Raw genomic sequence first — 72,089 nt, 5'->3', positions numbered from 1 at the left:
CTGTATTTCACTGCCTGACCTGTGATTTCGATTGGGCCATTGATTTGTGTCTCTGCGGACCGGTTTCTCCTGACGTCGACTTTAATCAGCTGATGACTCCTATCATTACTCACGAGTTGGTTTGTCCTGGCGAAAGGATTATGGCTGTGGCATTGATGCATGGACTAATTGGTCCCTGGAATTTACTGGCGGCAACACAGTCTTTCTTGGAACAGAGCTTTCTTGAAAACCCACCGAGCTGTCCTCTGATGTTGATAGAGGATCCGGTGCTGGGAGAGCACCTATGTTCTTTTCCGCTTTTAAATTGGATGGCTGAACTCTTTTCGGATGAAGACGGTGACTTCCTATTGGAGGCTGTTGCAGCTTATTTTGCATACACAGTTATGTCATAGACCTTTTTCATGTTTGATATGCTGAGTACTAGCATTTCATTGACAATTCATTGACTTATTTGTCAAGTTTTTATTATTTAGCTTGCCTATTGGCTTAAGACTCGATAAAGTACTTGGCTGTTTTATTTTTCTTTAGCATTAAATTTTCCTAGTTTTTAATGTTTTACCTTGCGGACCGTCCACATATAAAGTTGCAATCTGCTCTCATGAGATGGCACTTCTATTATCTTATTCAGTTTGTTTCCGGATCATGGGGAGGTGTCATCTAGGTCCTGGATATCTTTACACCGTGTTAAGTTAGCATGGACTCATTACCGGTTTAAACGCCATTTTTTCCTTTTTTGCAACTTCTGCACACGACACTTAGTTGTTGCTTTAGCTTTCAACCTAATAGTTCATCGTGATTTACATGAGAATAATATGTTATTGCTCTACTATCTGCTTTACTTCTTAAACTATATCTGTACAGCGAGTGCTGAAGTTTCAAGAACAACACGATACAGAATTGTTATGAGGTCTGATCTCCACGACTTCATACTCATAACATAAGTGCAGCTTCTCCCAATTCTGGGCATGAGGCGGGTTTTATATTGCTTTGCCGAACACACATACACAACACTTGATGCGGTTCACATGAAGAGAGAGCTGGTGTATGCTAATGTGATTCCTTCAAATCTAAGACACTAAAGTATCGGCACGCCCTAAACCAACACAAAGAGACCTTCTTAGCAAATAATATATTATGTGTATTAGGGAGGGTGAGATATAAGCAGCCGCGGGCCGTGGAGGGAGTTACGGTGGGGCAGGGAGGCGGGGAGGGGGAGGGGCAGGGTGGAGCCCTCTCCACCCTGCCCCTCCCCCTCCCCGCCTCCCTGCCCCACCGTAACTCCCTCCACGGCCCGCGGCTGCTTATAAGTGTTGCTAACTCTTATTCATTTACAGCATGTTAACATACTGTCACCATTCGCTTTTTATGTACTACTGACTATGCTGGTAATTTTGCTACTGATAATATGTGTACTTGTATAATCTAAGATACTACGCCTGAGAAGACGGCATTAGTAAATAAACATTTCAAATACACATGTGTTCTTCTTAACTCCATGTTCTGGTTTCTAAGAAATATATAACGACCGACTGTTCATGAGTTCCACGTATCCTGAGGTACTATAAGTTCATATTCTGGATTGTCTAAACATTGAGAGTTTGTTATATCCAATGTGACACTGTACCTAGCTTGCTAAGGGGTTTTGATTACTAAGGTGAGTTTTGGGACACCCTAATTCGCCGAGGTTCCAATCCTCTGTCCACAGTTCTGTGTGAGAACAGAAACCCTGCGACAGGGGCACCCCTGAGCCTTGCTGGAGCTTCATCACACTTGCGATACAACTCCAGCAATGCGCCAACTTTACGGCACAAATACGTCACGCATCTGTGCTGTTTTTGCCCCATGATGCGCCGCATTGTAAATGCAGCACACCATAGGTGACGGAACAGCGGCACAGAATGACTAACACATCCCTGGTGATGCGCCAGTCATCATAAATCTATCCCTATGCTTCTTATCTTGTTAGAGATGAACCGCCATATGTATCATCAAAGTTTTTTCCATTTCCTAAATAGCGAACTTTAAGGAATAAATAGCGATTCTTTACCATTCCTAGTTTGCGATGACCTATTTGCTAATTACAAATTACCCATTCATTTCCATGCAGCAGGAGGCCCATAGGAATGAAGGTGCAATTTGCGATTAGCAATTACCTCATCGCAAATTACAAATTTTTCCGACGGTGCAGGGGTGTCTCAAGAACACCCTGCTGCACCCCTGAAAAAGAAATTTGGGGTCATATGGCGCACATAAATTTTGAAAACATTCCTTTACCTCAAAAACGATTTTCAACTCATAATTTGAAAACACTGCACATGGGGAAATGACTTAAAATGTCCTTAAGACACATAAAAGCATTTTTTGATTGCCTTTGCAGCATGTTTCAGTCACCTTTAACATGCCTATGTAACGGAAACATTCAAAATCTAAATTTGCCATGCACAGGTGGGAGCATATTTACAAGCAATTTGCTCCACAGACAAACTTCTTACATTGAAATGGGAAAAATAACATCAGAGACTCTCAATTACCTTATAAAGAAGCAGACACCATTATGTCCTTCTCATCAATATTAAAACCATTGCTTTTTCTCAAAAACGATTTACAAGTCATAATTTGAAAACACTCCACAGCTCCTATGCACATAAAAGCCCTGTCAGTACTAATACTTCACATTTTCTCCAATTACAATTTCTCAAAGAAACAAAATCTATTTGTGAAACACTTGAGACAAAGCAACATTTGAAAAACACAACTTTCTTCATAATTTTCTCCTTAAAGCACACTATTTTCTATCTAAATTAAAATGGGGAAAATAACATCAAAGGGACTCAAAGGCCTTGTAAATATGCCCCAAGCAGCCTATGAAACTCTAGCAGTACATATCAAGAAACTTAAATGACTTCAATAAACGTTTTTAAACACATCAAGTAAAGCAGTTATTCAACTACATTCATGGGGAAGTGACTTAAAATGCCCTAACACACATGAACGCGTATTTTGAAGGCCCTTGCACCATTTTTGCATCACTTTTAACATGGCTATGTAACTCAAAGAAACAAAATCTAAATTTGCCAAGCACACATGGGGGCGTATTTACAAGGACCTTGCACCACGGGGAAATGTCCTAAATTAAAATGGGAAAAATAACATCAAAGGGACTCAAAGACCTTATAAATATGCCCCAAGCAACCTATGAAACAAAGCAACATTTTAAATACACAACTTTCTTCATAATTTTCTCCCTAAAGCATACTATTCTCTATCTAAATTAAATTAATCTTTTCTCACCTTAGCAAATACTTTGAGTTTCAAAACAGTCTCAGAAACACACCAATTTGTCTTCAGCAGAGCAAAAGGTATGCACTCCAGAGTCTGCAGCTATCAAAAGCACAGAAATGCTGTAATTCCTCACACATATCTCTCATGTCACCCAATCAAAACTCTTCCCTCACTTTTTTTCAAAGCAAAACCCTTCCCCCATCTGCCCCCTCTCTGCTTTTTCTGCATAGCAACCACCTCTTGCAAGACCTCTCACACAACAATGTTGCAATTGAACTCTGAACTCTCAGTGCACCTGCATATCCAGAGCATTCTTTCATTTAATGATTTTTTCTTCGCCACTCAAAATACATCTTTCAACGAACTCATCCATGCACACTAACTTTCTGTTTTCAGCAATCAAAATCCACCAATCACTCTTACTGCTTCATTAACACAGAAACTCCTCAGTTTTTTTCATTTTACACTCTCATTTTTTCAACTGCCATTTCATTGCCACACTTCATCTGACTGCAGCAGAACCTTCTCTCACCATGTTTTCTGTCTGGATTGTTGGACATAGTTACATCTATTGGGCTCAAAGGTACGCTGAAAACAGGAATTTACCTAACCTCAATTTACAAGATGTGGAAATTAAGTGGTTTGGCCACAGAGGATTAAAATGTCACCAATTGATACCATTGGTGAAAACCTTTATGCATTTGCCAAAACCTGACCTGTTAATTGTGCACTGTGGAGGTAATGATTTGGGCACTTTGACTGGGGTAGGTCTGGAAATGCTTTTAAAGGACACCTTTGAGCAATTGATGGCACTTTTTCCTCAGACTGCCTTGGTATATTCAAATATATGCCAAAGACAGAAATGGAGGTGGTCGAACCAATTTTGTCCACAAATTGAGAAATCGAGGAAGCATGTAAACAAATCTGTTTCAGCTTACATGAGAGACCATGGAATGGGCTCCCTGTACAACAATAACTTGCGTTACTACATGCAAGATATCTACAGAGGAGATGGAGTTCACTTCTCAGATGAGGGCAACAGAGTTTTCACTCTGAATTTAAGACTGTGCATTGGTACCTACTTATAAGTACCTAAATGTACCATAAACCCAAAAGCTCTTCTCAGAGCTACCCTACATCTGATCACTCACAATTATTATTTTACTCTAACTTTTTTCACTAATTTTCAAGAAAGTACCCTCCCCAGAACGCTTCCCGGTTCGCGAACCGGGCGCACTCCACGCAAAAAAACTAAAAAAACGGTATATTTTTTTTTTGCCCTGCGAGACCCTTTCAAAGCCTCCACATCAAACCTAGGGGGTCAGAGACGATCTACTATGCCCCCTTATGGTCATTTGCCCCTTCGCTTTGGCCTCCTCTTGTCTCTCGATCCTACCGAGAGACAAGATGGCGGCCGCTACGGACTGTTTGGAATGTTTACAGACGCCGAAAAACCAATCAGCTTCGCAAACCTCCGTAACGCGAAAAGTACGCGAAGCGGAGCGCTGTTACAGATATATATCTTTTTTTGAACGTTAATTTCTCAAAATCCACTGGAGCACATATCTTGAGACCTAGCAAAGGCACATCGGGCTACCAGTCCCTACAATTTTGCCAAGTTTCGTGCAAATCCATTCAGCCGTTCGATTATTATTATTTTATTTTTTTTTGCCCCGCGGGGCCCTTTTAAAACCTCCACATCAAACCTAGGGGGTCAGCGACAATCTACTATGCCCCCTTATGGTCATTTGCCCCTTCGCTTTGGCCTCCTCTTGTCTCTCGATCCTACCGAGAGACAAGATGGCGGCCGCTACGGACTGTTTGGAATGTTGACAGACGCCGGAGAACCAATCAGCTTCGCTTCACAAAGCTCCGTTGCGCGAAAAGTACGCGTCCTGGAGCGCTGCCCGGTCCGCTGTTACAGATATATATCTTTTTTTAAACGTTAATTTCTCAAAATCCACTGGAGCACATATATTGAGACCTACAAAAGGCACATCGGGCTACCAGTCCCTACAATTTTGCCAAGTTTCGTGCAAATCCATTCAGCCGTTCGGGCTAAAAGTGAGGCCAACCGCCCTATGGAAATTAACATGGGAAAAACGCGTTTTGGGACCCCCCTTTTTTCTCGGCCCCCCCTTGACGAACCCCCCCAAAATTTTCAGGGGCTGCTCAGAAACAAAATGTGCCATTTTCCTGAAAATTTCAGCCAATTCCGTCCACAAACGCCAAAGTTATTAGACATAGAATTTTCAAAAATCTCATAGAGAAAAAATCCTAACTATATATACCTACTGGCGACCGCCAGTAGGTAATATATATATATATATATATATTCACTGAAAAAACCATAGGTTATAGACCATATATAGTTAGGAATTAGCATTTACAAAACCTTGAAAATTCACTGAAAAAACCATAGGTTATAGACCATATATAGTTAGGAATTAGCATTTAAAAAACCTTATTTTACTCACACAAAACCATTGAAATTCCATATATAGTTAGTTGCACTAACTATATATCGCGCACCTGCAATCCACTGCTGATCATGTCACATATTACATCATTCATGACATGGTCAGTGACATCACTGATGACATCACTGATGACATCTCAAATGACATCACTGATGACATCACTGATGACATCTCATTTGACATCATTCTTGTGCTAATACGATAAACCTCTTCAGACTCTAATATAACCTTAGATACACTCAGTGTATACAGACACTCACACACTTCCACTCATCCATGGAGTTACTCACACACCCAGTCAGTCATGCAAAGAAACAATCTCATCTCCATTTCTTCAACTATACAGTTAAACACACCTTACTTATTGAAACATATACTAACACATATTTACTCTCTTATACAATCCCTGATACAAGTTCACAATGATCGATACAACCACTCACTCATTCGGTGGCTCTCATGCACAGTTATTTATATATGCCAACTCTCACATGTACTGTGTTTTACATATGTACTTACTATGACATGTAGCATTGAGATATCCATTCACTCATCAATACACTCATGCACACAGTCAACTGCCCATGTAGCTGTTTCCACATGCACTCTTGAACTCATACACCTAGTGAATAAACTGTTCACACATCTATGCATAGAGTCACACACCTTCCAGCCACCCCCACACAAACTCAATCTCCCATAGAAATACTTGGGCAAGCAATTAATAACACATATAGCCTCTCGTATAGCTAATGATCAACACATGCAGCAGTTTACAGAACAACAGACATAATGATGCACAAATTAAGACAGTTTAGTCACTAACCCATGCATTCAGTGAGACACATTTAATCACTCACTCATACAGTCAGTCACGCACCTACTAAATCCTTCATCCAGACACTTATACATCCACTCATTCTTCAATATGTAAGATATATTTTAACTTTACAGAAACATACAGTCACTGGATGTTGTCATCAGTGATGTCATCAGTGATGTCATTTGAGATGTCATCAGTGATGTCATCAGTGATGTCACTGACCATGTCATGAATGATGTAATATGTGACATGATCAGCAGTGGATTGCAGGTGCGCGATATATAGTTAGTGCAACTAACTATATATGGAATTTCAATGGTTTTGTGTGAGTAAAATAAGGTTTTTTAAATGCTAATTCCTAACTATATATGGTCTATAACCTATGGTTTTTTCAGTGAATTTTCAAGGTTTTGTAAATGCTAATTCCTAACTATATATGGTCTATAACCTATGGTTTTTTCAGTGAATTTCAATGGTTTTTTAATAGCAAATATCATAAGCTGTCGAATGTCAAGTACGTGGTAAGTGAAAACATTTTCGTGTTTATGCACACTGATCTGCTTTGAATGGTGCCCCCCCCCCCTCATTTCTATTAGGAGTACTCTCTCTTTGCAGATAGTGAAAGGTAGTTAACGCAGGCCTTTGCCCCCGTTGTAATCCGTCGTGCCTGCTTCTCTCTCCATTTGATTGATTGTTATCCAAGTATTTACTGTTTTAGAATTAGTTCTCTTTGGTTCATTCTCTATTTACAAACAAACACAGAGTCGCAATACTCTGTTTAGTCTTTGCAGATAACGAAAAATCGTGTAAAAAAAAAAGAAAAGGAATCGAGCAAAATCAGTAGGCCACTAATGGGATCTCTTTTTGACCTCGCTAAAATAGAAACATTAGGAACAACCCCTCATGACAAATACAAAACTAGTGAGATGAACTGAACTCCACACAATGATGGCTGCAAAACAGCTCGGCTCCGCCACCCACCCCGCCCAAAATAACGATAAAGAGCGGCTGCCATGATTGGTTGCGGAATGGCCACGACGGAGCTACGAAATGATGCTGCTCTCATGCTAACCCCAGCTTCAGTCTGAAACATCCAGAAACACTGTAGACTACCAATTCGATCAGTTCCGGTAGCGCCCCAATGTAACCCGGTAGAGAAGAACTAGCCCTCCCCTCTTTCACTGATGGTTCTTGTTGCCTGTCCCTTCTGTTCTCATTTAACAGAACTATTTAGCCTGCTGAAAGGGGTTGTGTTCCGACCGCTGGTTGGTGGAGACATTTTGACTATATTCTGGACCTGCGTTGTCGCGTAATGCGTCATATGACGCGCCGCGTTAGCGCATCCGGAAGTCATCCGGGGCACGCAGCGCGTAACGTAAGCATAACAAGTCATGTGACTTGTTAATAAAACTTTTCATTGGTTCATTTTACTTTTCTTATTGTAATGATGAAAGGCTTGCTCATATGACCTAAAAATTACGCTTTTCATTACTTCCGAACATTATTTTTTCTTAAATATATGTTATAATGTTCCAGGCTAATGTACTTTCCCGGAAATTTTACAACTGTCCTGCAAGTAAAATATATTCTTTTTTCGAGAAAAAGAGCGTTTCTTCGTCCCATGATGGAGCCGTTGAGCAAAAGAGGGTCGACCTGCTGTCTTAGTCGCCGATACGCCTGAATATGAGATTCTTATCGATCACTTTATGTTGCAGGAATAGAAAACACAACAGCCCTTGACCATTTATCTTTACTGCGTTCCTTCGTATTATACCTTTTACCCTTCATGTAATTGGTCTGCTTTATTTCACTTGCCTTTTAATGATTCTAAAACAGTGACTATTATTACAAACTTTACCAATGTATATACTACTACCATGTTTTCTTTTAAAAACCTTTATTGTGAAAATTTCATTATACAAATACGAGCCTATAACCACGTGGGCCGGCCACGGAGCAAACTGTAATCGTATGTGATGAGTAGACATTTACACTGTAGAGGAACGTAACGGGCGGGCCATTAGGTTGCAAGAACTAAGGTGTCTAACAGTTACGGAATCGGTGGACGTACATTTTATAATTAAAATACGACAGGGCCAGTTACAATAAAATTATCTAGATATACATTTGCGGGCAAGTACCATGGGTGACGTTAATTCGAACTTTCAACAGTACAGTAATCAATAACACATCAGAACTTAATATCAATAGGGATGTCGAAATATTCAATCAATTCTCGTCCCCGCCCGCCATGTGCTTCAAAACTGCATACGTATCTCGTGATTTCAAGGTTCTGCAACCAGTACACAACAAGGAGTTACGAGTCCCATTTATTCCGGCGCCATTTTGGGCGAGGACGGGCAGGTCCAGGATATAGTCAAAATGTCTCTACCAACCATCGACTATGATGATGTTCATATGCTGTATTTATTAGAGTAACACTCATCTGCCCACATGAAATTAATTTACCACAATCTAAACATGTCATTTTAATCTTTCCAAAGTTCTTCTAAATATTTGGGACCGTTTCCCTTGCCTCTGAAGCTCTCAGTGCCACTTCTTTGATGAATGTACTAGCAGGTCAGGGGTTCTCCTCCAAATCTCTCTTTTATGCAGCACTATAATTAATTGGTGCCACCTCTCCATATGACGATGCATGGTATAGTTACCACAACTATATATTTTTTCGGTTCCTCTGGAGAGTTCATCGTGGCAGATGAAGCGTGTAACATACCGGGCATTTACCTTTTTTTGCATGTACAGGAAAGGAAAAAAAAATCGAGCGTTCGAGTTCTTAGGTGTCCCAGGGCCATTTTAGTGGACCAGGCCCAAATCCAAAGAACAGCTATCTCACAGGCTAATGGGGCGACCCACGCCGAGTTTCAGCATTGTAGGATGACCACACAAGTACAGCAACTTGCTAGACATCACCTCGGTGCTATCCGGATCTCGGCGCCCCACTGCAGATGAAGTGCCTCTCAACTATGAAACCACCAGAAAACGCTTGAGTCAGCTTTGTGTGAAGCCGCCATTTTGATTCCATCAATAGCGTCCCCCTGCACACATTCAGGGACCTGGTCGTGTCTTCAGGTCAAACGAATTTGGGACAAGATGCAGAAAGGAAAAGGAAAAAAGTTCCGCCGGACCCCGGGAGGTGGCCGCCTATGTCATGGGCGATCTTAGGCCACACCAGGGCAATAGTGAAGCTGCAGCAGGTGCAAATAAGCTTCAGACAGTGTTACAAGCGCTGCTCAGAACTCTCAACTATGACACCACCTCGGTGCCATCCGGATCTTGGCGCCTTGTGCTGGTTCCGGCCTATTCACACATCGGTCCGCTACTGACGCCACCTCACAGGCCAACGGGGCACCCCACGCCGACTTTCGGCGCAGCATTGTAGGATGGCCACACCAGTGCGGCAAATTGCTGGACACCACCTCGGTGCCATCCAGATCTCGGCGCGTTGTGCTGCCTTCGGCCTATTCGCCACAAGTGCGCACGCAACTCAGCTGCATAGCGAGTGAAACACCAAGGGGCGCCCCACTGCAGCCGAGGAACCTCCATCTTGGGGGCGACGCACAGCATCACATTGCTTTCCAATGCAGTCAGATCCTCAAACAGCCCCCACTGACTGACGCGAACTCACAGGCCAACGGGGCGCCCCACGCCGACTTTCGGCGCAGCATTGTAGGATGGCCACACCAGTGCGGCAAGTTGCTGGACACCACCTCGGTGCCATCCGGATCTTGGCGCGTTGTGCTGCCTTTGGCCCCATTCGCACATCAGTCCGCTACTGACGCCATCTCACAGGCTAATGGGGCGCCCCACGCCGACTTTCAGCATTGTAGGATGACCACACCAGTACAGCAACTTGCTAGACATCACCTCGGTGCCATCCGGATCTCGGCGCCCCACTGCAGATGAAGTGCCTCTCAACTATGAAACCACCACTGTGACATCCGGATCTTGGCGCGTTGTGCTGCCTTCGGCCTATTCGCACATCGGTCCGCTACTGACGCCATCTCACAGGCTAATGGGGCGACCCACGCCGAGTTTCAGCATTGTAGGATGACCACACCAACTTGCTAGACATCACCTCGGTGCCATCCGAATCTTGGCATCTCAACGCCTAGTGGTATCTTCCATACAGAAAATATTGTTACGCTACCTTTGGCCCCATTCGCACATCAGTCCGCAACTTAGACATCACCTCGGTGCCATCCGGATCTTGGCATCTCAGCGCCTTGTGGTGTCTTCTCGTCAGAAAATATTGTTGCGCTGCCTTTGGCCCCATTCGCACATCAGTCCGCTACTGACACCATCTCACAGGCCAACAGGGCGCCCCACGCCGACTTTCAGCATTGTAGGATGGCCACACCAGTGCGGCAACTTACTAGACACCACCTCGGTGCCATCCGGATCTTGGCGCGTTGTGCTGCCTTCGGCCTATTCGCACATCGGTCCGCTACTGACGCAAACTCACAGGCCAACGGGGCGCCCCACGCCGACTTTCAACATTGTAGGATGGCCACACCAGTGCTGCAACTTGCTGGACACCACCTCGGTGCCATCCGGATCTTGGCGCGTTGTGCTGCCTTCGGCCTATTCGCACATCGGTCCGCTACTGACGCCGCCTCACGTGCCAACGTATTTTCTCCGCATTTTATACCCTATGCCGCATAACAGGTCATGTGACTTGTTTATAAAACTTTTCATTGGTTCATTTTACTTTTGGTTTCCTAATGATGGAAGGCTTGATCATATGACCTAAAAACAACACTTTTCATTGGATGAAAACTTTCTTTTTTTCCAAACGATGAAAGCCCCACCTTGTTTCTGGATGTTTCAGACTGAAGCTGGCGTCAGCATGAGAGCACCACCATCTCGTAGCTCCGTCGTAGTCATTCCGCGAGCAATCATGGCAGCCGCTCCCCACCAGAAGCCTGCAGGAGTCGGGGCCCCCAAAACTTTTGATGAATTCTCAAGGCGGAGGGGACGCTTTCGAGAATGGGGTCCAAGACCTAGCAGACAAGCGTCCGATTTCCAAGGTGTCCCAGGGCCATTTCAGTGGACCAGGCCCAAAAAGGAAAGAGCCTGCCGCCATTTTGAGAGTCCTGTGACAGCCGCCTATCGCTGCACCGCAAGAGTGGGCGCAACTCAGCTGAATTGCGGCTTTTGACACAGTGGACCAAAAACGGACGGAATGGCAACTGAAACGGTAAAGGGGCGCCCCACTACAACAGATGACACTCCACCTGGAGAGGCCCGTTCACGCCGCCTCCCCCGGGGCGCCCCACGCCGTTATTCGGAGCAGCATTGTAGGATACCAAAACCAGTGCGGCAACTTACTGGACATCACCTTGGTGCCATCGTTCTGCTGCCTTGGAACTATTCGCACAACAGTTTGCTACTGAAGACCCACCCCCCGCGACGCCCCACGCCGTTATTTGCTGGGTGGCAACTTACTAGACATCACTTTCGTGTCATCTAGATTTCAGCGCGTTCTGCTGCCTTGGAACTATTCGCACAACAGTTTGCTACTGATGACCCGCCCCACGCCGGAAATCTGGACGTTGTGCTGCGTTGGGACTATTCGCACAGCCGACCGCTACTTCGTTCTTTTTCCCTAAAAATGTTTATATGTTATTACAATTTTTGTTTTCTTGTATATATTTATAAATTATTAAAGTTTTATAATCTTACTACTTTGTCGGAGTGCTATATATTTTTAATGTGACACATAATTGTAAAAACTTTGATGTACAAAGAGTCATCCCTGGAATCTTCCGCTTCACGCTCGGTCCCCTCCCCAATCACAATACAGGATGGTTTTCAGATAATAGCAACGCTTCTGCTGTGACGGATCTCATCGAGTGTGGGCCTTGATCTACTATAACTCCTTTGAAGAGGGGTGAATCTTTACAGCTGTGGCCATAAACTACATCTGCAGGGCTAGCTGATACCCTAGGACCAGCCTGGACAATCGGACACAGAGGAAAAGGAGTGTCAGAGGGTGCAGTAGTGAATAGGGCGAAAGGGAGGTGTCGGGCGGGCACAGGGTGTGATTCTCAGGAAAGAGCAGCGCAGATGGGGGGAGGTTTATTACCCATGCATAAGACAGAGAGCGGGGGTGACCACTGCCTGGGGGAGATGCTTGCGAGGGTGGGGAGCCATGCTAAGGATCGACAGCGTGCACAGAGTGGGTCTGGTCAAGGCATCTAAAATGGCTGCCGTGCACGACAAAAGTGTGGCATTTGAAAAAAGACAAGATGGCGCAGACAATGTTTTTCAACACTTCCTGATTTCCTTCGAATCGAACGTTAACAGACGTTGGGGCATATTACCAAAGTTAAGCGATATTTATCCCTAACGATGCATTGCAAAGATTTTTTTACCGTCAGAAATTATCGCAGATAAACCTTGCTATTATCAAAGTTTATCGCAAATACGATAAAAACCGACCGCAATGCATTAATATCGCTGAAAACTCAGCGATATTCATGCATTACCGAGCTAATCCTCTTAGCCATGTTATCCACCTCCCATAGGATAACATGGCTAAGAACTGCTCAGGGCAGCTGTTACTTTTTGGAGATATTCGCGCTTATCTCGAATATTTCCAAAAGTTGATAATAGGAGATAGCGATGTTAGCGACTGTTTCCAGTCGCTAACATCTTGGCATGCCCACTTTGCATGTCATTAGTGATAAATATCACTCACATGCAAAGTGGGGCCCAAGATGGTCGCTATCTCCTACTAGCCGTCGCTAACTGGTGTTAGCAACAGCTAGGTAATACAGATATAATTTTATCTCCGCGGAGCGCTGTTACAGATATATATCTTGTTTTTGAACGTTAATTTCTCAAAATGCACTGAAGCACATATATTGAGACCTAGCAAAGGCACATCGGGCTACCAGTCCCTAATATTTTACCAAGTTTCGTGCAAATCCATTCAGCCGTTCGATTATTATTATTATTTATTTTTTTTGCCCCGCGGGGCCCTTTTAAAACCTCCACATCAAACCTAGGGGATCAGCGAGGATCTACTATGCCCCCTTATGGTCATTTGCCCCTTCGCTTTGGCCTCCTCTTGTCTCTCGATCCTACCGAGAGACAAGATGGCGGCCGCTACGGACTGTTTGGAATGTTTACAGACACCGGAGAGCCAATCAGCTTCGCTTCGCAAAGCTCCGTAACGCGAAAAGTACGCGAAGCGGTGCGCTTTTACAGATATATATCTTTTTTTGAACGTTAATTTCTCAAAATCCACTGAAGCACATATATTGAGACCTAGCAAAGGCACATCGGGCTACCAGTCCCTACAATTTTGCCAAGTTTCGTGCAAATCCATTCAGCCGTAAGATTATTATTATAATTTTTTTTTTTTGCCCCGCGGGGCCCTTTTAAAACCTCCACATCAAACCTAGGGGGTCAGCGAGGATCTACTATTCCCCCTTATGGTCATTTACCCCTTCGCTTTGGCCTCCTCTTGTCTCTCGATCCTACCGAGAGACAAGATGGCGGCCACTACGGACTGTTTGCGGCCACTACGGACTGTTTGGAATGTTGACAGACGCCGGAGAACCAATCAGCTTCGCTTCACAAAGCTCCGTTGCGCGAAAAGTACGCGTCCTAGGCCGCTGCCCGGTCCGCGCTTACAGATATATATCTTTTTTTAAACGTTAATTTCTCAAAATCCACTGGAGCACATATATTGAGACCTACAAAAGGCACATCGGGCTACCAGTCCCTACAATTTTGCCAAGTTTCGTGCAAATCCATTCAGCCGTTCGGGCTAAAAGTGAGGCCAACCGCCCTATGGAAATTAACATGGGAAAAACGCGTTTTGGGACCCCCCTTTTTTCTCGGCCCCCCCTTGACGAACCCCCCCCAAATTTTCAAAGGCTGCTCAGAAACAAAATGTGCCATTTTCCTGAAAATTTCAGCCAATTCCGTCCACAAACGGCAAAGTTATTAGACATAGAATTTTCAAAAATCCCATAGAGAAAAAATCCTAACTATATATACCTACTGGCGACCGCCAGTAGGTAATATATATATATATATATATATATATTCTGCACAAACATGTAGCTTGCTCACGGTTAATTAACCGTGAGCAAGCTACATGTTTGTAGCGAAACGCGTCAGATTTTTTTGCTGACATGCTGGAAACTATGACAAAATAAAACCTTTGGGGAAAAGCAAAAGAACTTTGTGAGTGCGTACTCAATTCTTCTATGGAAGAGGTGTGCAGAATATTTGAAGGCTTGGCTCGGCTGAGGAGTACGGCACCGGAGACAGGAGCGCCAGGGGTCTTCAAACTGGGAGCCAAACCGGTACATATATATATATTACCTACTGGCGGTCGCCAGTAGGTATATATAGTTAGGATTTTTTCTCTATGGGATTTTTGAAAATTCTATGTCGAATAACTTTGGCGTTTGAGGACGGAATTGGCTGAGATTTTCAGGAAAATTGAACATTTTGTTTCTGAGCAGCCCCTGAAAATTAGGGGGGGTTTCGTCAAGGGGGGCCGAGAAAAAAGGGGGTCCCAAAACGCGTTTTTCCCATGCAATTTTCCATAGGGCGGTTGGCCTCACTTTTAGCTCGAACGGCTGAATGAATTTCCACGAAACTTGGCAAAATTGTAGGGACTGGTAGCCCGATGTGCCTTTGCTAGGTCTCAATATATGTGCTCCAGTGGATTTTGAGAAATTAACGTTCAAAAAAATATATATATCTGTAAGCGCGCTCCGGGCAGCGCCCCGGTTCGCATACCTGACGCGTAACGGAACTTCGCGAAGCGAAGCTGATTGGCTCTCCGGTGTCTGTCAACATTCTAAACAGTCCGGAGCGGCCGCCATCTTGTCTCTCTGTAGGATCGAGAGACAAGAGGAGGCCAAAACAAAGGGGTAAATGACCATAAGGGGGCATAGCAGATCCTCCGTGACCCCCTAGGTTTGATGTGGAGGCTTTAAAGAGCTCCGCGGGGGGAAAAAAAAATGTTTTTTTTGCGTGGGGAGCGCCCGGTACGCGCACCGGGAAGCGGTCTGGGGAGCGTACTATAAGGAAAAAAGAATGATAGACTTTTTAAATATTGTATGTTTATTGATTGTTCATTTTGTTGTTTTTTTTTTTTGCTTTTTTTTTATTAAATATAAATTTATTTTTGTGATTCTTTTTCCAAATTTAACAGAACATTTAACAACACATTGTCGGAAATGTACTCATTTTCAATCAGCGAATCTACTGCATCTACACATTGAACTAATTCATGGTCCCGTGATTCATCCATGAAATCTGACTCATCATTGTCCTCAATATCTTTTTCTGTGTAGTTCTCCAGAACAATTTTGAAGGAAATATTCTGATCTCCTTCCATTTTCTTGCTGTAATTTGCATAAAAAATAAATATATCAGTAGAGATAGGGCACTGTTGGGTTTAAGTTCAGACAGGTACTTGTGAGTTTATAACAGAGAAGTAATCTATGGGCACTGTATGGTTTCAGGCGTGAAGTAGTACTATTAAAAAGTGCCTGTGAAGAAGCCTAAGTAAATTCATAATTATACCACAGAAACCTAAATCAATCCATAATTATAATAAACAAGCCTTTTTTCAATGTCTAACTCTTACAGAGGGACAGTATATAACTATCTAAAAATGTTTTCCCAAATTAATTTAAAGTGCATGACATAGTTCTCATTTCAAATTTACAAAATAACATCTTACCTTTTAAAAACAAGTTTAAGTTGTCAGTGAAAATGCTCTTGCAATGTACTTCAGGAAGTAGTAGTCAAAATGGCTGTGTTTCTCTCTCTTTCTTTATATATATTCAGGTACATAACCAAACAAATGTCAGGTAAAAAAAGTAGAAAATGAAAGTAACATTTAATTGGTTGTCAATTCCAACAATTCAGATGTGTTTTGTGAAGTAATTTACCTCAGGGTATTTAGAGAGGTCTACAGGCTAAATGGCTAAATGGAATTCCAACCAAATTTGTGAAAATGGTAGGGATTGGTATGTAGTATGAGCTAATCTATATTTGGTGAAAGTGTCTCCAGTGGTTTTTCTGTATATTACTTTCCCACCTTTTTTGAGCGAGCGCTTCCCGGTGCGCGCCCCGGTACGCGAACCGGCAGCGTTACGGGAGTCCTCCATTTTGTGTTTCGGTAGAATTGAGATACAAGATGGAGGGCAAATAATGTTGAGAATGGGTAGAAGGGGGCACGGTAGACGTATCCTGATCCCCTAGGTTTTCTGAGGGTGGCTGAGGAGGCCCATATGTGCGAAAAAAACAAATTTTTTTTCAAATTTTCGCACGGTTAGCGTCCGGTGCGCGCACTTTGGTGAAAATTAGTGAAAAAAGTTAGAGTAAAATAATAATTGTGAGTGATCAGATGTAGGGTAGCTCTGAAAAGAGCTTTTGGGTCCTGTGGCTGATTTAGGTACCTACAAGTAGGTACCAATGCACAGTCTTAAATTCAGGATGAAAATTCTGTTCCCTTCATCTGAGAAGTGAACTCCATCTGCTCTGTAGATATCTTGCAAGTAGTAACGCAAGTTATTGTTGTAGATGGAGCCCATTCCATGGTCTCTCATGTAAGCTGAAACAGACTTATTTACATGCTTCCTCGATTTCTCAATTTGTGGACAAAATTGGTTGGACCACCTCCATTTCTGTCTTTGGCATATATTTGAATATACCAAGGCAGTTTGAGGGAAAAGTGCCATCAATTAGTCAAAGGTGTCTTTTAAAAGCATTTCCAGACCTACCCCAATCAAAGTGCCCAAGTCATTTCCTCCACAGTGCACAATTAACAGGTCTGGTTTTGGCAAATGCAAAAAGGTTTTCACCAATGGTATCAATTGGTGACATCTTAATCCTCTGTGGCCAATCCAGTTGATTTCCACATTTTGTAAATTGAGGTTGTGTAAATTTCTGTTATCAGCATACCTTTGAGCCCAGTGGATGTAACTATGTCCAATAATCCAGACAGAAAACATGGTGAGAGGAGGTTCTGCTGCAGTCAGATGAAGTGTGGGAATGAAATGGCAGTTGGAACAATAGGAGTACGTAATGAATTAAACTGTGGAGTTTCTGTGGTAATTAATCAGTAGCAGTGATTGATGGATTTTAATTGCTGAAAACAGAAAGTTAGGGTGCATGGATGAGTTCTTTGAAAGATGTAATTTGAATGGTCAAGAAAAAATCATTTTATGAAAGATTGCACTGGATACGCAGGTGTACTGAGAGTTCAGAGTTCAATTGAAACATTGTTGTGTGAACTTGCAAACATGAGAGGTCTTTCAGGAGGTGGTTGCTATGGAAAAAAGGCAGAAAGGGCAGAAGGGGGAAGGGTGTTGATTTGAAAAAAGTGAGGGAAGAGTTTTGATTGGGTGACATGAGAGATATGTGAGATGAATTACAGCATTTCTGTGCCATTGTTGGTTGCAGCCTCTGGAGTGCATACCTTTTGCTCTGCTGAAGACAAATTGGTGTGTGTCTGAGACTGTTTTGAAACTCAAAAAGTATTTGCTAAGGTGAGAAAAGATTAATTTAATTTAGATAGAGAATAGTATGCTTTAGGGAGAAAATTATGAAGAAAGTTGTGTATTTAAAATGTTGCTTTGTTTCATAGGTTGCTTGGGGCATATTTATAAGGCCTTTGAGTCCCTTTGATGTTATTTTTCCCATTTTAATTTAGGACATTTCCCCGTGGTGCAAGGTCCTTGTAAATACGCCCCCATGTGTGCTTGGCAAATTTAGATTTTGTTTCTTTGAGTTACATAGCCATGTTAAAAGTGATGCAAAAATGGTGCAAGGGCCTTCAAAATACGCGTTCATGTGTGTTAGGGCATTTTAAGTCACTTCCCCATGAATGTAGTTGAATAACTGCTTTACTTGATGTGTTTAAAAACGTTTATTGAAGTCATTTAAGTTTCTTGATATGTACTGCTAGAGTTTCATAGGCTGCTTGGGGCATATTTACAAGGCCTTTGAGTCCCTTTGATGTTATTTTCCCCATTTTAATTTAAATCATTTCCCCGTGGTGCAAGGTCCTTGTAAATACGCCCCCATGTGTGCTTGGCAAATTTAGATTTTGTTTCTTTGAGTTACATAGCCATGTTAAAAGTGATGGAAAAATGGTGCAAGGGCCTTCAAAATACGCTTTCATGTGTGTTAGGCATTTTAAGTCACTTCCCCTTGAATGTAGTTGAATAACTGCTTTACTTGATGTTTTTAAAAACGTTTATTGAAGTCATTTAAGTTTCTTGATATGTACTGCTAAAGTTTCATAGGCTGCTTGGGGCATATTTACAAGGCCTTTGAGTCCCTTTGATGTTATTTTCCCCATTTTAATTTAAGTCATTTCCCCGTGGTGCAAGGTCCTTGTAAATACGCCCCCATGTGTGCTTGGCAAATTTAGATGTTGTTTCTTTGAGTTACATAGCCATGTTAAAAGTGATGGAAAAATGGTGCAAGGGCCTTCAAAATACGCTTTCACGTGTGTTAGGGCATTTTAAGTCACTTCCCCTTGAATGTAGTTGAATAACTGCTTTACTTGATGTGTTTAAAAACGTTTATTGAAGTCATTTAAGTTTCTTGATATGTACTGCTAGAGTTTCATAGGCTGCTTGGGGCATATTTACAAGGCCTTTGAGTCCCTTTGATGTTATTTTCCCCATTTTAATTTAAGTCATTTCCCCGTGGTGCAAGGTCCTTGTAAATACGCTCCCATGTGTGCTTGGCAAATTTAGATTTTGTTTCTTTGAGTTACGAGTTACATAGCCATGTTAAAAGTGATGGAAAAATGGTGCAAGGGCCTTCAAAATACGCTTTCATGTGTGTTAGGGCATTTTAAGTCACTTCCCCTTGAATGTAGTTGAATAACTGCTTTACTTGATGTGTTTAAAAACGCTTATTGAAGTCATTTAAGTTTCTTGATATGTACTGCTAAAGTTTCATAGGCTGCTTGGGGCATATTTACAAGGCCTTTGAGTCCCTTTGATGTTATTTTCCCCATTTTAATTTAAGTCATTTCCCCGTGGTGCAAGGTCCTTGTAAATACGCCCCCATGTGTGCTTGGCAAATTTAGATGTTGTTTCTTTGAGTTACATAGCCATGGTAAAAGTGATGGAAAAATGGTGCAAGGGCCTTCAAAATACGCTTTCACGTGTGTTAGGGCATTTTAAGTCACTTCCCCTTGAATGTAGTTGAATAACTGCTTTACTTGATGTGTTTAAAAACGTTTATTGAATTCATTTAAGTTTCTTGATATGTACTGCTAGAGTTTCATAGGCTGCTTGGGGCATATTTACAAGGCCTTTGAGTCCCTTTGATGTTATTTTACCCATTTTAATTTGAGTCATTTCCCCGTGGTGCAAGGTCCTTGTAAATACGCCCCCATGTGTGCTTGGCAAATTTAGATTTTGTTTCTTTGAGTTACATAGCCATGTTAAAAGTGATGCAAAAATGGTGCAAGGGCCTTCAAAATACGCTTTCATGTGTGTTAGGGCATTTTAAGTCACTTCCCCATGAATGTAGTTGAATAACTGCTTTACTTGATGTGTTTAAAAACATTTATTGAAGTCATTTAAGTTTCTTGATATGTACTGCTAGAGTTTCATAGGCTGCTTGGGGCATATTTACAAGGCCTTTGAGTCCCTTTGATGTTATTTTCCCCATTTTAATTTAAATCATTTCCCCGTGGTGCAAGGTCCTTGTAAATACGCCCCCATGTGTGCTTGGCAAATTTAGATTTTGTTTCTTTGAGTTACATAGCCATGTTAAAAGTGATGGAAAAATGGTGCAAGGGCCTTCAAAATACGCTTTCATGTGTGTTAGGCATTTTAAGTCACTTCCCCTTGAATGTAGTTGAATAACTGCTTTACTTGATGTGTTTAAAAACGTTTATTGAAGTCATTTAAGTTTCTTGATATGTACTGCTAAAGTTTCATAGGCTGCTTGGGGCATATTTACAAGGCCTTTGAGTCCCTTTGATGTTATTTTCCCCATTTTAATTTAAGTCATTTCCCCGTGGTGCAAGGTTCTTGTAAATACGCCCCCATGTGTGCTTGGCAAATTTAGATGTTGTTTCTTTGAGTTACATAGCCATGTTAAAAGTGATGGAAAAATGGTGCAAGGGCCTTCAAAATACGCTTTCACGTGTGTTAGGGCATTTTAAGTCACTTCCCCTTGAATGTAGTTGAATAACTGCTTTACTTGATGTGTTTAAAAACGTTTATTGAAGTCATTTAAGTTTCTTGATATGTACTGCTAGAGTTTCATAGGCTGCTTGGGGCATATTTACAAGGCCTTTGAGTCCCTTTGATGTTATTTTCCCCATTTTAATTTAAGTCATTTCCCCGTGGTGCAAGGTCCTTGTAAATACGCTCCCATGTGTGCTTGGCAAATTTAGATTTTGTTTCTTTGAGTTACGAGTTACATAGCCATGTTAAAAGTGATGGAAAAATGGTGCAAGGGCCTTCAAAATACGCTTTCATGTGTGTTAGGGCATTTTAAGTCACTTCCCCTTGAATGTAGTTGAATAACTGCTTTACTTGATGTGTTTAAAACACTTATTGAAGTCATTTAAGTTTCTTGATATGTACTGCTAAAGTTTCATAGGCTGCTTGGGGCATATTTACAAGGCCTTTGAGTCCCTTTGATGTTATTTTCCCCATTTTAATTTAAGTCATTTCCCCGTGGTGCAAGGTCCTTGTAAATACGCCCCCATGTGTGCTTGGCAAATTTAGATGTTGTTTCTTTGAGTTACATAGCCATGTTAAAAGTGATGGAAAAATGGTGCAAGGGCCTTCAAAATACGCTTTCACTTGTGTTAGGGCATTTTAAGTCACTTCCCCTTGAATGTAGTTGAATAACTGCTTTACTTGATGTGTTTAAAAACGTTTATTGAAGTCATTTAAGTTTCTTGATATGTACTGCTAGAGTTTCATAGGCTGCTTGGGGCATATTTACAAGGCCTTTAAGTCCCTTTGATGTTATTTTCCCCATTTTAATTTAAGTCATTTCCCCGTGGTGCAAGGTCCTTGTAAATACGCTCCCATGTGTGCTTGGCAAATTTAGATTTTGTTTCTTTGAGTTACGAGTTACATAGCCATGTTAAAAGTGATGGAAAAATGGTGCAAGGGCCTTCAAAATACGCTTTCACGTGTGTTAGGGCATTTTAAGTCACTTCCCCTTGAATGTAGTTGAATAACTGCTTTACTTGATGTGTTTAAAAACGTTTATTGAAGTCATTTAAGTTTCTTGATATGTACTGCTAGAGTTTCATAGGCTGCTTGGGGCATATTTAAAACGCCTTTGAGTCCCTTTGATGTTATTTTCCCCATTTTAATTTAAGTTATTTCCCCGTGGTGCAAGGTCCTTGTAAATACGCCCCCATGTGTGCTTGGCTAATTTAAGTACTGATAGGGTGTGCTTCTACATAGGACCTGTGTTGTGTTTTCAAATTATGACCAGAAAATCGTTTTGTTTTTTTTAAAAAAACGCTTTTCACAATCATGAGAAGGTCATATTGGTGTCTGGTTCTTTAAATAAATATTGAACTGAGAAATATTAAACTGAGGCTTCTGTAAGTGTCAAATGAGGCGAGTAATGTACATTGCTCTGTTGCATACAGTACTCATCCTCTGCGTACTCTTGGATATGCTAGACTAAATCTGCTCAATGAGATAACTAAGCTGAGGAAACACAGGTGATGTGATTGTGAATTGAGCATAAATATTTGCACGTTTTTCAATTACATCACCTGTGTTTCCTAACATTACGAATCACATTGTGCAGATGAGGTTTAGGCCTGTCCAGGGACACAGAAGAGGTCTGGCCTTTGTTCAAGAGTGCAGTGGACATGACTCACTTCATTGGTAGGCCTGCACATGTATTATCTCCTCTGTACTCTTCAACAAGCCTAAATTTCATCTGCAACACTGAGTAGGCCTCACCTCAAACAAACCTCTGGATAGGCCACACCTTATCGTCATCCTGAATCAATCATTTAAAATGTTAGGGGCAGATTTATGATGGCCGTGCGCCTCTTTTGTGCCGCTGTTGCATCCCTTTTGTGATGCAGCAGTGATGCAAAAGATGCACCATGTTGCAAGACAGGCCTCACTTCATCTCCAACAAGACACCGTCAGTTTAAACTGCAAACATTTAGGACTGTGTAGGGGGCATGGAGAAGCTGAATCTTCTGTAAATGTCAAAATTGTTGCATACAGTGCTCAACTTCTGCGTAGTCTTTGATATGTTAGTTTCCATCTGCACAATGAGATACCTAAGCAAAGGAAACACAGGTTATGTGATTGTGAAATGAGGAAAAGAAATTCCAAATTTTTCAATTACATCACCTGTGTTTCCTAACATTATGAATCACATTGTGCAGTTGAGGTTTAGGCCTGTCCAGGGACACAGAAGAGGTCTGGCCTTTGTTCAAGAGTGAAGTGGACATGACTCACTTCATTGGTAGGCCTGCACATGTATTATCTCCTCTGTACTCTTCAACAAGCCTAAACTTCATCTACAACCCTGAGTAGGCCTCACCTCAAGCAAACCTCTGGATAGTCCACACCTTATCGTCATCCTGAATCAATCATTTAAAATGTTAGGGGCAGATTTATGATGGCCGTGCGCCTCTTTTGCGCCGCTGTTGCGTCACTTTTGTGATGCAGCAGTGATGCAAAAGATGCACCATGTTGCAAAATAGGCCTCACTTCATCTCCAACAAGATACCGTCAGTTTAAACTGTAAACATTTAGGACTGTGTAGGGGGCATGGAGAAGCTGAATCTTCTGTAAATGTCAAAATTGTTGCATACAGTGCTCAACTTCTGCGTACTCTTTGATATGCTAGACTCCATCTGCACAATGAGATACCTAAGCGAAGGAAACACAGGTTATGTGATTGTGAAATGAGGAAAAGAAATTCCACATTTTTCAATTACATCACCTGTGTGTCCTAACTTTACGAATCACATTGTGCAGATGAGGTTTAGGCCTGTCCACGGACACAGAAGAGGTCTGACCTTTGTTCAAGAGTGAAGTGCACATGATTCACTTCATTGGTAGGCCTGCACATGTATTATCTCCTCTGTACTCTTCAACAAGCCTAAATTTCATCTGCAACCCTGAGTAGGCCTCACCTCAAACAAACCTCTGGATACGCCACACCTTATCGTCATCCTGAATCAATCATTTAAAATGTTAGGGACAGATTTATGAAAGCCGTGTGCCTCTTTTGCCCCGCTGTGCGTCACTTTTGTGACGCAGCGGCGGTGCAAAAGATTTGCTATGTTGCGACATATTTACAACTTGATGCATCTAGGCAGATGTGTCATGCTGTAAAGTCCTGTGCCACATGAAACCTGCGTCAGATTTCATGTGAGCGTTTTGTTGTAGGGTGGGCAGTCATTTGCATGAAAGCCCTGTAAAACTAACACAGTAAAATTAAGAAGATTTCACTGAGTCACATTTATGGCATTGCTGAATCAAATCCTTATGCCTGTTTGAAACAGGCATAAGGAGTGATGCACCATGCAATGTGTGGCTTGCCCCTGTGCATTGCAGTAGATATGTCGCGCTTACGACGTGATTCCTGCAATGCGCCGTTTTTTTGGAACAGATGCGTGCTGTTTTTGCTCAATGGTGCTCTGCATTGTAAATGCGGCACATCATGGGTGGCAGAGCAGTGGCGCACGTTAACAGGTGCATCCCTGGGGATGCGCCAGTTAACATAAATCTGCTCCTTTAAATTTAAGTATTAGCAGGGGACACAGTGTTGGTGAGGCTTATCCAAGGTTAAGAAGAGATGAGTCCTGTTCACTGAAAAATTGGACATAGGCCTCACCTCCTCAGCATCGCTGGACATGGTTAAATAATATCTGCAAAATGTTACTCTTGTTAAACAATTTTACAATTATAGTCTCTGAGATTTGTCTCTTACTCTGCAACATCTCATTGTTGTTCTCTTTCTTTAAAGATAACGACAACATCAAGCATGAGTGATAATGAGCAATCTGTTGATCTCGATATTATCATTGAAATTGTGATTGAAACATCAGTGGAAGTAGATCCCTTGGATGATTTAAATCCTGAGGATGATGAAGAACATGATGAGGATGCCGATTTGTCAGAATTGTATGACATAGGGTGGGAAGCTGACCTGCTCGAGCCTATGGAACTGTAAACAGTTATTTTTAAAAGTTACTGGAAATGAAAAGTAACCATGTTAACCGTTTCATTTAAAATTAAACACATCTTCAAAAACAGCTTGTGTGAAGTGTCTTTAATAAAATAGGGAAATATGCTGATAAAAATTAGTTCAGATTCACATATAAAAGAGCAAAGGTCAAATGTAGAAGCATTCTATTTCTTTGCTACTATTTGTGAGTACTAAATTTGCCAATGCACTAAATATTATTGTATGTAAAATTGACAAGTAGTGTGTTAATTTTTTGACGACTGTTATTGATTTACTGTTTGGTAATAGTGGTTAATAACATTTTTTATTATATTTTAGCACAGATTCAACTGCAGATCATTTCAAAACTACAATATGCCATCTAAAGAAAGAAGCCGAAAGGCTACAAAACGTCAAAGACAGCAGATTACTAAATGCTTGCAGCCGTCCTCTATAATAAAAACTCGTCAAGTCACCAAGAAAGCTCCGGGTAAGACAACGAAATCATTCCTAAGAAATATTTTCAGAAAAAAAAATATTACTACAGAACATGTTTTAGTCCAGAAAAAGAGAGCCAATTTAAACGGAACGGCCAATCAAAAATGTTACTGCTAGAGCAGGAGATAACTCTGTGCATGGTAGTAGAAGGAAAAATCAGTTTAGGGACATTCGTAGACCAATGTTCCGCAACAGGATAATTGGCAATTCGTTAAAAAATATTAAGAAAGGTCAACAGAAAGTGGCTTTTTATAAAAAAGAAAAAAATATTGAGAACATTATTGATGAGGCATTCGAAATTAAGCGAAAGTTATTTATTTTGATAATCAATAGAATTAGGAAACTAAACAAGGCAATTTATGATTTCAAATCAAACAGTAGATGGAAGAGAACAGTTAATCGTAGTAATTTTTGTGAAGTTTTTTCAGGAGAATGGATGCATAGTTCAAGTTGTGAGGCATTTTTTAATGAGGAGAGTTATTTCCAGGATAATGATTTGGTGCATGCAGTTGACACCAGTGGTCGAGCTTATGAGGTGAAAGATGGTAGTCCGGTTGAAAAAGAAAAACTTATGACAACAGAGGCAGAAGAGATGTTAGGTAATGAGGTTTTAGGAAAATGTCCTAAGGGACCAGTGTATACCTGGAAGTGTAGTAGTATTTGCAGTGTGCGACAGGATTCCATCAATTTGCTTTGTGATTTTGTACGGACATTTAATAGGAAAAGTTTGAAACAGAAGATGAAGTTGTTGCAAGAATTAGATCCTTGCAGAGTGAGAGAAGTGACAGGTTTGCATGGTCATTCATTGGCTTGTCTTTCCAGGAGAATATGCCAGAGTGTTTTTCATCATTTCAGGATGCTAGCAGTGCATCATAATAAAGTGAGGAAATTAGTTAGAATGTTGTATTATGCTAAGAGTCCAGCAATTATGCTTAAACAATTATGCACTGCTCTTTTGCATGGTTCTGAAGTAGATGTGAAGAATATTTGTGAAGAAATTGAGTTTTGTTACTTTGCAAATAAAGAGAAGAACGTTGAAATTGACCCAGAAGAAGAATGTAATGTGGAAGAGAGTGTACAGGTTTCCAGTACAGATAATTTTCAGAAGGTGAAATCAAGTGAGAGGCCTAATTTCACTTGTGTGTGTTGTCGACGCACTTATTATAAGAATCAGACTAATTTAGTGGATTTATATGCAAACAGTGAAAGGGAAAATAATAGTGAATGGAAGGATTTCGCAACATACTTGATGGTAGAAAATTGTTTTGATTTGGGATCAGATCAACGTGTGTGTACTTATTGTTGTAACAAATTAAATCAAAACCAGATGCCTGCTAGAGCAGTTCATAATAATCTGGAATTGGTTGCGATTCCTTCTGAATTGAAGGATTTAAATACTTATGAATCTATTTTGATTCAAAGTGTCCATCCCTTTCAGGCTATTGTATGAATGGAGCCAAAGACAGGGAAATTGCCTCCATCAGATTTACAGAGAGGATTAAAGGGAAGAGTTGTTTATTTGCCTCTAGATTTGAAGAAAAACATTAATACAATTGGAGTAGAGAAAGTGGAAGAGGAACTTCTGCTTATCTTAGTTAATGGGGTTCCAACAAAGAGTAAGAAAATCTGGCAAGATTTAGTGGATGTTAGGAAAGTCAAAAAGGCAACATTTTATTTGAAGAAAAACAATAAGTACTACAAGAATGTATATGTTGCAGAAGAGGAAGTAAGTGAAGAAGAGGATAGCGATTTGTTTGCTGGTCAAATTGAGAAAGTAGAAGCCTCTAAAAATGAAGAAATATATGAACATTATAGTGTTCATCCTTTGCATTCCAAGGAAGTCATGGGGAATGCTATTGAGTTGTTTCAAATGAAACAAGCCAAAGGAAGTCCCATTAGTGTTTGGGAGGAAAGTTTGGAAGCTGGGTGTTTCCCACAGCTATTTCCAACAGGTCAAGGAGGAAGATATGATGAGCGACCTGATCAAATTCCTGCTTCTGTATACCGGACTTTACGATTGTATGCAGAAGATCCTAGGTTTCGTCAATGCATTCCCTATTTGTTTCATCTACTGTTTGAAAGCGATCTGTCTGGACTGTCATATGCAGTGAACCACATCTTGAAAAGTGGTGTACAGATGCAAAATATCTCGGCAAGGGACTTTATGAATAAAGTCAATGTGCAAGACAATATTTTGGATTCTCACCTGATTAATCTCATGGCGTGTCAGCGTGGTTCTAATGAGTACTGGTACCGTCGTCATGGTGATTTAAAATGTATGCTGAGGAACTTAGGAACTCCCACATGGTTCCTCACTCTCAGCTGTGCCGAGTATGGCTGGGAAGACTTACTTGAATTTCTACGAGAGGCAAATGGAAACATTGAAAATATCGAATTCAAGACACCCGGAGAACTGTGCTCTTTGGATCCAGTGAATGTATGCAGGTACTTCAGTCATAGATTTGAAGCTATGATGTCTTTCATCATGAACAAGAAAAATCCACCTCTTGGAGAGGTGTTGGATTTCTTCTGGAAAAAGGAGTACCAAGCAAGAGGTGCTCCTCATATACATATGCTGCTGTGGATCAAAGATGCACCCAAATTTGGAACAGATCCGGATGACTTAGTGATGAGTTTCATAGAACAGTATTCTACATGTGCTGTTCCAAAGGCAAAGGAAGACAAAAGCCTAAGAGAACAAGTTTTACGCTTCCAAAGCCATCGTTGTGGAAAGTACTGTCGTCGTAAATTCAGAAACAAGGACAAGTTCTACACAAAATGTGGTTTCGCCTTTCCACGACCGGTGATTTCTAAAGGAAGAGTGAACAGTTTGATGTCTTCGCTGCAACATAATGTGATGAAGAAATCACCCAAAAATACCTACAATTTGAAAAGGAACGAAGAGTCCAAGTACATCAACGACTACAACCCAGTGATTTTGTCCATGTGGAATGCTAACATGGATATACAGTTTGTGGCTGATAACTGTATGGCTGTGGCTCGGTATGTGACATCTTACATCACCAAAAAAGAAAAGACAGAATTGAAGGATATGTGGGAGGACATTTCCCATGAAAAGAGCCTCAGTAAGAAGTTGTACAGTTTCAGTCTGAAGATGTTGTCGCATCGAGAAATCGGAGCTTACGAATGTTCTGACCGGTTGTCTTCAGCAAGTCTCTATGCCAAATCCAGGAGTATCATTTGGGCGAGTCTTGGTCTTGCTGCAACGCGTAATCGAGTTCTGAAACCTGTACGGGAAATTGAGTATTTGGCGGAAAAGGAGCCAAACAGTTCAGATATTTTGAAGACCAACATGTTGGATACATATTATCCAAATAGAAGCAGTCACCTCGAGAATGTTTGTCTGTATGAGGTTCTACAAAATTACATATTCAAGAGGAACATCAAAGAAGATATTGATAAAGGAGTGTATGCTGTAATTGGAAGTGAGGGATGTCTGGTCAAGCAAAGAAAATGCCACTTGGTAAACCATCGAAAATTGAGTGGCAAATCTCCTGAAAGAAAAGAGTTTTTCTATTTAGCACTTTTGCAACTTTTCAAGCCTTGGCGTGCAGAAGAGGAACTGCTTGGAGATTTCCTCTGTTACGAAGACTCTTTCAATGCCGCCAAGGAGACCATAGAATGTCCTGTTTTTCCCAAATATCTAGAAATGTTGAATGCGGAAATCGAGCAGGAAGCAACGATTGCAGCCGAGATTGCTAGAGACAGTTCTCAGGACAGTCAGAGTTCTGTTTCATTGAGTCAGGATCCACTAGGAGGACCAGTTATCGAAAATGAAGCTGGCACTGCCATGATTGAAGTGGAAAGAGCCATGGCACATGCTCAGGAGGATGCTGTTAACTTAGAAGACTTGGAAAGACAACTCAACGTTGAGCAGAGGAAAATATATGACGAAGTTACCAACCAAATAGATCATGGATTAAGTCATGAGAAGAAAGAGTGCTCATGTACGTCGTTGAAGCCTGTCCGACTGTACGTGAGTGGAGAAGCGGGAACTGGAAAAAGTTTCCTCATTAAAGCAATTTCATGTTATTTGCAGAAAAGGACTGAGTCATCGCTGTCTTGTGTTGTCACCGCTCCAACTGGACTGGCAGCACATAACATTAAAGGTATTACTTTGCATCGTCTACTGATGCTGCCAGTGGAGCATGATAACAAATTACAATACCACAAGTTATCTGGAGATGCTTGTTGTGAAGTTTCAAGAGTCTTGAGGAAAATGAAACTTCTTATCATTGACGAAGTAAGCATGGTTTCCAATGTCATGATTGCCTTTGTGCATTTGAGAATGCAAGAAGTTCTCAAAACAGAGTATGATGTGTTATTTGGTGGCAAACACATCATTGTTTTCGGTGATCTTCTGCAGCTGACACCAGTGAAAGGACAACCTGTGTTCAAAATGCTCACGCATGAAGATACCAGGAAGTGCCTAGGGAGCATTGGCAACGGTACGCAGACATAATATCGAACTTTTAATATCGAAATGACATAATATCGAAGTTTAAATATCGATGATGAAAAATATCGGAATCACCAATATCGATTACAAAAATATCGTAATAAGTATGTGTGCTGAAATATCGATAACAAAAATATCTAAGTAAAAATATCGTTGTAAAGAAATATCGATAAATAGTAAAAATATCGAAATAAAATATATTGTAATAATTATGTAGTAATATGTGTTATTTTTGTGTAATAATTAATAATAATTAGAATTTATTAATAGTAATGTGTACCTATATATTTATAATAAAAAAATAAAAAAACATATATAAATTTAGGAGCGGGATGTTGGGTTAATAGGGGATAAGGGTGGGGAGTGTATTAAAAATGTATATATTATAAATATAAAATTCCATAATTTTTTTTTAATTAGAAAATATTACAAAAAAATATATTTACATTTTTTTTATATAAAAATTAATTAATTGATATATAAATTTAGGAGCGGGATGTTGGGTTTATAGGGGATAAGGGTGGGGAGTGTATTAAAAATGTATGTATTATAAATATACAATTGTAGATTTTTTATTTTATTTTGAAATTTTAAAAAATAAAATATAAAAAATAAATTTTATATAAAAATTAATTAATTTATATATAAATTTAGGAGCGGGATGTTTGGTTTATAGGGGATAAGGGTGGGGAGTGTTTTAAAAAATTTTTATTTTTTTATTTTTTTAATTTAAAAAATATAATAAAATTAAAAAAACATTTAAAACTTAAAAATTTATAATTTAAAAAATAACTAATTATTTTAAAATTATGTTTTCACATTAAATTAAAAAAAAATGATATTTGAAATAGATGTTATTTTATATTAATTTTTTTAAATTAATATTATATAAAAAATGTTTATAAATAAATATATTTAAATTTGAGAAAAATATTAAAATGGTTAAATAATTATGCATTAAAAAAAGTGTTTTAAATTTTAAATTTATTTGGAAAAAATGTAATAAATAAATCAAAATATTTTTTAATTTAAATATATATATTTAATGTTTTTTTAAATATGTCAAAACATTTATTAAACCAATATGTACATTAAATACAAATTTAAAATTTCGAATTTCGAAAAAAAATTGAAATAAATTGCGAATTTTTTTCTATAAAAATTTACAATATTGTTCTACTTTCAAATATGTTTAACTATTTATTTGATATAAATATTTGGAATACTTTTTACCATTTAATTCATATTTAAACATTTGGTTTAAGTATATTTGTTTGTTGAGTGTATGGAGTGAGTAAAATTGTTTACTTAGAAAAGATTTTATTTTTATACATTATTATTGTATATAGTGTTTAAGGTATCTATTTTTATTTAGCTAAACATATATATACATGCATTTTATGTACCTTGGAGTGGGAATTTAAATGTATATGTAAATAGTGTACTAAAGTATTCCTAATTAATGTAGAATGGAGTAGGAATAGTAAATTATATATAATTAGTGTCCACCATCTATCTCTGATTAATGTAGACTGGAGTGAGAATATTAAATTATATTTAATTTGTGCCCAGCACCTACCCCAAATTAATGTAGACTGGAGTGGGAATAGTAATATCTATTTAATAAGTGTCCAGCACCTACCCCAAATTAATGTAGATTGGAGTGGGAATATTAAATTATAATTAATTAGTGTCCACCACTTACCCAAATTTAATGGTGACTGGAGTGGGAATAGTAAATTATATTTAATTAGTGTCCAGCACCTACACCAATTTAATGTAGACTGGAGTGGTAATAGTAACGTTATGTAGATTGAAATGTCATTAAATAAATCTTGTAGTGAAGTAAAATATTAAATACTGTAGTGTTTTTTTGAACAAATGATTTTTTTTATTCACATGAGAAAGAACAACAATAAACATTACAATAACATATATTTTTTACATTTATATTTATTCATATATTTGTGTAATTTGTGTAAATTTTATTAAACATTTCAAACAATATTGGTAATATAACTTAATTCAAAGAATACATATTTAATAAACATAAGTATTGTTAGAAGTAAATAAAATGGGAAACAACCATTACAATGCAACTTTTAGAACGCACTACCATTACAATGACATTTTTACAACGGTAAAACTATTACAACGCATGTATTTACAACGCATTTTTTACCAACGCAGGTACTTTTACATCGCATACCATTACAACGTAAGTATTGGTAAGTATATAATTAAAAATTACATTTTATATGTTTGTTTTTTTTTAAGGGATATTTTTAAGGGTCCAGGGTCAGTTTTCAGTTTTGGGGTAAAGGGGTATTTGTAGGGTTCTGGGTCAGTTTTCAGTTTTTGGGTAAAGGGGTATTTTTAGGGTTCTGGGTCAGTTTTAGGTTTTTGGGTAAAGGGGTATATTTAGGGTTCAGGGTCAGTTTTCAGTTTTTGGGTAAAGGGGTATTTTGAGGGTTCAGGGTCAGTTTTTGGTTTTTGGGTAAAGGGGTATTTTTAGGGTTCTGGCTCAGTTTTGGGTTTTTGGGTAAAGGGGTATTTTTAGGGTTCAGGGTCACTTTTCAGTTTTTGGGAAAAGGGGTATTTTTTGGGTTCAGGGTCAATTTTCAGTTTTTGGGTAAAGGGGTATTTTTTGGGTTCAGGGTCAGTTTTCAGTTTTTGGGTAAAGGGGTATTTTGAGGGTTCAGGGTCAGTTTTCAGTTTTTGGGTAAAGGGGTATTTTTTGGGTTCAGGGTCAGTGTTCAGTTTTTGGGTAAAGGGGTATTTTTTGGGTTCAGGGTCAGTTTTCCGTTTTTGGGTAAAGGGGTATTTTTTGGGTTCAGGGTCAGTTTTGGGTTTTTGGGTAAAGGTGTATTTTTAGGGTTCAGGGTCAGTTTTGGGTTTTTGGGTAAAGGGGTATTTTTAGGGTTCAGGGTCAGTTTTCAGTTTTTGGGTAAAGGGGTATTTTTAGGGTTCAGGGTCAGTTTTCAGTTTTTGGGTAAAGGGGTATTTTTAGGGTTCAGGGTCAGTTTTTAGTTTTTGGGTAAAGGGGTATTTTGACGGTTCAGGGTCAGTTTTCAGTTTTTGGGTAAAGGGGTATTTTTAGGGTTCAGGGTCAGTTTTGGGTTTTTGGGTAAAGGGGTATTTTTAGGGTTCAGGGTCAGTTTTGGGTTTTTGGGTAAAGGGGTATTTTTAGCGTTCTGGGTCAGTTTTGGGTTTTGGGTTTTTGGGTAAAAGGGTATTTTTAGGGTTTAGGGTTTTTGGGGTACAGGGGTACAGGGTTAAAATAAAATTAAATTTAAATTAATTTAATTAAATGAAATTAAATTACATTAAATTAAATTAAATTATATTATTTTCTATTAATTAAAATTAAAAAAAATATTATATACTTACCAATACTTACGTTGTAATGGTATGCGTTGTAAAGGTACCTGCGTTGTAAAAACATGCGTTTTAAATACATGCATTGTTATAGTTTTTGCGTTGTAAAATTATCGTTGTAATGGTATGCGTTGTAAAAGTATGAGTTGTAACGTCATACATCCAAATAAAATATACTGTTAGAAAAATACATATACAATGTATATATTCGAATACATGTTGTCAATAAACAATAGTTTAGTATTTATATTAATATTAATATATTAATATTACATTTTGTAACAAAATTTTTAATTGAAGAAAATATTGTAGATTACATTTATTTATATACATTTTGTTAAACATTTTGTTAAATTTTTTAACACCATTTCAACATTTTTACAATTATAATAATACATATTATGTATTTTATAATATTTATTTTTATAATTTTACAAATTGTGTACATTTTTCTAGTAATTTAATACAAATTATAAATTACTATTTTTTCATAGTATTCCTTGGTTTATTAAATTCACAAATACTTTGCTTGCATTAAATAATAAGTGTGTAATTTCTAACTTTTTCTTTAGTTTTGGTTCCTTTATTTTGTGACCGCTTTAGGTCGTTTTGTGTCATTTTGAGGAAGTTCAGCTAGCGGTTGGGAAACACTTCACGTCTTTGAAGGTAAGGTTTATTTAATATGTTTTAACTGTGTTTTAAATTAATTTTGAGAGTAGTTTGGTCGTCTTTAGTGTTGTTAGAAGTAAATGTGTTGTATTGGAGATTATGATATGTTGTGTTTGCGGATGTACATTTAACGTACTTTTTAGTGTTGTATTGGCTTGTGTGTAGAGTTAGTGTTTCGATGTTTAAGTTTATTATTCGAAATATTATGTTGCTATTACTTTTAGTAGGACTGTATGTGTTATTTTATGTGGGTGGGAATATTTCTTTTATGTCTTTCACTTGCAGGAGTTCCTGATGTCCGAAGGAAGCGGTTTTTTTTGGGGAGAAGTGTTCGTTAGTTTTATTAACTAATAGTTTGTAGACACTTCTTCAATTTTTTCGGTTTTCCTGGAGCCTTTTTTCTACATTTTTACATTTTTCGGGTTTTTTATGGTATTTCGAAAGAGCTTCGTGGAATGGATTTATCTATTTTGGAACACTTGTATTTTTTCATTTTTTTTTGGGTAACTGGAATTCGAAACTGGATTATTTTGGTGGAAATGGATTCTACATCATTTGGAATATCTTTGGAAAGTTATTTTAAATTTTTATAATTGTGGGTGGGTAATGTTTTAATGTTTATTGTTTAGTTTTATTTATTTCAAACATAATTAATGTGTGTATATATATTTAATTATATAATATATATTCCATACATTAATTTTTTTCGAAATAAATTATATGAATGTAATATTATTGTATTACAACATTTTTCTATTGAGATTGTTTGTGGCTTACAGTAGTTTACAGTAGTGTTTTGGCTATTATATTGAGGTATTCCATGCCTGTTGTGCTAGGGTACAGCTTTACTTGTTGCTCTAGGTATTTGTGCATTTGTTTTGTTTGTTTGGATGTTTTTGGAGTTAGTTGTGTAATGGATTGCTCCATTCTTAATTCCTGATAACTTTGCTCTTTTTGGAGGCATGTAATGAATTTTTCTAATGTTGGTTTAGTTCGGCCTGTTGATTGGAGGAAGGCATTGTGCCAACCTTCAACTGCGTTGTTTGTTTTAGATTCTCCATTTAAGGTGCTTCTGTAAACATTCCACCAGGGTATTAGGATTTTAGGATTTCTCCTGTGGCCAGATCTATGGAGTCTACCTATCCAAGTGTCCTCAAAGTAGTCATAAGAGGACTTAACTTTGCTTCATTTTGTTTGTAAAATTGGCTGTCTATTAAAAGGTTGTAGTGTTCGGCCACATCTGTTTCAGGGACGTAAGCTAGTGCTATCAGTTTTTTTATTTGATATGCAAAAGATGAGCTTGTAGCATATTCTATGCTTAGAGTAGTTTTTTGTAAATGCCTCCAAAGACACTGATTAAAATGATAATAGCATCCTTGGATACAAGTATGGGGGTGTATTTTTAAAATAGCTGAGAGCATTGCTTGTTCAAAATCCAGTATAATTTTTTCTGGGGAATAGTCATTTGTTTTTTGTTTGATAATGTTTAATAAATCCATATATGTTGAATTAGTTTTATTTGGAAGCAGTGCATATAGTAGAGGTATGTTACAGTTTTGATATAAGCCATGTATTGTGTAAAGTTGGTAGAAAGGTCTGGGACAGATGTTAAAAGTACCGTCCATCATCCAAATTTGGCATTGTTGGAGTTTTATTAAATTTATAGCAGTACAAAAGATTATTATTCTTTTCTCATTGTTTTTATTGTCGTAAATTATAAAAGGTATTTTGTTTAAAGTTATAGTTTGGCTATGAGTTAAATTTATATCACTATATGTTTTAGGTGGTGGAGTGGTAGTAGTAGTTGCTTTTTTGGTATGTGATATTGTTCTTTTGAGAGAAATTATATTAGGCATTTGGGTAGTGGCGGTTTTTGGGATTTGTGGAATTTGTTCTTTTAAAATTAGGCTTGTAGGTTTTTGGGAACCTGTACTAGCTTCTTTAATGTTTTCTAATGCTGTTCTGACTTCTATTTCTGTAACATTTGGAGGGTGGTTGTGTTCCCTGGTGTAAAGGACAGTTGCTTCTCTAGTTGTTGCTCTTCCATAACATTTGTTAGAGTAATATTTGCAACATTTCCAATTTACTTTCATCCCAAATTGTTTCTCTTGGGTATAAGTATAACCCATGTAGCAGAGTAATAGTTTTCCTTTTTGACTGGTAACAAATTCAGCTCCTTCTGTCATTTTCTCCTTTTTAAATCTATAAGAAATATATGGTATAGTTATTATAGTTATAGTTATATGTATTTTAAGTGGGAATTATAAATATTTATATTGTGCATGCTTACCTTTGGTTGAAGTTTAGTCTGTGATTTTGATGTTCTTTACTCTTTTCCTTGTGGTCTGTCTTTTCTGGTGTTTCTTTGCTTGAAAAAAAAACATTTATTTGTGTTAATTGTTTACTTATATTTTGTTGGGTAGCTTTTACATGTTTTCCTATAAGTTAAAGCTTTTACTTATTTTATCTTTTGGAAAAGTGTTTGGATATACTTACTTTGGTAGTTGTATCTTTGTTTGTTGAATTCTGTTCTTTGATATTTGTTGTTAGTGGATGTTGGAGTGGTGCTAGAAAAAAAGAAGGATATATGCATAAATTTTTACAATATGTTAGCAATTTTTAATTCTTTAGGAGTTACTGTTTGTCACATCATTTAATTGACTTACTTTGTATTAGTTGCTTGTTATGCAGAGTTTTAATGCTGTTGTAGGTGTAAGGCAATCTGTTCAATTTTCTGTTGTGGCCTGTATATTCTTTGATGTCTTTATCTGTAAAAAAAATATTATTCATTACAATCCATATTTAGAAACATATTTTTGGTAGCAGGTCTGTTTGCTGTTTTAATGTTAAAGCTTCAATTAATTAATGTTGTTCGAGAAAAAATAGAAAATGATTACTTTGTTAGTAGTTTCGTCGTTTTCTTCTTAGGTTTTTCTGTTCTTTAGTAGTGAAGTTTTCTGTACTGGTAGGAGATAATATACAATACATATGTATAAGTAATTTGTCCTTTTTACTAACTGTGTAATTTTAGCAGTTCCTTTAATTAAGTTACATTTAGTTACTTACTTTCAATTCTCTATGGTAGGTTGAATCTTAGTTTTCTTGTAGGCGTCGTCAAATGTATCCACAGTATTCTTTCCTGTCTTCTACTTTTCTCAGGTAATTTGTTTGTTGGATGTAATTGTTTATATAGTGTTTTGGAGTTACTAATTAGTTAGCTATTGGTGAGTTTATGTTTGTTCTGTTTTGATTCGTTGGTTTGTATTTTCGAAAAACTGTTGGTGTAATTAATTACCATATATGGTAAACGCTAATTAATGTTGAGCATACATACCTTTATATAATATGTTAAAGAAATAATTTATAAATGTGTAAATCATTTATTTTTAAATGTGAAAATATTTTTATTTATAAATAGTTGTAAAATGTTATTTTTTGTAGTGCTAAAAGTAATTTTTTAATGTTTAAAAGTGTTATAGAATAATAATAAAATTGTTCGATATTGCTTAAATAACGATATTATTGTAGTCGATATTTTTACTCTCGATATTTTTAACGTACTGTTTATAAATTTTAATTATCGATATTTAAATATTGCGATATATATGTGGTCGATATAATTGATATCGATGTTTATGTATTGCGATATTTAATTTTCGATATTTGTGTATGTGATTAAATAAGTATAGGATGTCGATATTTTTGATGTCGATTTATTTGTGTCGATAATTTTGTACTACGATATTGTGTCTTTCGATAATATGTCATAGATTCATTGGCAACGTCAATATATGGTTAAACTTCAATTATGCTGAACTGCGTGAAAATATGCGTCAAGCGAAGGATGAAGATTATAAGAATATTCTACAAGATGTTAGAATCGGAAAAGGGACCGAGCATGGGAAAGAAGCTTTACATGCACGATTACTGTCAAATTTGTATCCAGAAGAAGACGTTGTGCCTGAGAATATTTTTCGGAAAATTACTGAGAAGAAATCTGGAATATGTTTGATGCCAACTCTTGCAGAATGTGCCATCTTCAGCAACAAAATGTTGAATTATGAAAACCAAGAGATTGTGAAACTGGAAGCTATTGACAGAATAGAGCATATGGGAGCAACAATTATTTTGTCTGAGAATTTGAAATCAAAATTGGATTCATTAGAGAAGACTATATCTAAAACTGCTGGTTTTGAAAAGACTCTGAATGTGTGCTTAAATTGCCGTATAATTTTAAGAAGGAATTTACATGTTGAAAGAGGTCTGGTAAATGGATCAATGGGTAATGTTGTTGATTTTGAGAAATACAGAAATAGAGATGGAATTGAATTTTTAAAAATTAAATTTGATGGCATTGAGGAAGTACAGCTAATTGGTCGTTGCTTTGCTAGGTTTTTGCTTGTAAAAGACTTATATGTTCGCCGTAAGCAGTTTCCTGTTTGCTTGGCATATGCGGTGACAATCCATAAATCGCAAGGTTTAAGTGTAGACAGTGCATTGGTGAATATTGGCAGTTCTGTGTTCAAGGAGGGTATGGCATATGTGGCATTGTCACGAGTCAGAACTTTATCGGGATTGTACTTGATTGATTGTGATGTCACAAACATTTGTGCGGATCTAGATTGTGTTAAGGAATACAATAGGTTAAGAAGAGAGTATGCGCCACATTTGCCTCAATATCCTTTGTTTGAGAAACGTGTGGTAGGCCGGAAACGAAGAAATGTGACCAATAGTAGGGAGGTTGTAGCAAAAAGACGAAAAGTCGATGAACCCGAAATTATAAGCAGAAAAAAAATGGATTCTGTTGAAGATGTTGTTGGTTTTCAATTTGAAAATAGTTCTGGTGTCAACTGCTATGCTAATGTTGTGGTTAATGTTGTCTTTTCTCTAGAAACTTTAAAAGAAGAGATTTTGGTCAATTCGGATCAAAGATTTTGCAGTTTGTTGAATTCTGTGTGTCTGAAATTCGAAATCTGTTAGACAAATGTTCAGGTCAAACGCAATTCTCTCAAAATATTCAGCAAGATTGTCAGGAGTTTTTAATGTATATGCTTGATGTATTGCAAGATGAAGGTGTAGATGTAGATCACCTGTTTGGCCTTTCTTATCAATGGCAGCATGACTGCGAGAACTGTAGGGTATCAAGTACTACTAGTGTAGACTCAGAAAGATTTATATATTTAACTTTGCCAGACAGTAAATCAGTGTCCTTTAATAAGCTAGTAAAAGCAGCCGATCACAACATGGAGTGTAGCCAATGTAAGTCTGAAATGTGGCCCACATTATTTATACGAACATATGGTCAGTATGTCATTTTAATGTTCCAACGATGTAGGCCTGATGGAACAAAATTGACAACTTTAATTTAAAATTTTGTGGCTTCGCAGTTGTCAATATCAGGAAGGACTTTTGTAACTGCAGCAATTATATATCATGACGGTCCTTCAACAACATCAGGACATTACACAGCTTATTTGAAGTCTAGAAACGGCTGGTCATTCTGCAATGATTCTGTTTTAACTTTCAAAAGAAAATTGCCTTTTGACCTTAAAAATTCTTACCTGGTGTTTTTACAACCAAAATTTTAGGGAAAGAATCTCGGGATTTGCTCTGAGGAATTTCAAGAGGCTTTAATGGCTCCTACACTATTTGGCCTTGAGGATAAGTGTAGTACAGAGTCAAAAGTTATTTTTGAGTTTTAAGTAGTTCCTGAAAAAAAAGAAGGTTTTCTTACAGAAAGTGGTGGGCACGGATTAGTTAAAGGACAACAGAGTATTTCCCAAAGCAAACGGTGTTCTTACCATAACACTTGACGTCATGGAAAAATAACTGCACTTTGAATGAGTTCAGAAAAACTGTTTCTTTTAATAAGCTAATTCAAGCAGCCAATCAAAACATGGAGTAGAGGTAATGTAAGTCTGCAATGGTGTACACATTTTTTGAACAAACTTTTGGTTATAATGTCATTAAAAAATTCCAACTATATAAACCTGATGAAAATAAGTTTTCAACTTTAATTTCAAATGTTGTGGCTACAAAGTCGTTGATTTTAGGAAAAACATTTCTAACTGCAGCTATTATATGACATGATGGTCCTTTGACAACATCCACTTATTACACATCTTATTCAAAATGTAAAAAAAGCTGATGTTCTGGAAATAATTCACATTTCACTATGAAACAATGTTGCCTTTTTATTTAAAAATATTCTTACTTTCTGTTTTCAGAAGAAAGAATTTAGGGTAGGTAACTGGTCTATAATGATTCTAGGAGTTGATATAATGTTATGTACTGTTTTAAATTGCTTTGTGATTAAAAGTGATGTAGAGAATTAAATAATTGTAGTAGTCATAGAGGTAGTGTAAGTCTGCTTCATAGTAAGCAGTATCAGTGTCATAGGAAATGTGGAACATGAGTGAGCAAGAAGGGTGAGATATTACTAGTACAGGATTGTGAAAGTGATCTTGAACGTTTTCTTTCTGAAAGTTGCGGAAAAAGAAAATGACGGGATTTGCTTAGAAGAATTCCAAGAGTTATAAATGGCTCTTACACGATTTGGCCTTGAGGAGAAGTGCGGTAGAGAGCGAGAAATCATTTATTGTATGTAACATATTTGTCAAAACGATTGAGCTTTTCTTTCAGAAAGTGGCGGGCTGAAAATAATAACAGCACAACAGAGTATAAGCTGTTCATAGGACATCCTTCAACGTCATGGAAAGTAAGTTACTTTTGAGGAGTTCTAATTTCTGATTGGTTATGTTATATGGGTTTTTTAAACACAATCATTTTGATTGTGTTTTTTTTCCCCGCTGTTATATGATGAATACCTTCAAGTCACTGTTTTTAGTGAAATTTGATATATTCTGAGTGCAGCAAAAATAAACCATTTAACATGTATAATTAATTCTGTACTTTTTGTATTTATGATATACATTTAGAACTGTGTAGGAGGCATGGAGAAACTGAGGCTTCTGTAAGTGTCAAGGGAGGTGAGTAATGTACATTGCTCTGTTGCATACAGTCCTCACCTTCTGCGTACTCTTGGATATGCTAGACTACATCTGTACAATGAGATACCTAAGCTGAGGAAATACAGGTGATGTGATTGTTAAATGAGCAAAAATATTTGCACGTTTTTCAATTATATCACCTGTGTTTTCTAACATTACGAATCACATTGTGCAGATGAGGTTTAGGCCTGTCCAGGGAGACAGAGGAGGTCTGGCCTTTGTTCAAGAGTGCAGTGGACATGACTCACTTCGTTGGTAGGCCTGCACATGTATTATCTCCTCTGTACTCTTCAACAAGCCTAAATTTAATCTGTAACTCTGAGTAGACCTCACCTCAAACAAATCTCTGGATAGGCCACACCTTATCGGCATCCTGAACCAATCATTTAAAATGTTAGGGGCAGTTTTATGATGGCCGTGCACCTCTTTTGCGCTGCCGTTGTGTCACTTTTGTGACACAGGAGCAGTGCAAAAGATGAACCATGTTGCAAGATAGGCCTCACTTCATCTGCAACAAGATACCGTTAGTTTAAAATGAAAATATTTAGGACTGTGTAGGGGGTATGGAGAAGCAGAGGCTTCTGTAAGTGTCAAAGTTGTTGCATACAGTGGTCACCTTCTGCGTAGTCTTTCATATACTAGACTACATCTGCACAATGAGATACCTAAGCAAAGGAAACACAAGTGATGTGATTGTGGAATAAACAAAAAAAATTGAACGTTTTTCAATTACATTACCTGTGTTTCCTAACATTATGAATCACATTGTGTAGATGCCTCACTCAGTCTGTATCTGACACTCTTTCCTTCACTTCCTCTGTCTCCTCTCTCCCTCACTCTCTTTTCCTTATTCACCTTTCCTTATATAGTTTACCTTACTCAGTTTCTTTTAGGAGCTTTCACAACTTCAATTTAGTTTTCTCTTCTATCCTTCTTTTCTGTCACTGAAAGTATCTTCTTTTTTTTTCTCTTAGTAATTTACTCTATTTCAATTTCTTTTTGTCTCTGACTGTCTATCACCGTTTCTTTCTCTTTTTTTCTGCATGTTTATCTCTAACTTTATTTCTTTGTAAAATTGGATGATTGTCAATCTTTTCCCTTGTCTTTTCTAACTTTTATATACATGTTTTAATATTTTTCAAATTTTTGTTCTTTCTTTCACAGATTGAAAGTATAAAATTAACAAGTGACTATGTTAACGACAATTATAAGGTAAATGTTTTGTACTCTTTTCGTTACATTTCTATCACATTTAACTTCTATTAGTTCCACTGCTTCATTTCTTTAACCCTCATTTTCCTGCCTTTGCTACTTCCCTCATTCCTTTCTCTATTACTTACTTACTCTACTCCTTCCACTACTTTTCTCAGTCCCTCTGTTCTCATAGTTCCTCACTCCTGTTCACTCACTCCGTCTCTATTACTCTCACTGTCTCTGACTGATCACTCTTTCACTACATGTTCATTATGCTTTCTCCCTGTAGTTCAAGCACACTAAAGGGCATATTATCAACACAGGCGATAAAATTTTCGCTGCTTTTATCGGCAGAAAACTGCCGCAAAAGCGGCTTTACCGGCAGTTTTCTGCCGCAGAAGCGGCTTTAGCGGCAGTTTTCTGCCGATAAAAGCAGCGATAATTTTATCGCCTGTGTTGATAATATGCCCCTATGTTATTTACATTTCTTTGCTGTTTCAATCATTCCTTTTATGTCACTTCCCCTCAGGATTGTTCTTTTAGTCCGGTTCTATCCCTACCTCTTATTCCACATCCTTTACTATTTTTCTTCTTATTTTGAACATTCACTCACATTCTCTAAGAAACTCTTGTTTATTATTCTTCTACTCTCTTTTTTTTCTTTCACTTTCTTATCTATTTTGTTTTTCACAATTATACCCTCTTCCATCTTTTCTTCGGTAAATAGATCTATTAAACAGTATCTCTGTGTTACTCCCTCTAGCTGTCTTTCTTTTAACATTACTCTCTGTTTCCTTCCCTTATACTTACTCTACTTTTTTTTTTTTTTTTTTTTTTCTGGTTCGCTTCCGGTTCGCGTACCGGCGTGCGAACCGGGAAGCGAATCAAAAGAAATAGAGGTTGCCAGAGTGCTAAACATTCTAGCAATTTTTTATAAAGGGGAGGTAGTTCTGAAAAGAACTTTTTTTAAAATTATTTTTGTTGTTTTATATATTTTTTTTATTTTTCTGAATTTTTTTTTACTTTTTTTGTATTTTTTGAACGATTTAAATTTTTTTTGTTTTTTTTGAGGGGGAACAACGAAAAACAGGCATTAGAAAGGGCTCAACAGTAGCAAAAAAAATATATAATTTTTGGGGCGTTTTGAGCACTTGTGGTTTTCAAATGCTCTGTTTATCAAATTGATACTCATATTTGCACATGAGAGTAGGTCACCACAATAAAGGCACACTATCTTCATGTGCACAAAATTCTGTTGGATGTTTGGGACCGTTTTTGTAAGACATATTTTAACTTTACAGAAACATACAGTCACTGAATGTTGTCATCAGTGATGTCATTTGAGATGTCATCAGTGATGTCATCAGTGATGTCACTGACCATGTCATGAATGATGTAATATGTGACATGATCAGCAGTGGATTGCGGGTGCACGATATATAGTTAGTACAACTAACTATATATGCGAATTTCAATGGTTTTGTGTGAGTAAAATAAGGTTTTGTAAATGCTAATTCCTAACTATATATGGTCTATAACCTATGGTTTTTTCAGTGAATATATATATATATACACACACAAAAATGTGTGGTAAAGATCCACAATGGATTGATTGACACATCTTCTGAAGGTCAAAACTTGGTAAACCCATGCTCCACAATGGAGCGACTGATGGCGCACTTCCATTATTTTAATATTTGCGGTGCCCTTGCTTAATCCTCTTTGTTACCCCAAAGACTCCATCCCCTTGTCTGTCATTTTCAACATGTGCATAGAGTACTGGATCCCTCACTGGCTTCCAAAGATTATCAGTGTGTTGATGACGTTCAGTTTTATATCATGACTGGTTGACAATCCAGATCATGCACATGGACATCAGTCTCACCTTCAAAACAGTTGGAAATGGCATTAGAAAGGACCCATTTCTACTGTACTCAAACAGGATAATCCCGATAATGCAACATGCATTGGTTCATCCATACAGAAAACCACCTTCCTATCACTGTACAAGTGCTGGGCCATGGTAGAGTTAGATGGTTGAGACAACTGATTTTTTGGGGAGTTACGCAATGCGAGGAATTCCACAGAAATTCTGCAGTCTGAGGTAATTATATACTTTTCAATTATTTTTTTTTTAGTGATATCTCTCCGTTTAGATTGAGCATGTGCAACACAGGCGCTGCTCTGCTAAATATGGTGTATTGAGATATTGAGATATACCTCTAAGCCACTACCTCTAAGTCCCCCCTCAGGCACCAAACAATTGTAATCATTATCTTTGTATGACTTAGTGTGCTGTGTTGTGTACCTCAATGTCGCCCCTCAGACACCAAACAATTTTTAATTGTTATTCTTACATGACTTATGTGCTTTATTGTGTTACCCCTGTTGTACCCTCTCCCACTGTAAAGCGCTCCGATACCCCCGGGTCTGGTCAGCGCTATAGAAAACTTCTAAAATAAAATTAAATAAATAAAAATATGGAATAGAAGCTCAGCCCATATCCCACCCATCTTTTCAATTGGCTCCTTTTACTGTCCTTTTGAAATCGTTGCTTTTGATCGATAACTAGGCTTAGTAGTCCCTCCTTGGTACCACCTTGTCTGCATTTGTAACCTCCCATAAGAACTGGACTTTTTACTTTTGTTGGTACATAGTCTGCTTTATCTAGACTGTGAGCACTATTTTCTTTAATGATTTTCCACTATTCCACTCACGACATGCTTTCCTAGAAGGCTGCACGCCACCCACTTTTATATCTGTAATAGTAATGGCTGCTGGTCCACTTTAACTATAGCAGCCGCTCTTATTTATTTATTTAATTTGCAGCGGGATCTGCTATAACCATAGCATCAGCACTTATTTATGTGGAAGAGGTGTGGCACAGCGGACAGGGTTCCGGACTACGGGGTTCACGGTTCGATCCCTGGCACCGGTGGCAGGTTAGCCCAGCACCATGTGACTCTGGGCAAGAGCTCCCTTAATATTCCCGAGGGCCCCCGGCGCCAGGACACCACTTTGGAGGTAGCTGTGCACTTTACAAAATACTGGTATTTGATTTGCAGCGTGGTTTGCTTTAAGTATAGAGGACGTGCTTTTTTATTTATTTAACTTTCCAGCACGGTCTGCTTTAACTTTAGCGGCTGCGCTACAGAAACTTTATTTATTTATTTTTTATTTTGGGGTGAAAGTGTGGTATGGACACTGCTCACCGTAACATGAATACGGCGAGCAGCGTCTAAAGAAAGGGGCTTGGCCACCATTAAAGTGGTCCTGCATTTGCAAGAGTTTGAGCAATTGGCATTATAAATAACAATGCCTTTTATATGTGTGTTGGTAAATAAAAGGCATTATCATTTACAATGCCAATGGCTTAAACTCTCGCAAATGCGAGAACTATGGCATTGAAAATGCTTGTTTTCTATATGTTTTGATTCTCATTGTACACCTCTCTAGATTTACTTTTATTATTTTTTTGCATGTTAGATGTGTCTTGTATAACCTTGCTAGGGTTATGAAGCACTTTTGTACATGTTATGTATAATAACAAGAGATATATGAATATATGTAAGATTCCATAGGAACCAAATGGACAAGTTTAATATTTATATTTCTAAAGGCATTTTGCAGCATATGAATAATCTGCCGACTTTGGAAATTTCTGACTTGTGATTGAAATCCCGGTTCACTTGGAAAAAAAGTATAATTCCGGGAAAAATATATACATGTGAATTGTAATGCAAACGTCTAAAAGCCACAATTGGCGTACACAATCCCGAAATAGATGTACAGCGCTCTGATGTTTCTGAGCTATTTGCTCCCTGGATGCCAATTTATACGTACAAAGACGTTTTGTGTTAACGTATGTGCTAGTGTTTTGTCATTATCAATCATCAAGCGGTTTTACAAATTGTTTGTTGATTTCACGGTGTTGTAGTTTTCAATATGGTTGTGTGCCTCAGTCATTTATTTGTGTGGGACAGTAATCTTAGAGAAAATACGAACACCATAGTATAGAAGATTATTTCTACCATTTAAGGGGGCTTGTAATCTAAAGTGGATCGTGAAGTAAAAAGTGCATAATTGATCAAATTGAACAAAATGGGTAACTTGTACCCTGAGTGCCAATGTGCAGAGACGTTTTCCATTGTGAGCCTCTTAAGGATTCTCTGCTTTGAAGGTGGGAACTAAAGATGCAATATCTCATTGACTTACAGTGACTTGAAGATCACAGTCCTGTGACTCATAGGATGATAAGGCTGCTAGATTCAGGCCAGCAAGACACCCATTAAGATAGCAAGGGTGCCCTTGGCTTTAAAAAAAGTGCAATAAGGATGGGCCCCATTTCCCTTATTAGGTGGTGAAATGCAGCAGCATTAGGGGAGTAGTGGGTCCCCCAAACCCCTCATCTTCGGTATACTGCATATAGCTTCTCCCTTAATTCCACATTCATTGGTATCGGGTGTGTAAAAACAGTTTATTTTATTGTAGGAAACAAAGATTAAATCTATATAGTAATAGTAGTCATGTGCCAATTGGTAGCTCATGACTATAAACTGTGTTCTTCTAACATGGAAACACTAGTTGTGAACTTTTCAAAAAATCATTTGAAATTAATACCCTCTCACCAATATCTCACAACCCACAGATATCCTAATAGCTTTTCGGGCAAAGAGTAGTCTTGTAAGCAATGCGATTACTGAAGACCACATGGTTGTGTTGCAGCGTTGTGATTGGCTATGGGGAGCCTGGAAGTCGGATGCTCCCTGCTCCGGCCTGCAGAGACAATGGAGGGACAGCAGAGGAGAGAATCAACAATCAGGTATGTTTTTTCTTTATTTTTCACCCCTTCATTCCCCGCTGACCCCCTTCATCTGCCCTCTGCCCCTGATCCGTGACGGCCGCCACTGACCACATTAAGTGAACTGCAAGAGTAATGACAGAAGACTAACAACATATGCAAAGTCGGAAAGAAAATAAGAAAGATTAAACCAAAACATTATAGACATTGAGGATTGTAAAACATTAAGAAACCGGGACTCATGCTATCCAAGGGTTTCTCTGCTGCTGTCTGTTTTGAGTGTTGGATCATGTTCCTTACAAAGGTAAATTGAATCTTCATGCATGTGGAAGTTAAGCCCCTACAAGTTAGCTGGAGCATCCCTGGACCACCTGTTGATTACCATGCGCAGTTTCAATTTCCAGGCAACATTTCCAGATTGTCAAGTCACTTCCTACGGAACAGAAATGGCCTATCAGAATGGCATCTAGAGGGGATTTGTTGCTCCTCCCTGTTGAATGCTAAGAGTGGTGTTCTGATCGCTTCTAAAAATTGTATAAATCAAACCCATGCACGTTTTAATTTGTACATCTTAAACTAGAAGTATTTCAGGGCTGCCCTAACCAGCCCTCATTCTGATACACATGGTAGAATGATATTGGAAAAAAAAACAGATACATCCTGCAAGAAGTACTGCATTGACTGATACAGAAGGGCATACAGAAAGTGCTCACCGCATAACCCGAGTCGGTGATGCGGCGAGCGCAAGGTAAGTGGTTTTATTTATTTATTATTTAATTTGACCTATCCCGTCATCTGACGCGCCTCCCCCCCCCCCCAAACCATCCCTGCCCCACCGCTCTTACCTCTGCTGGTGACTTTCTGTAGTATAGGGCATCGATTCTTCAGGAGGCAGAAGTCCACATTATGTCTTGGAATACTTCAACTGGTAAATACTGACACCGCAAGTAATGATATTACCTCATCCTTCTGCAATGCGCACGACACAATGGTCGATTATGTGGTAATAATATATATTTTGCCCTTTTTTCATGTGCAGCCTCTGAATCAGGTGTTTTCCCCAGCTTTTCCATTTAAAAAAATGCTAAAATCACAAAGGAAAACCCACAGGTGCGGCAATTACAGAAAATCTCAGAATCCAGAATAATCAGAACTAAAATGGGACTGGGTGCGAGACCCAGAATTTTTGTAATTAAAAATAGGACGTTATTATTAGCAAATCACTCAGGTAAAACACCATCCTAAAATATATATGGATACATCTACTGGAATGAGAACAGCAGAGAATGCACTGCTTCCACACCATATCGAAAAATAGGATTTAAATTCCTAGCCATCTGCTCCAGAAGGGACACTACTGCCAATTAATCCACAGACAGGCAATTAAAACATGAAATAGTCACAACAACGTCCATGCTGTTGGCGTTCCAAATCAGCTATTCACTCAGAAAGCTTTAAATATTGTAACAATTAACGTCTACATACCTCTTCCGTATGTTTGATCGTCAGAATCTTTGCCACCATCATAAAGACATAGGTTCTTCAGTAACACAAAGCATTGCATGAAGGGTCTGTATTGTCCTCAAATATATTTCTAGTTTGAAAGTAATTTAAGAAGTATTTAATATGTATGAAAGATTAGAGTTCTTTAAAATGGAAATGTAAAATATTCTGATAAAACGTAGGGGAGTTTGTTCACTCTAATAACATGCTTATAATAATCTTTGTCATCTTACGTAGAGCAGTGAAAATAAAGTAATCTAAAATACTTACCATTGTTCTGGCGGTTTGCGGATGAAAACACTGTATCTTTGGACTATTTCAGGCAGTCAAGGGATTAGCTACAATGATAACTAAGCAGCGCATGTAGACTTGTAGTTCAGTAGCCATGTAATTGTAATGAAAGATTGTAATCCTCTTTTTTCTTGCAAATTCTAATTTGCAGATGTTGGTTAGAAAGGAGGTAAACGTGGCATGTAATCGACTTTTCGTGAGATTTCTTCCAACGCGCAAATGAAAACAAATGATTATTGCATTAGAGGAGGCTTTAGGTGAGTGAAAGATATTTGAAAGCCCCAGGACATTTTTCACAGTATTTCTAATATTTTTACACTGAATTCTTTTCCCATTTTCCTTTAAAGATACAATTTTATGGACGGCCAGAAAAAGAGAGAGATACTTTTTTATGTTTATGACTGCCAATGTGAAAATAAGAGTTTAATTAGTTCTAAGTTTTATTTGGTTCTCTCTTGTGGTTTTAAGTTCCTGGTATCTGAGAGAAATCTACAAAATGAATAGTAACAGGATGTGTTCACACTTAGAGCTGTCAGACTTGGGTTGTGTAACCAACTCGGCTGTATGACGTTTACCATGAAACTTTCAATCACACCTTTTAAAGGTGAAGCATTTTTTCTCTGTACAATCAGATATTTCTTTTTAATAGCATGGGAAAATACATATTCCAAATAGTAATTTTGGAAAGGAGAAACATTTTATTGACTCGAAAATGGGGCCAGAAAATGTGCACTGACTTTTTGTGAATCGAATCAGATTTTGTGAACTAATAGGGTAATTTGCTAAATGAGGATTAACATGGGTCATAGAACATCCTGTCAATTTAATATTTATTAAGCAGGCCACAATTTGCGACCCCTTGCCATTGCCTATCACAGCAGACCACCATCCTTATGACTGTATTCTAAAGTGTAAAATTACATTTTAATAGCCCGAGTTTCTTAAAGGAAACAGGGCCCCTTGCCATTGGCTATCACAGAAGAGGTGGTGTGCATGGAATGCAGACCACCATCCTTATGACTATATTCTAAAATGGAAACTTTTTTTCTTATTAAAACAGCTTGTTACTTAAAGGAGCCCAACTGGGAAAGAGTACGAGAAGAGAACCACTACCCCTTTTGTGGATTAGTCACCACTCAATCTGGAAGCCAGGAACTAATAGTTTGAGGCTGGAATTCATAGTTGCAAACAATTTGTATGAAACATGGGGACTCACAATTTGATAGAATTGACGTTAAATGTCTCTTCCAAATTTTGATTTGGTATGGGCTAGAAACCTTGGAATTGTTTTGAATAGCAGAGTTTGCAACTGCAAAAACATCTAGTTCCAAGAGTTTTAATCCATCGTTAGGCGCGGGTATAGATCTGGTGCAACTGCCTCTGAACTCTGATGGAATCTTGTGCTCCCATGGGACCATTCATGCATATATTGTACAACCAAGTTACACCTATGTTGATAAACAAAAAGGTATTGCTAGCACACTTTCCAAACCTTAATTCATAGATTTGATATTTTGTGAAAATGTACACTCAGAGATTGGAATAACCACTATGGAAACTCGGAAAGTATAGCCGGATTTTTGCAGGTGAAAATGTATGGGTAAGTGTAAGAAAGTAATTTATTAATTAGGGAAGATGTTAGTCTATCAAGAGTAATAAGGTCACTATCTTGTTAGATCTAGTGAAAGGTTTCAGTAATTTAAACTTGAGCTTAACCCATTGTATCTATGTCACTGAGCAGACAGGATTAATTTAAGAAAATGTGTAAAGCATTTAGAAGTAATAAAACAGTTATAAAGTAAAAGGCCCACATGCATTAAGCTAATTTGTGACCGGAAACATTGTGAATCGGTAAAAAATGCAGTTTACGGTTGCAAAATAGCTAGTTCTGATGCATGAAAAAAATTCGCACAAAATAGTGGTTTTCGCAATTTAGCACTTCAAAAAATACAGAATCCGTAATACTGATTCTGTATTTTATGAAGCGCAATTAAGAAATCGCAAAATGGGACGTTATCGCAAATATAGAAGTAGCCGAAAATCGCTGTTGGCATTTCTTTAACTAGAAGAAATCTAATCAGGTGGTAAAAATTACACATCAGCAAAAACAGGTGGAAATCATCAGCAAACTACTTAAACAGTCCCAGAATGCATCACAATGACCCACTATGGCAGCGCTCTACGTTGTGGCGAGGAGGATGAGGCTGAGAGCAACAGCACAGAGGAGAAGGAGGATCCAGGAGAGAATATTTAGAGCGCGTCACATTGCTAGGGCAGACGGAGGAGGAGATCTATGATAAAAATAGGCTGAATGATGCAGCTATCTTAGATCTAATTGCTGATTTAGACCCATACTGCAGTGGCAGACCCAGAAGACATATGCCATACCCACCCATGTGCAGGTCCTGTGTTACCTGCATCTCCTAGCTTCAGGGACCTTCCAGGGAGTAATTGCAGCAGCTGGAGGGGTCTCTCAAAGTGCCATATCGTTTTAAGTTTCCTAAATGCCATTTTGCAGAGGATACACCACCACATCAAGTTCCCCACGACACCACAGGAATTGATGCAAACCAAATTAGGTTTTTATCAGGTTGCACAGTTCCCACATGTGATTGGTTGTATCGATGGGACGCATGTACCCATATGTACACTTGCAGTGAATGAGTATATCTACAGCAACCGGAAATCTTACCATTCACTCAACATACAGGTAACATGCAAATCCAAAACACTAATCACTGACATAGTGGCAAGTTACCCTGGCAGTCCACAGGACATCTACATCTTCTGGTACAGTGGTATACTCAGACGTCTACTTGCGAGGGAAGAAGGATATCTTCTGGGTAAATTTATGTAATACTGTATTTCAAAACTGTTCGCCATGGTGACACATAGCAGTGACTAATGTATGTTTATCTCTCACATCCTGTAGGTGATAGGGCATACCCTGTGAGGTCTTACATACTCACCCCATACCTGAATACTGCCACACAAAAGGAGCGATGTTACAATCGTGCTCGCATAGCGACGCACAATTGATAGAAAGGATATTTGGGGTACTAAAATCACGATTCTGCATCCTACACAGGACCTCTGGTGCATTATAGTATAGTCCAGAGAAATGTTGTAAGATTGTTGCAACATGTGCTATAGAGGCATACCCTTGGTGTACTCTGACAGCGAGCCAGAACAGGACATACAGCAGACACAATCACCCCATGCAGCAGGCTGACCATGTACAGCAGAGGGCAGACAAAGAAGAGCAGAAATCACGCAACATTAGTTCTAAGGTTAGTAAGCACATGACAACACAGTATTTGCTCAAAGGTTTAATGTGACAGTTGTGTGGTTGTGTTAATGCACACACACCATGTACAGACAATTACTTTCCATTGCCTTGGGACTGCAAATACAGTGTGAATACGCAACGCATATCTGGTTACCTCACAAGATTGTTTGAATGTCTAAATGTCTAACTCTTCCTGTGACGCCCTCCTGTGGCCCTTGTAGTAGGCCCAGCTACATCTGACACGGGGCCGTCTGTGCCTGCCTGACTCCTGCTACTGCACCTCCTGCTATGTGCAACAGGCTCCAGTAGGCTGCTAAGGCTGGAGGCCTTCTCACTGTCTGTAGCCCTTCCACAGCAGTGGTGACCTGGATTAGGCCCCTGACCACATCCCCACAGCAGTAGGTCATCTCAACCTGCATGCCGACTGCACACCTGTAAAGCTGAGCTGTTGTAGTACTCAGCCTGTTGATGGCCCTGGTGTATCCACGCATGCGCCCCATAGAATGGTGTTGCCTCCTGGCATTAGAGACATGCTCAGCCTGGGTGACCGCTGCAAATCCGTTTAATTGCTGTTGCTACACTTCAAGTTTCTCACCGTGTGCCCTGAACCCCTCAACGACTGCAGTTGTCTGCTCCTTCATGCAGTCACGTATACCACCCATGTGTGTGACCATTGTTCCCAGTTGCTCCTGCATAATATGCATGTTCTTTTGTTGCAGGTGCTGGACCCTCAGCATCATGGACTCCAGCACACTGCAGGCAGCTCCACCATCGTCCCTAGCAGACCTCAGAAATGCACTTGGCCTTCGCCTATGGAACGGACTGTGACGTTGCGCGGTTGTTCCCTCTGGTGGTGGGGGTGGCGGTCTATAGGCAGGGCCCTGGGTGCGCCACTGTTTGGGCGTCCTCCTCACTATCTAAATCGGGCAGTGGTTGGACTCTTCTCCTGTGATCAGTGGGAACAGGTAGGGACGAGGATGCTGGCATCTCTTGTTCTTCATCTGGCTGTTCTGTATGTCCCTCAGAATCGTGGATTTCTGTTATGTCACTCTCCTGTGATGCATCTGTGAGGGAAATGGTGCAAGATCATTTTTCTTTATGACATTTTTTTTTCACATGTTTGAGACATTGCTCTTACAGGAGTCTAATAAATTGACTTCTGTGATGTAGAAAGTCTACTGTTTTCATTGCCATTGCTATACTCTGATGTAGTTGAGCTGTGCTACTCCCTCCATGCTTTGCCATTACATTTGTTCGCATGCAACTCCCACAATGCATTAGTGGGTTGCAAGTAAGAGGTGGACTGGACTCATGTCTGCTACACTACGCAGGGTCTGCATTTGTGACAGTTTGAGTTATATTTCTATGGAAATAAGTTGGTTGTGCTCTTACCTTGGGAGGTCCCCACATGTCCTGAAGTGTCAATCTGGTGATCCCTACAACTGCCTCTGACTGCAGAGTGGATTCCACCAAGTCGTTCAGTGGGGTGTTTGGAGACTGAGTGGATGTTTCCTCTCCTGTTTTCCTTGCAGAGGCCAGCCTTTGAGCCACTCTCTCTTTTGCCAGGCTGCGAAGGTCATACCATCTCTTCTGTAGGTTGTTGATGTCATGGTCTGTTACCCCCACAGAATTGACCCTGGCTTGTATCCCAAGCCAGATCTTCCTCTTCAATGACTCTGCAACATGCAGGGATAGTCTCCCAAACAGCTGATTAGGTTTTTGAACAACTTCCTCTGGGAGTATTTCCAATTCCCTTTTGCTGAATTTAATCTTCGTCTTCCTGCCTTCTCCTTATTTTTTGCAGTTTTTTTGCAGTGTCCATGGTGTTTGTTTGTCTCTACTTCTGCAGGGAAAAGTGTTTTCCAGGCTGAGCACCAACAGTCTTCCTCCTCCTCAGTCTCTCCCTGTGCACAGGTGTGTGGAATCTGGGAATCACTTCCTGCTTGTGATGTCATCTCCATGAGATGATTGGCGCTTTCACAATTACCGATTCAGTAATTGCGAATTACGCAATTACAGATTCGGTAAATAAGTAATCGGTAATTTTTTTTGCGATTTTAAGGAATTGCAAATATTTTCCGATTTATTTTGTGCATTCGGTTTAACAAATCTGTAATAGCGATTCCTTATTTCTCACTGTTTTAGAATCGCTAAATCTTTATTTGATGCATGTGTGCCAACAATACAACAAAATACAAATCGCTACCCAATTCATAAAATCTAAAATAATTAAATTAGCAAAATGACACCAACACAACAAAATTCCAATAAGGGAAACCAGAGATATTATTTTTAGAAATTTTTAAGTACAAATAGTGCCAAAAAGGGCAAAGTATCAATGGTAATCAATGGTCATGGTAGACTGGTACCTGGGCATGATTTCAGGCTTACCATGAGGGAGTGCAGGTCAGATACACCAACCAGGTTCAACCCGGTTGTAAGATTTACCTTGGGACATAAGGTCTGATTATTATGTTGGCTGAGGAGATACATTGTCACAAAATGTGAGGGATATCCCGTCCACCATACTACAGTTACATCATATCCTATGGCATTTGTGATACAGAGGATCTGTCACTTTTGTGATGTGGCATCCCATCTACCAAAGTATAAATTAGGGCCTTAGTCTTTTTTCTGGAAGGCAAAATCATTCAGAGGGGCACAGCAGCAGGCTATATCTGAAGAGGGCTTCACAATGCTGGATAGGCATTGGACAAAATCATTGTGAATATGTTGATTTGGGCTGGAAAAACTCTGAGTTGAAAAAATGTAAATTTCACAAATAGAGAAGTACTTTTGCTGGCCAGATACTTTTGGAGCCTTCGACCCAGTAAAGTTTTTCACCTTCTACTTAGGGCCTGATTTGGAGCTCAATAGATGGGCTACTCCATCACAACGGTGAAAGATATCCCATCTGGCAAAATGTAAATCCTGTTTTATTCTATGGGCCTTATATTTTGCCAGGCGGGATATCCATTGGGATGGAATAACCTTGCCACCAAGATCTAAATCAGGCCCTAGGTCTCTTTTTCAGAGCTTGAAATACTCTGTGGGGCAATGTTATTGGCTGCATCTGAAAAGAGCAGCACAAGGCTACATACCTTGTTGGTGAGGTCCCAATTAATTGGATTTGCAGCTGTAGAGAAGCTGCGAGGGATGGAAATCTGCTTCCTTAGCATAGCGGCAACGCCCTTTGGGCACACTGGCTTTGCAGGTTTGTCCCGGTCCTTCAGAGGTCTTTGGAGCAAAAACGTTTCAAAGTCAAAGGTTTTTCAGAATGTTAGGACGAGTACACGTTGACACTGACAAGGGTTCCAGGACATCAGGAACAACATTTGGGAGTCAACAGCCATCAGAAACTGGGGGGCATCTTATTGCCATGTCTCTTATAAGCGGACGACATAGTCCTGATTAGTCAAATTAGAGTAGGCCTTCAACATCTTATAAACGCTACACAGGTCTATTCAAAAGAAAATGGTCTAACTATAAATCTCGATAAAACTAAAACAATTACATTCAGAAAAAAAAGGGAAAAACCTACAGCATAGTTCTGGGGTAACACCTGAATAGAGAGCACCATGGAATATAAATACCTGGGCATAAAGATAGACAAAGGCAGTCAATTCCTTGCGCAAAAAACAGCATCAGGCATAAAGGCATTGGCCTGGCAATCACCCTAAAAGCTCTGAACTCTAAACGAACCAAGACCTTCTTATGTTCTACCACAGGTTCAGAATTTTGTGAGGAAGGTATCCAGAGGTGCCACGTGTATGTCTGGTACTAGCTTGTGGGTGGGGGTGACTCCTGGCCTCTTCCTATCCAATAGGGTGGAGTTTACCAGGGGTAACACTACCCATTTATGCAGTAGCTCCTGTGTGCCCTACTGAAAATAATTCCACATTGCCCATCTCTACTTAAATCTAAGATGGTGAAAAAACCCTTCTCCCCATTATGCCCGCCCAGAGGTGTGACCAGGTTAATGAGCAGTACCGTTCTCCTTGGTCACTCACAACCAGTTCCTGGGGGTGGTTCCAGTCAACTGGAATTGGATACTGCCTGACTGAGGGAATAAAGAAGGTGTCAGTGAAAGTGCCATCTGACACATGCCTGTGACAGGTGAGGCCTAATTAAACCAGTAAAATTACTGGGCAATGTCCAAATGGTCATCCTGCAAGAAAAACAGAAACACCTCCCCAAACCCAGGTATGTTCTTTGCTCTGGGAGCAATTTTAACACCTCATTAAGGGCTTGAGCACTCAGAGGTCTGCAGTTGGAGTCTAATGCAAATTACAATGCAGAGGCTCTATGCAGGGAAAAGGTACTCTCCTAAAAGCATATTTTTCTTTAAATTAATGAAAAATATGATTTCACCAATAAGTTGGTTTTTCATGAACTATTATGAAGAATCTTAGAATGACATCTCTATATGTTTCTTAGCCACAGATATCATTATTGAATGTAATAGAGCATTCCAGTGTTTTTTCTTTGGAACAGCCAGCCTTGGTACAGTGAAAATAGCTTTTTGCTGCTAGTTACTTTAAGGACAAGTCAAATTTCACATTTTACATGTCCTACTTTTAAATAATTTGTGCACCCTGCCTTGTGGTCTCCATGATCTAAATAGGGATGACTTTGAACTACTTAAATTGGAGGTTTTTCCTGTTGCAAAGTGTTTATTTTGGCATGCCAGGTTTCAGTTTTCAATTGCAGCTGCCATTCTGCTGTGGCAGGCCTGGTCTCATGCTTACCTGATCACACTAGTGGATGGCACAGGTAACATTTAACTTTCCATGCCATAGGTGTTTTGTTGGACACCATATATTATGGACCTACAGGAAAATTAAATAAGACAATTAGCTAATTAGACATTTTTAGTGGTTGTAGCACATGCCCTGGTGCCTAGTTAGCAGGGTCGCAGGGCACAGAGTAAAAAACAGATGCAAACTTCAGCAATAAAATGGAGTTGACTATGGAAAACGGGACATTTGTTCACAGTTGGGAAGGGGACATAAATGTTTTCAAGAGCTGGACTTAGTGGAGTCCTTTGGAAAAAAGCTGAACAACAATAGCATTCCCAAAGATGTTTCACGTACAATTTGTAGCTCTACACTTGGTAGCAAACAAGCTGGAAGTAAAAACAATTGCAAACAAACCAATATTTTCATGAAATGTAACCATGTTCTAATTTCCAGCCTCAAATATCATCAGGTTATTCCATGTCATAACAAACAGTTTGTTCCAGAGAGCTCTGATTTAAAAGCATATTACATTCAGGGAGTTGTAGTTCTGTTTCACCTCAGTTGTTTTATCATTCTAGATTAAAATAGCACTGAGTCATTGTTGAGCTTATGATTACACTTCCCTTCCAGATCTGTCCTTTGGATGCAATAACACTGTAGCATTGTGATGCTGATAATTTCCAATGATGTGCAAAAGGATATCTTTGCCAGACACCTATAGTTCACTCTCTTTTCAGAAGATGTTATTTTAGGCCCTGATTATCAAGGAATTACAAATCCAAGTTTGGCCTCAAACTCCTATTTTTGCCTAAAATGGGATCAAAATGTTGCTGCAAATGTTGAGCAAATAGGGCACATGTGCTGTTTGTCCACCCGGAAAGGCAAAAATGTGCACTATTGGTACATTACTCCCCAGTCTGTGGTTCCCACATTGTAATTGGGTGAATTCTGCACCAGCTAATTTGCACACCCATTGCTGTTGCAAGTTATCAAGTGCACACTTTACCCCCTGCTTTTAGATCCAACCTTGCTAGGGTCCTAAGAACCAGATTAAACATCTGATAAAAGTGTTCTAAGTCAGTTCCGTTCAAATAACTTTATTTCAGCAATGAAGCCATGAAAGTAAGAGATGTAATGCATCTTGTTGGTTAGATTTAAAAAGAGCTAAAACCTGCAATACAGCCTATCGCAGAAATGCATAAGATCAGCCCTGAACAAAAATACATAGTTTAGGCAGGGAAGCATAATTAAATGCATAAAATACTTAATCATACTGTTAGAAATGGGGTTTCTGTTTGGCAAGCATATGCACCTAAGCCAGGCAGAACTCACCAATCTAGTTAGGATAAGGTTGTTACACAGCCCCTCACATGAGTTAGAAACCACCAGTGCCTGACAAACACACCTCACTTCACCTTCCTGAGACTGGGAAGACAGTGTCTGACTGTTTTTGTCATCCAACCCACACTCTTCTGGGTGGTCTCCACACACATGTATCAGGACTTCTACCATTGGAGAACCTCTCTCCCCGAACCTCTCTTCCAGAGTCAGTAGAGTATCCCTCCCACTATTAGGACTATGGACCCCTGTGCCAGTTCCCCAATCCACCTCAGGGACCCTGCACAGTACCGGAGCTTCCTTATAACCTTGAACCTCCTGGTGTATGTCAAACTCCTCCTCCAAATCAGGCACCACATCTCTGGGTTTGTCTACTTCTCCCTTAGCACCAAACACCACATGCTTTCTGCCAAAATCTGAGCTAGACTCCACACTCAAGGCTTCTACCTCGAGCCCAGCCAAGCTCAGTTCCTGAGCCATACACGTTCCTTTTTGCTTGACTAAAACACTGAAGTCCTCAAGCCTCTCAAGCGGCTCATCAAGCTCTCTCATTCTTGCCCAGAATCATTTCCTTTTCTTCCTGAACAAAATTCTGGGGCATATTATGAAGCCTGTTATCAAGCCCATGTTAGATGTCTTCACATCTAACATGGGCTTCGATTGGAATTCCATAGAGCATAGTATCAAGGCCATTATCGCCGCTTTATCGGCAGTTTTCTGCCGATAAAGCGGACATAATTTTATCGCCCAGGCTTGATAATATGCCCCTTAGTTTTTCTAACTCACGATCTCTAGCCCGTACTGTGAGCTTCTCGAGCTTTACCACATGATCCCTGGCCCTCTGCCTGTCCACCAGCTTCCCTGCAGACACACTTCTAGAGGATACATTGCTGCCAGGCCATAAGGTCCTTACCCTCACAGGCAGATCCTGAGCTACAAAACCCCCTGACTGGCTTTCCTCTCCCAGTTTCTCATCGTCTTCATCATACTCAACGCTCCGGTTTTTGGATGTCCACTGGGCCAACAAGGCCTCCCACAGTTCTGCCCACTAGGCGGAACTACTCACAACCAAGATCCTGACAGAACAGCTTTAAGTAACTCACAGTGTAGAAATACAACTTGTTAATGTTAAACACATTTTCTGCCACAACAACTGCTGGATCATCCAGGTAAGGCATGACTGATTTTCAAGGGGGGTCACTAAAATAGAAAAAACAAGAAAATAGTACGTGGTCACTCACTGGTCTAAGGGCAGAGTTTGTAGTGCAAAAGTGAGTCACTGTAGTACTGAGCAAACGCGAATCCTAACCTTACTGCTGACAACCAATGTTAGCAATGGGGTATCTGGTTGGCTAGGTTATGCACCTAAGCCAGGCAGAACCTACCACTCTAGTCAGGATAAGGGAGTTACATTCCCAAGATAACTCCTGCTCACTCCCTTGATAGCTTGGTAGAGCAGTCAGGCTTATCCCAGAGGCAATATGTAAAGTGTTTGCGCAACACACACACACACACACACACCAGTGACATTCTAGCCACACCACAAAAAGAGACTCCACACATGGTTATATAAAATATCCTTTGTATTATACCAAAAACACATTAGACCACAATCATATAATTCACTTTGCCAACTAGGCAATGGCCACGACCTTACATAGGACGTAAATCACTTTTGCTAACTAAGCACTTGTCAGAACACCACACTTAGTGCAACAAATCAAAGGCCAATAAGTTGTGCATGTCAAAAAGAAAAGCATTTTGAAAACATTATGCATAACACCATCACTGTACATATTATAGCACTCCTGACATAAGTCACATTGGCCTGTCACTGCAGGGTATAAAACGACTCATAACCCTACATCAGAGCATACAACTGTAGGTGAATATCAACAATCAACTGAATTACCAGCCAGCATTGCACTCAAATGACCACTTTGTACCTTAAACATGCAGCCGCAGTGCTTCTGTGCTGCTTTCACAGACTAAAAGGTAATTATACAGGAGCCTGAATAGGATCAGCACCTCCATTGAGGTTTTTCCTCCCATCCTGCTGCAGATTTTCAATCTCTGGAGGCCTCTGCAGTGTGTTGCTACATCAGAGAGGGGGGGGCGTTCAGGCTCATCACACAGGAGACCTTCACCGGTCTCCACATTGGCTGAACTGACCACTGTAGCTGCTGCAATCCTGTGGCTCAGCTGCTGACAATCTTGGGCCACTCAGCCCATGGTGCAGGGGGAGTTCCCTGGCCGCAAGCCTTCACCAGGTTCTGGGCTGGAACTCCCACAATCAGCACAGCACGTCCCTGTCTGTCACTGCCGAAAGAGGCACAATGACTGCTCTGCCAAGCTACCAAGGGGGGGAGCAGGGGTTATCTTGTGTAACTCCCTTATCCTGACTAGAGTGGTGGGTTCTGGCTGGCTTAGGTGCATACCCTAGCCAACCAGAAGCCCCACTTCTAACACATACGCAGTTAAAGGTCAATAAATCGTAAGCACAAGGGAGAGAAGGAGTCTCACAATAAGACATAAAGTGCGAAGTCCAAAATAGCCCTTATTGTGGCAATGAATGCATTGCCCTTCTTCTAATAGTCCACATGTGTCCCAGAAATGTAACTACTGGGGAAGCAAACAAAGGGCGAGAGTCTGAATATAGAATTCTGAGAGCAGAAGAATGGCTTTCAGTAGCGGATCCTACATCAACAAAACAAATGTTGTTGCGCATGCTGGATCGCCAAATGCAACGCAGCATGCGCAATGAATTTTTTTTAATGATTTCATTGTCTACTTACCTGCATTCATCCGTATTCCGGTGTTTACTACCCCCCACCCTGTGCCTCCCCCGCCCCACGTCACCACCCGGCAGTACTCCCACCAGGAGCTGCTACTGATGATTTTGTGTACCCAACTGTTTACATAAAGGTTTTATCCACGTCTGGAGGGGTCAGGTGTGAGCTGTATAAGCAAATAGAATGTTAGGTATAGATTAATCTGCTGTTTTACATGTTGGGCACATCAAAAAGTCATGAGGTATCCATTTGCAAGTAAACATGTCCAGCAGTAAGGTGCCAACACAACTGTTCTAATGCCCCAGTATTGTTTTTGAATGCTAATTCATTCAAAATGAAGATATTCCCCTGTGAGTGTAGCTCTGGCAACCTTGTGAAGATCATTCTGGATTAACCCGTGCCAGTAATGCTTTTTTAACGCTTGTATAGAGGGGAAGGAAGTGCAAGAGGGAGTCACCCAGAGATCTGTCTAACCCAATGAAATTAGGAGCTTTCTGATATTTACAAACTATGGGACTTTGTTAAATATATTTGATTTAATGGCATCCCGAAGTGCTAGGGTGTAGTATGCAAGCTCTGAGCTGGAACATAACCTTCTCCAGAACATAACAATTTAGATGTGCTCTAAATGACTTTCCTTTCCTACCCATGCTCAACAATAAATGGAGTAGCGGTGTACTAGGTGTCAAATGAGCTAGGCTACTTAAGAACTTGTTTTCAGACATTGATAGTCATAGGCTGTTGGAGAAGTCCCACAGTTCTGCTCCATATAGAGCAAATGCCATGGTTTTAGCTTTGTAAATCAGCAAGGCAGGATTTATGGGTTTACTAAAAGACACTCTGTGTTCCATAAGAGTGACACTTGTAGTTTGTTTAGTATTAATTGTCATTTTGTTGACATTTAGGTTCCATGTCATGGCAGAGGAAAATCATTCTCCTAAATAATCAAATGAGTCTACATTCTCTAGGATTGTGTCCTCCCCCCTCCAGTGCAAGCCTCTCCATGTAAAAAGTGTGCTGGTTGAATTACATATATTTATTTTTTTCTGCTTTAATCTCCAATCCCCATGAGCTACAGGACTAATTCGAAGCAGTTTAAGAGATGTTGGAGACTGCTAGGGGTGTTGGAGAAGGATTGGTGTCTTCTCTCCAGCTGGAGTGGGGGCATGAGTTGATTTCTAAGAAAGGAAATCCACTAGGTCATTTAGATATGGAGAAAAAGTGTTGGTGATATTTTCCTTTATGTAGACAGATAAGCAATGCTAAAATGTCAGGAGGTATAATAATATCTTTGAGTACCTGCCTAAGCTTAAGGAAAGGAATAAAATCAAAAGCAAATTTAGGGTTGACAAAGGCAACGTACAGGCTGCCTCGTCCGAGTAACACTGTCTTCCAATGTAAAAGAAGGAATCGGAGCACTTGATCTACAGTGATGGACAACTTGTGAAATCAAGCTTGAAAGGGTGTTAGAATGTCCTTTTCTCCAATCCATAGCTGGATTTTATTTATCAGTAGTAGTCAACATGAGATCTTTTGAATATAGTCTATCAAACTAATTGGTCTGTAGTTTGCCGGGGAACTGCGGTCACCCTTTTTGAAGATCGGTATAACTGGGGCATGCTTCCAAGAACCAGGGACTGGGGCTTTAGCAAGAGCTAGGATATATTTTGATCAACTTGATTTGGCATGGGTAAATATGTTTGCTGGTATACCATCAGGCCCAGCAGCCCTACCACTAGTGATGGTATCTAGAAAAACGGTAATATCGCACAAGTCAAACTTTGTACTCACGAATGGGGGGAGGTACTGTAGGCAGTGCTATGATAGAAGCAAGGTTTCCACCGGAACATAGATATGAGAACAATTAGGACCAATCAAGCTGGGATATGCAGTTAGGTTGAAGTGACACTTTACCACTGCCACTCCAAGTGACCAGTTACTAGAACTTGGTGGAGTCATTAGCAATACATGCTGATTTTAACTCCTGCCTTCGCTGCTCGTCTTTGTAGGCCTTTCTCGACTTGTCCTTAGATTTAATTGATAGTGTCAGGATTTTTCTAGTCTGTCTACAATCCTTATTATACCAGGTTTATTCATGCATTTTTTAATATGGGGCACTGAAACAATGAAATAGGAAAGAATGTGTTTAAAAAAGCCATGGTGAAAAGATAATCTAAACAATTGTTGAACTCAACTAATATTGCTTGTAGATTGAGACTTATAGCAGACAAATGGTCAGGATTGACCAGTACCTGTTGCCATTTATGGCGGTGGATATCATTTGTGGGTTCAATGACCCCGTAAGAGGTAGCGAATGGGGATCGGATGGATGGGGACCACAAAAGCCCATCATTGTAAGACAGAAGGGCATGTGTCCCATTAGCAACCAGTGACCAAAGTCTCAGGTCGACCATAATATAGTGAATACAGCTGATGTGGTTACATCTGTTGTACATATGCGCCCCCTTGGCATCAGATCTTGTCCGTCTATTGACTGCTTTAACTCCCAACTCGAAAGATAGGGCTTTTAACTGTAATGAAGCTTAGGTCCACCTTTTAATGGGAGCTAAGTCCTGCAAGGGAATAGCCCACCTGGCACACCTCTCTTCCTCCTCACGAGTTAGCTCAACATCATCACTATCCAGGGGCTCAAAGGTGGTATTAAAATCCCCAGAGAGAATAAGGTGGGATTGTGTCTGACTCCTTCCTAGATAGTCCTCAAGGAATTGAATAGTTTTTGGTGCCATCCCGCCCTTAGCATCTCTAGTATAGCTGTTAAAGATGTCTACTCTTGGTGACATGTCGGGCTCTATGTAGATGCGTAAAATATCTGGGCAGTTGATATCCAGTCGTAGAATTTTACAATTTAAGGACACTTTAAACCGAATTGTCAGCCCCCAAATGGTCTCCCCAATAGGTTCGATTTCACTGGGACAAAGAAATTTAAAATTACCCGGTTTAAAAATTGGGTGTGCACCATGTTTCTTTGAGCAGGCAGATGTCATGTTTTTCCATAAACTCATTCAAATTGGGTCGGTCAACTTTTGACTTTGGACTGGCCACATTCCATGAGATGATTTTAACCAAGGACTACTCAGGCTCTATTGCAGTTATGGTGGAAGGGCTTATCTGAGTCCCAGATAAGGGCTCATTCTAACTAGTTTCTTTGGTGGTAAGGGTGGTGGAACACTAGATGGTTTTATGTGAGCTGGGATACTATTCTCAGTCTAACTCATCTCAGTGTATCAAGGGATTTCTGCAAATTTGAGGGGGCCCTATCATACTTCTATTGGCTGTTGTGGGAGTTGGACATAGAAAGGGGGAAAAGCTGCTTATAGAGAGTGTTCAATCAACTTTCCTTGCAGGAGATCCAGGTGCCATACGGCCAGAATTAGACGAAGCACTAGAGTGGCTGTCATAAACCCATTGATAATTGAACCAAAGGCATGTAGATTGAGGTGAAGGGAATCTAATATTGAGGTCCACCAAGCTATCCAAAAAGTTTCCCACTTCTCAATAATAAGACAGTGCTATCAAAAGTTGGATTTCTAGATGAATGCCTATTAGCACAGAGTATGTCATCAGGCATGACTGTACAACATCCTCTTGTCTGTTGAATCAAAGCTATAGCTTTGTTTATTACAGAGACTTCACCATCATTCCTTATGTGGGAGGAGATTTTTGACACATTAACCAAATAAATAGGACTAGGGTGAGAAGAGCACCTACCGTTGTGATTCAAAACAGACAGTTTTGCTTGTGTTGCACGATCTACCATATGTGTGTGAATTCTTTAAGGGTTCAGGGCCCATGGGAATACTGCCTTGTTTGCATTGCTGGGAAGTGGCTGAGTGTCCGACTGGTTTGGTTCTACTAAGTGTTTCAGGCCTCATAAGGACCCATGTCGGGTCTTTGTTTTGGCTGACATGAATAGCATGGTCCCAGGTTTGGATCTTCTAGTGTGGGTCCATATGTATGCTCAGATGATCAGGGTTCTGGGGTTTGAGAATTACTACCATCCTTTGACATTGCTATTTGATTTAGTGTACTAGATAGCCATATTATCAAAAGTTGTAATTCTCCGACTTCTGCCCTAAGTTGCTTGATTTGTGAAACAAAGTCAGCGGTGTCACCAGCAGGAGGAGAGCTGGGATGCCCGTAGGTTCATTAGGAGTTTCAGAAATTGTTTGGTCCACTGGTAAAACAGCCTAAGGCAAAAAGCAATTTCTCCAAAGTAGGGTATCTATTAGAGCTTGAATGTTTAGAAGCTTTGTGCTGTCCTGCTCACTCAGCTGACTAAGTATACTTCTGCTGGTGGGGAGAGTGCCTTGGAAGTTGTTTTCCTTTTCATTTTGCCTTTAAAATAGCTGGAAAGAGTTTGAGATTGCTTTTTTGGATTGTTTTTTGGAGATGCCCGCTTGGACATCATGAGGTGCTGGGTCACAGCATCAACGGAAATAGCTTGAATAAACCAGGACACCTAATGGCATAGGCAACAACCAGGAAGTTGTAGGACACAATATCTTCAGGCAGTCTAGAAGACCAAGTGGGTGGCCTTGCCCAGACTCCTCCGGTCGCTGATGGGTGCAGGAAGGGCCTGCCCTTTGTCCTAGGCTCTCCCCGGGCACTGCCTGCGTACATCCAATGCTGTGGGCTGTTGAAGCGCTCAGGGTAATTCTGGGGAATGTAATCCACCAGGTCAGCCCAGTCCTCCAGGAAAAATCACTGCACACCACGCAGTGGGTTGTTGATGCACTTATCAGCACTCTGGTGGGTGGGACGGCTGCATTGGCACCTCCTGGTGCTAGTAGTTATGGGAATGGAGTCCCTCAAGTCAGTCCAGTCCACCGGGTAAAATCACTGCATCCCATGCAGCGGGTTGATGATGCGCCTGTCAGCACTCAGGTGGGAGATGGGATAGCTGTGTCTGCGCCTCCTTGTGCTAGTAGTTATGGGGAATGGAGTCCCCCAGGCCAGTCTAGTCCTCTGGGCAAGATCACTGAGTCCTGCACTATGGGTTGTTGATGTGCTTATCAGTGTTCAGGCCTGAGGTCGACTTTGGCACCTCCTGCCACTAGTAGTTATCGGTAATGGAGTCCCCCAGGTCATCCAACTATTCCGGGCAAGATCACTGCGTCCTGCGCAGTGAGTCATTGATGTGCTTATCACCACTCAGGTGGGAAGGCTTCACCGGTGCCTCCTGGTGCTACTAGTTATGGTGAATAGAGTCCCCCAAGTCAGTCTAGTCCTCTGGGTAAGATCACCACATCCTGCGCTGTGGGTTGCTGATGCGCTTATCAGGGCTCAGGCGGGAGGTGGGAGGACTGTATCAGCACCTCCTGGTGCTAGTAGTTATGAGGAATGGAGTCCCCCAGTTCAGCCCAGTTCTCCTGGCAAAATCATCATGTCCTCAGCGTTCTCAGCCACTAATGGAGAATGCAGCAGCTAACGGAATAGCTATCACCATTTTGGAGAACTGGAGATCAGTTCCAGTATGACTTCAATATTGCCTTTTTCCCCATATTAAAAGCTAAACTCTTTCTCATTAGATCGAGCATCAGCGTGCATGCGTTGTCTGCAAGACGTGCTGGATTCACTTTTACTGAGTATAATCCCGCCTGCTGTTGCCATTGGTTTACTCCTCTATTGCTTTTATTTCCTGGCATTTTATTTGTTAGTGCTCCAATAGATCATTTCCGTTTTTTTCTCAAGGAGCACCGGTAAATTACAGTTTCCCTACACTCATTTTTTTTTGTCAAATCTGTTTATTGGCATTTTTGCATAAAGACATCACATTTCATGAGACATTCCAACAGCCTATGCACAGTATGCGGACATAACAGGCGGTCTTCAAGGGTCCATACACCTTACACGTAGGTAGCCTAACCGCTTGATTAAAATAAGAAAGAAAGGAATTGTCCCTCACATTACTGGCACATCATAAATTGTCGGGTAAACGCCTCAGGGCGAGTCCGTGTCTGTCCACACGCTAAGCTGGTGCATGTTAGCAGAATAGGGGGTGGATCTTCCCTGCACCAGGGTTGTGCACATCATTGACATTTATACAACAACTTTAAATCAACAACAAATGTAGCACAACTGAAACAATAGCGGCATGATCAATAACACTGACACCATGTAGTATAGTTCCCACTTCCCCCCAACAGCTCCCCCTCCCCACCGCGCGCGTGCTCACTACCACCACCACTACTAGACCCACTCTCTGGGTCTGCGCATCCCTAGTGTAGGGTGACAATGGTCATTGGAACTACTAAGTAGGAGCTTACTGCGCTGCACAACCCATCCTTAAAGGGCGCCTAATAGGCTTCCACCCCTCCCGTGCCCTCGGCCTTGCCTGCCGGCCGCAAGCCTCTGAGCATGCCTTCCCAGCGTTCCGCCATGGGTTCCATGCGGAGCCCCACCGTTTCCTCCCTGTGCAAGGCCGTCCACTCCGCTCGGGCCCACACCTGAAGGGAGGAAGTTCACGCCTGCACACTTGGTGGATCACTCGCCTTCCAGCTCTTCGTGAGCAGGCGCGTAGCCACCACCATCCCCAGGTCCAGAAATGTGGACGTCGCTTTATCTTTAGGTGGCCTCCGGAATAAATGTAGAATATACTCCGGCCAGTTGAAGGGTATAATGCGCCCAGTGCATTTGCGGAGCCGCGCACCTATTACGCTCCAGTAGGGACGCAGCTCCACAACATATGGAGGATCCCCACATCTAGCTCCCCACATCTAGGGCAGGACGCATCCGCACGGTGGAAATACCTGTTTATAAGCGCAGGCGTGAGGTAGGCTCTGTGGACAACATAGAGTTTTATCTGGCGGAAGCCAAGGTTCCTAGGGATGCGTACTGGGCTCTTAAGAACTCGCTCCCACTCCTTATCGGACAATTGCCTGCCCAGGTCGCGCTCCCATTTGTCCCTTAACGGGGCCAAGCTGATCTCCGTGTGTACCCTTAACGACCTCGCAAACCAATGTACCAGATGCCTACCCCTACCCATGATGTGTAAGTATTGCATCGTTAAGTGTTGTGCGGGTTCGGAAGATATGTCCCCCCATCTGGCCGTCATTTTTGCCACTATGGCTCAGTGCAACAGGAACCCCCCAGGCAGAAGTCCATCTTCTATAACCAGTGTCTCATACGCTACCAGCGCTCCATCCCTGAAGAGGTCTCCAAATGTTTGGATGTCCGCCTCTTTCCAGCACTCTAGCATCAGCCGCACGAGAGTTCCATCTCCGCCCATAAAAGCCTCCAGAGGCACCGCGGGTGCATATGTGAGAACCCGTCAGGTGAGGAAGAGGGCCCTGTGGTATCATTTGTATGCTACGGACAGCAGCAGCGGAATAGGTCTTACAGGTGCCTCCAAGGGATGAAAGAGCCTAGTGATTCTCTCCAGGGAGTACGGCGGCTCCGCAGTGGCGGTGTCCTCTCTACCTCTGTCCACCAACCAGCGAGCAATCCATTGTAGCTGCGCGGCTAGGTAATAGTGCTCAAAGCAGGGTGCGGCCAGCCCACCACTGTCCGTTGGCAGATACGGTTTTGCAAGCGCCAGCCGGTGCCGGGACCCACCCCAGATAAAATCCCGCAGCATCGCTTGCAGCGGCGAGAAGAATGAGGGCGGGACATAAAGAGGTAGGTTAACAAAATAGTACAGGAGTCGGGGAAGCATGATCATTTTGGCTAGGGCCACCCGACCCGTTGTGGTCAGCAGAAGAGAGGTCCAAAAATGTACCTGGGACCTAAGCGTTGTCACCGCTTTGCCCAGATTTCCTTCAAGGAGATCCACCGGCTGCCTGTATATCTGGATACCCAGATACCTGAAGGTGTCAACCTTTCATTGGACCCTTGTGCCGCCTAGGCAATACCCCGGGTCTTCGACTTCTGCATTGAAGGCATAAAGACCGGACTTGCTCGCGTTTGTCCTTAGCCCCAAGACAACTGCAAAGTGCTCCAGCAACTGGGCCAAGCACTCCAGTACGCACGCCAGATCTTTAACGAACACTAGTAGGTCATCCACGTAAAGCGAGACCTGATGAGTCGCGTCTCCCAGGGCTATACCTGCCCCCCAGACTCTGCCGCATGGCCGCCGCCAACGGTTCCACTGCCAGCGCGAACAACAGCGGGGACAAGGGACAACCCTGGCGAGTGCCCCAGCCCACCGCCACCGACTCAGAAATGTATTGACCCAGCCGCACCCGGACCACAGGATTCCTGTAGAGGAGTTGGACCATCTGTAGGAAACCCTCGCCGAGGTCATAGCGCGAGAGCACCACGGCTAAGTACCCCCACTCCAGGCAATCGAAGGCTGTTTCCAAGTCTATTATCAAGCATCCCGCCCGGGGCCATTCCTTTGTCGCTTCATTCGCCACCTTGAAGAACCTCCTAAGGTTCAGAGACGTGGACCGCGCCGGCACGAACCCGTTATGGTCAGGGTGCACTTGATGAGGGACCTCTTGCACAAGGCGCTCCGCAAGGACGTTTGCGAAGATTTTATAGTCCGTGTTGGGCATTGCCAATGGCCGTTAGGAGCCTAGAGCCGTGTGGTCCCTGTCCGGTTTGGGCAGAGAGACCAGAAATGCTTCCCGCAAGGATGGGGGGAACGAGCCTTTGTCGATGGCGGCGTTGTACAGCTGAAGGAGTAGGGGGGCCAGTATGGATTGATTCGCTTTGTAGTATTCCGCAGGCAGGCCATCCGGCCCAGGGGTTTTCCCGGTCGCCATGTCCCTAATTGCATCGCCTACCTCCTCTAATGTAAGCGGGGTGTTCAATGCATCTCTGTACTCCTCAGTCATGACAGGCAGGGTGACTGCATCCAGGAACTCATCTAGCGCCTGCCGCGAGCCAGTGCCTCTAGACTTGTACAGTTGCCTATAGTGATCTGTCAGGGCACGATGGATCTCTCGTTGCGTGTATACCATTTCCCCTCCCACTGTCCGCAGCTCACCTATGCGGAGTCCGCGCCCTTCCCTCTGTATCAGCCAGACAAGCAGTCGGCCTGCTCTATCCGCCCTGGCGTGTGTCCTGGGCGTATGCGCCGCATAATTGTGGCATCTCAGCTGTTCCATAAGTGTTGCATGTTTATCGCGCAGGGCATTTAGCTTAGACGCATGCTCACCCATCCCTTCGCCTTCCCTTTCATAACGGAGGAGTTCCAACTCCAGCCCCTTCAAGGATGCCTCCAGCCTTTTGCGTATGTTCCATGTGGCCCCCATGCAATGCCCGCGTATAACTGCATTATGCACCTCCCACTCCACCAGTGCGCTGCTCGCCGTATCCTCATTGGTCTCAAAATAGGCTAGTATGGCCATGCCCAACGAGGATCTGAACTCAGCATCGTCAAGCGCAGCAGGCTGCAGCCTCCAAGTGTGCACCGGCGGTCGGTCTGCCCCCCAGCTGAGCTTAAACCATAAGGGATTGTGATCAGAGTGTGTCCGTCCTAGGTATTCCGTTTGGGCTAAGATGGACGCACAGGTCAATGTCTCTCCAGCGCACTGGTCTAAGTGTCAATCAGCTCCCGACTGTTCCTCGCTCGCACAGTGCAGGCCTCAGCTCGCCGTTCGGGTCTTCCTCCAGTCTCCTCCTACCACCCCCGTCCTCGCTTCTCGCCTCGGTGGGGAAATGCACCCTACAGTTGCTCCAGCAGGTGCCAGCTCCGGCACGGCACTCCGTGCCTGGCCGCCACTTCGAACTCAGAGGGACGGCGGAGACTCCCTCAGCTCTCGGGGGATGCCGCCACACCCCGTCCTGTACCGACCACGGCGGACACCGCTGCCCCCAGCCGTTTAGTGCCAGCCACCGGCCGCCACTGTCTGCTTTGCCTGGTGTACCTCAGAGAGCTCTGGCCGCATTCGCTGTTGTCTGGCGCTGCGGTAGGTGCACACCTGGCTCCCAGTAAATGGCCGCAGCGAAAAGGGCGCGAACGCTAGCAACAAAATGGCGTCTGGGGCGCGCCGCGTCTGGTTTCAGGCCCACAGTCTGGTCCCAATGCTCCCGGCCTGGGGTCGTCAGGAAGGGCCACCCAGACAACTGCAGTCGCTGCCCGGCACTTCAGAGAGGCGCCCAGCCCCTGGTTGGAGCCAAGCCTCCAGGCTCCTCAGGTGTCCCAACCAGCCTCACCCCCGGGTCTTCGCCCGCTCAGGACCCTGGGTGCGGCCACTCGTCCGGAGCACCACTCTCGTTTATGTCAGGCCGGACCTCAGGCACTGACCGCACCCCGCGCTGTCTCTGTGGGAGCAGCTCGGCTCGTCAGGCACCCAGAGCCACCTCTCCGCCTCTCTCTCACTTTGCACAGACCTCAGACCCCTCCCGGGGCCTCCATGGCCACGACTCGTCTGCTGGGCCCCTCTCTAGCCTCCCAGGTCCTGCTCCTCACCGTTTGGTGGGCCGCCTTACAGTTGCCCGAGCCGGCGCCCACGTATGGCCAGATGGTGGCACCCGACTCCTCCCTGCTGCACCTCAATGTCTTCCGCGGTCCCCGGCCGCTTCGCGCACTGCACCAGCCGCTCCGACCTGCCGTGTCTTCTCCCTCCGCAGCAAAACAAACAAGATGATGTACGGAATGTTGCACAATCGGAATACATTCACCCCCAGTCACAGATCTGGGTTTAATCCATCGTTATTTTGCTCACCAAACCACCCCAGTTCAGACATGGCCATATGCAAATCAGTCTTGGCCCTGTGCCTCATGGGAACAGCCCAGCCCGAACTGCCAAGCCATGTCTTTCCTGGACCGGAATCAAGCATCCCAGGACCGGTTTCTGGCTATCAGCCGTCTTCAGCCAGGATAGCTTGACTCCAGTGGCGTAGTGAGCAAGGGACCCACGTCTGGGCATACCCTTCCCACATAGGGTGAACAGCAAAACAAACAAGATGATGGACGGAATGTTGCACAATGGCAAAACATTCACCCCCAGTCTCAGATCTGGGTTGGCTTGGTGAGCAAAATAACGAAGGATTAAACCAAGATCTGTGACTGGGGGTGAATGGTTTGCCATTGTGCAACATTCCGTCCATCATCTTGTGTGTTTTGCAGTTCACCCTATGTGGGAAGGGTATGCCCAGACGTGGGTCCCATGCTCACTTAGCCACTGGAGTCAAGCTATCCTGGCTGAAGACGGCTGATAGCCAGAAACCGGTCCTAGGATGCTTGATTCTGGTCCAAGGAAGACATGGCTTAGTAGTTCGGGCTGGACTGTTCCCATGAGGCACAGGGTCAAGACTGATTTGCATCTGGGGTGAATGTTTTGCCATTGTGCAACATTCCGTCCATCATCTTGTGTGTTTTGCTGTTCTCCCGCCGCAGGTCGCAG

Source organism: Lissotriton helveticus, chromosome 1_1 (assembly GCF_964261635.1).
Source record: "Lissotriton helveticus chromosome 1_1, aLisHel1.1, whole genome shotgun sequence".
NCBI classification, from domain to species: domain Eukaryota; kingdom Metazoa; phylum Chordata; class Amphibia; order Caudata; family Salamandridae; genus Lissotriton; species Lissotriton helveticus.
The sequence above is the reverse complement of the archived record's forward strand: the minus strand, read 5'-3'. Positions refer to the sequence as shown.